This window comes from Acipenser ruthenus, chromosome 42 (genome assembly GCF_902713425.1).
Source record: "Acipenser ruthenus chromosome 42, fAciRut3.2 maternal haplotype, whole genome shotgun sequence".
Lineage (NCBI taxonomy): Eukaryota > Metazoa > Chordata > Actinopteri > Acipenseriformes > Acipenseridae > Acipenser > Acipenser ruthenus.
The window spans coordinates 834,268-906,356 of NC_081230.1; the positions used below are offsets into that span (position 1 = coordinate 834,268).

At 42.3% G+C, this 72,089-nt stretch overlaps 3 protein-coding genes across 4 annotated transcripts; 2 read left to right on the plus strand and 1 right to left on the minus strand.

The window, feature by feature from the left end:
• The first annotated feature begins 25,003 nt into the window (after window positions 1-25,003).
• LOC117414288 (tyrosinase-like) lies at window positions 25,004-36,265 on the plus strand. Its single transcript, XM_059011656.1, has 4 exons — window positions 25,004-25,828; window positions 28,264-28,471; window positions 28,998-29,139; window positions 35,712-36,265. Exons 1-4 carry the CDS (start codon window positions 25,070-25,072, stop codon window positions 35,887-35,889), a joined length of 1,287 nt encoding a protein of 428 aa, XP_058867639.1. The 5' UTR covers window positions 25,004-25,069; the 3' UTR covers window positions 35,890-36,265.
• Window positions 36,266-60,487: 24,222 nt separating this feature from the next.
• Window positions 60,488-62,465, plus strand: LOC131709283 (phospholipase A and acyltransferase 4-like). Its single transcript, XM_059011689.1, has 5 exons — window positions 60,488-60,608; window positions 60,829-60,872; window positions 61,063-61,171; window positions 61,412-61,659; window positions 62,198-62,465. Exons 2-5 carry the CDS (start codon window positions 60,855-60,857, stop codon window positions 62,273-62,275), a joined length of 453 nt encoding a protein of 150 aa, XP_058867672.1. The 5' UTR covers window positions 60,488-60,608; window positions 60,829-60,854; the 3' UTR covers window positions 62,276-62,465.
• Window positions 62,466-63,022: 557 nt separating this feature from the next.
• Window positions 63,023-71,108, minus strand: LOC131709263 (zinc finger protein ZFP2-like). 2 transcript variants are annotated; one of them, XM_059011637.1, is made up of 3 exons: window positions 70,329-71,108; window positions 69,212-69,629; window positions 63,023-65,405 (listed from the first exon to the last, which is right to left on the minus strand). In XM_059011637.1, the coding sequence occupies exons 1-3, from the start codon at window positions 70,539-70,541 to the stop codon at window positions 64,390-64,392; spliced, it is 1,647 nt and encodes a 548-aa protein (XP_058867620.1). In that variant the 5' UTR covers window positions 70,542-71,108; the 3' UTR covers window positions 63,023-64,389. The 2 variants fall into 2 exon arrangements, with proteins under 2 accessions (XP_058867620.1, XP_058867619.1); XM_059011636.1 differs by having other exon boundaries at window positions 69,212-69,632; window positions 70,329-71,107.
• Window positions 71,109-72,089: the final 981 nt, after the last annotated feature.

A 72,089-nucleotide genomic window follows, 5' to 3' on the forward strand; every position in this document is an offset into this window, starting at 1 on the left:
GCACCGGCGCACTTGCCTTGTAGCGGTACCACGAGTCAATAAGCACCGTGGTACCTGAGTAGCAGGGGCTGAGTCTTACACACCACGGTATTAGAAAACACTGGGGCAGCTGAGCACGGTGCCTACCCTAACCGCGTGGTCACACACCTGAGCAGCGCGTAGTGTACAACAGGGGGACGGGCAGAAGCCGCGGCGGGCGATTGACTTTTAGCAAGAACAATACAATAATACAAAAATGCAGAAATGCAATAACAATAATACAGCAGTACAAATGGGGGAGAGCACACTGCCTGTCTAATTGAAAAGCCTACACCAGTGGTGAAGGCTGACACAGCCTGTGTATGTCTCAACTCAGCAACGAGCAAGCCTCGGTGAGGAGTATGCGGCTGGTCCGGCTGCAAGCAGCTGCGTTGCGGCTAGTCCTCTGTGCAAGCACGGGGACGCGCAGCTACAATCAAAACAACAAGGCCCGACCAGCGGCCCGCAGGCGGCTGGAGGGCAACTCTACAACGGGAACAAGGCAGGCCCAGCCCCGTGGAGTAACAGCGCTCTCCAAAGAAAGAAAGGGTGAAAAAACACAGCTCTTAACAATAATACTTACCGTTTCCAGTCGACTAAAAGGTGGCAGACAGAGAGAAGCAGCCTGACACGCAGAGTGAGCGGGTGCTGATAGAGGAAACAGAAAAAGGCTATGGATTGAGAGCTACTGATTCCGGGAAAGCAGCAGAGCCAGCTTTCAGCACGAAGTGCAGGGGAACTAGCAGTAACTCAATGCAGCACTTATAAGAAGAAAAAAGGGCTCAATGCAACACAGAGAGGTCTTACCGTACCAATCTTGAGAAGCGAAAAGAGGTCGAGCCTTCCCTGCGTGACGGGTTTATCTCCTCGGTGGGCGGGACCGAGGAGGTCACTGGTGGAAGGGGGCCTATCGGCGGCTTTGATAGAAGGAGCTCAGTGACACCTACCAATAGGCAGGCGTATATCCCATAAATGATGTTTGGTGGACATCTTCGAATTGAAAGGGAACTTAAAATGTCATTATTGCCCTTCCCTACAATAGAGGGTCTCCTGCCTCATCCAACAGCCAGGTAAGGGATCCTCAATCCACATAAGCATAATGACAAACTGTTGTTCTTCATTCTCTGTATAACTCATTCATACTGTATGTCTATCTTTCGTGTTGTGGGATTTGTCCTGTAATACTGAAATAATAAAATACTGTACACGTGGACTGCTAACTGAGACTTGTTGAGTTTACTTATTTTCGACTTATTGACCTTGTGGAATCTGTACAAACAATCCCAATCTATGATAAATATTTATTTTAAACTAAATATTTAGACTTTTAAACCTTTCCTGAAAGCAGACAAAAAATATTGATCACCTCATTCAATGGGAGTTGGCTTTCTTTCAGTTATTTCTATTGGTTGTTGATGTGTTTAAAAGGCAATCCATTCACAGAAGTATCATTTAACTTACCTTTTATATTCATAGCTGGTTATGTTATAAATATAAGGTAAAATGTTACAGTTTGTGATGTTGTTGCTGCTGCTGCCAAACAGTTTGGATGCTCATTTCCCCAAACCATGCACAACGGATGAAGCCCTCACAACCAAGACCTGCTGCCCAGAATGGGAAGGCTCTCCTTGTGGGGTGCGAGCAGGGCGAGGCGAATGTGTAACATACAACACATCTGAAACTGCTGACTATATAGACTACCGTGAGAATTGGCCCTTTCATTTTTACGATAGCCTCTGCAGGTGCCTTGGCAATTTCGATGGGTTTGACTGTGGCCTGTGTAAACATGGATTTAAAGGCCATCATTGTAACATTACTCACATGACTGAAAGAAAAGAGATCCACAGCTTGACAGAAGAGGAGAAAACAAAGTTCTTCAATTACCTAGAGTATTCAAAAACAAGGATTAGTAATAAATATTCCATTCTCACAAGCAATGATACCTCCAAAGAGAGCACATTGAAGTTTATTGATGCCTCTCTGTATGACGTATACATCTGGATGCATTATGTCAGTTCTGTTGACCTATGACCTTCCCAGAACCAGTTATGGATATTTTGCTATTTTAAAAATGACCGCTAAATACTGGACAGCTTCTCCTCCTCCAGTTTTCAACCGATCAACTCGATTTTTTCGCTCAGCTTTTCCAATATGTTTGAATTTAGTTGCTGTTACTTTTTGTAGTGATCCGATTTGAAATGTGGGTGCAGTGCCCAGAATAATGCCAAATGCCAATGTTCTCTGTCTGCCCTCTGGTGGCGAAAGTGCAGTATATAACTGCAGTATATAACTCTATATACAATGCAGATAGAGTCATGTTTACTATAGAACCTGTATAGAAAACCAAGTATGCCATATCGGAAAATGACCTTTACCTTGACTTTTGACCTATCGCGTTTTACAATGCAGACGAAGTTTCTCCAGAAACTTCCATTCTAGTTTATTTATTTATTTGTTATAAACGATGCTTAATTAGTATTCTTTTTTTGCATTCCATGTTGGTGTGTACATTGTTAAGCACATAGTGATGGATTAATCTTTCAAGAGTTCTAAATTGATGCAATAATAATAATAATAATAATAATAATAATAATAATAATAATAATAATAATAATAATACATTTTATTTGGCGGATGCCTTTCAGGACACTCAAGGACATTTTACATTAAAAGTAGACCTACATAAAATCAAGTGCAATACATAAAGTCATAAAATAAAGTGCAACAATCAACAGTGCAATTTAAAATCTAAAAATCAAAAGGACCAGACAAAACAAGACAGAAAAAAAGGAAGAAGGGGTTGGGTAGAGGATACGAACTCGGTTTAGTTTAAGGTTTTAGGTTTAGGGGGTAGGGTTGGGAATAGGATATGGACCCAGTTTAGGGTAAGGGTTTGGATTGGGAGGGCACAAGGGAATACATAGGGAAAGGGCAGCAGTGTGGAGTTGTGGTCAGGGCTCTGGACTCTTGACCGGAGGGTCGTGGGTTCAATCCCCGGTGGGGGACACTGCTGCTGTACCCTTGAGCAAGGTACTTTACCTAGATTGCTCCAGTAAAAACCCAACTGTATAAATGGGGAATTGTATGTAAAAATAATGTATAAAAAAATAATGCAATTGTATATAAAAAATAAAGTGATATCTTGTAACAATTGTAAGTCGCCCTGGATAAGGGCGTCTGCTAAGAAATAAATAATAATAATAAAAAGACAAAGAAAGAGGGGTAGGACAAAGTCAAACATAGACCTAACAGTGCTCTGGAAGAAGCCATCTACTAGTCAGGTCTGTACCCTCCACCCCACTGCTCCCACTGTACTTATTTGCCTCGCCTGTCCTGCTATGACGGTCTCTCACATCCATGTTCTGTCCTCTGCCCTCTCTCCGCCGCTGTTCCTCCAACCCCTCTAACCTCATTTCTCCCCCCCTCCCGCACACTCTCTGGTGCACTCTGGAACTGTCACTCTTCTGCTAACAAAGCTGATTTCATCTCTGCCTTTGCCTCCCACCTCTCGCTCGATTTCCTTGCTCTCACTGAAACCTGGCTGTCCCCTGATAACACTGTAACTCCTGCTGCCCTGTCCTCTCTCTACATCCTGTCCCATACCCCGCGTCTCACTGGACGGGGAGGTGGGACTGGTCTTCTCCTATCTCCCTCCTTACTCTTTTCTGTCCCCTCCGACCTCTCCTCAATCTCTATTAATACCTTTGAATTTCATGCAGTCCAACTAACCTCTCCCTGTCAACTCCTGCTAATTGTACTCTACTGTCCCCCTGGGCTTCTCGCTCACTTTCTAGATGAACTCAACTATCTACTCTCCTCCCTCACCTCTCTGTCTACCCCAAATGTCCAGTTAGTTGACTTCAATATCCATCTCTCCAACCCCAGCCACTCTGCCAGATTCCTCCCTCTCCTTCACTCCTTCGACTTCTGTCTCTCTCCATCCCCTCCTACCCACAAAGCTGGCCGTCAACTGGACCTCACCTTCTCCAGGGCCTGCTGCCCCTCCACCCTCTCTGTCACCCCCCTGGACCTCTCTGATCACTATTTCATCTCTTTTTCTTTGTCTCTCCCCTCTCTCCCTGCATCTCCTACCCCCACTGTCACCTCTCGCCGTAACCTCCGCTCTCTCTCCCCCTCTGTCCTTGCCTCCACTGCTCTCTCATACCTCCCTCCTATCGACTCCTTCTCAAAACGCTCTGTAGACTCTGTTACCTCCACCCTCTTCTCCTCCCTCACCTCCTCCCTTGACTCCCTCTGTCCCCTCACCTCCCAACCTGCTCGATCCTCCCCTCCCCAACCCTGGCTCTCCTCTGCGCTCCACTCTACAAGAACCACACTGCCATCTGCCAAGAAGAAATGGAAGAGAACCAAACTCCCTGCTGCCCTAGACCTTTACCGCTCTCTCCTCTCCTCCTTCTCCTCTACTCTCTCCTCTGCTAAATGCTCTTATTTCCAATCTACAATCCAAGCCTCCACTAACAACCCATGTAAACTATTCTCTACCTTCTCCTCCTTCGTAAACCCTCCCCCCTCCTCCACCCTCCTATATCTAATCTGATGACTTTGCCTCTTCTCTTCTAAAATCTCAGATATCCGCAAACTCTTTAACAGCTCTCCCTCCCCCCACCCCCTCCTGCTCCAACCCCTTCACCCACTACATACCCTACTAACTCACCCTCCCTCTCCACCTTCTCCCCCCTCTCAGACTCTGACCTCTCCTCCCTGCTCCAGGGTCACAAACCCACCACATGTGCCCTGGACCCCCTCCCCACTCACCTCTTTCAAGCTGCTGCTCCTGCTCTACTTCCCTTCATCTCCTCCCTTCTCAACACCTCTCTCCTTTCTGGTCTCTTCGCCTCTACCTTCAAACAAGCCTCTATCACTCCCCTCCTCAAAAAACCTACCCTCAACCCCACCTCCCTCCAGAGCTACCGCCCTGTCTCCCTCCTACCCTTCCTCTCCAAAACCCTTGAGCGGGCTGTACACCGCCAGCTCTCTGCTTTCCTGTCCAACCACTATCTGCTCGACCCTCTCCAATCTGGCATCCACTCTGCTCACTCCACTGAAACCGCCCTCCTGTCTGTCACTAACTCACTAAAATCTGCCTGAGCTGCCTCTCTCTCCTCGGTCCTAATTCTCCTTGACCTCTCTGCTGCCTTTGACACTGTCGATCACTCTATTCTACTATCATCTCTTTCTGACCTGGGGATCTCTGGCCTGGTTCTACTCCTATCTCTCCAGCCGCACTTGCCAGGTAACCTGGCGTGGAGCAACCTCCACACCTCGCCCTTTCTCAACAGGAGTCCCCCAAGGGTCAGTCTTCGGTCCTCTCCTGTTCTCTCTCTACACCCGCTCCCTGGGCCCACTCATCGCATCCTATGGTTTCTCATACCATTTGTATGCTGATGATGCTCAGATTTTCCTCTCCTTCCCCCCCCCTCTGACTCCACCATCTCCTCCCGTATCTCTACCTGTCTGTCTGCTATCTTTTCCTGGCTGCACTCGCATCACCTCAAACTCAACCTCTCTAAATCTGACCTCCTGTTCTTCCCCCCCTCTTCCTCCCCCTCCTCTGATCTCTCTATCTCTGTTCCTCTGGAATCTACCACACTCTCTCCCTCCTCCTCAGCTAAGAACCTCGGAGTCACCCTGGACCCCTGCCTCTCTTATTCCCAGCAGATCACCACTCTGGCACACACTTGCCGATTCTTCCTTAGCAACATACGAAGAATCCAACCCTTCCTCACCAACTATACCACCCAGCTCCTGGTCCAGGCCCTGGTACTCTCCCACCTAGACTACTGCAACTCCCTCCTGGCTGGCCTCCCTGCGTCCACCACCCGTCCGCTCCAGCTCATCCAGACCTCCGCTGCTCGCCTGGTGTTCTCTCTGCCTCGCTTCTCCCACACAACTCCACTACTCCGCTCACTCCACTGGCTCCCGATCACCGCTCGCATCCAGTTCAAGACTCTTGTACTCGCCTACAGATGCCTTGACCAGACTGTACCCACCTACCTCCAGACCCTCATCTCTCCCTACACCCCCACTCGACCTCTCCGCTCCGCCTGCACTAGAAGACTAGCTCTACCTCCGCTATGCTCCCCTGCCTCCAGAGCCCGCTCCTTCTCCACCCTCACCCCGCAGTGGTGGAATGACCTTCCTACAGATGTCAGAACAGCCCAGTCTCTGACCACATTCCGGCGCCTCCTTAAGACTCACCTCTTCAGACAGCACCTGTAGAACTCCTCTTTTCCCTGTGGACACTTTATCACCCTTCCTTAATGCGCTTTACTTGCTCTTATCTGCCCCCTATTTTACTGCATTTAATCGTGTACTTTAGAGTACTGTAATCTGTCAAGTGTTATTTAATCTGTAGTATTTTGTATTTTGTAACTATCACTGACACTGTTATCTGCTCCGTTATTGAATCGTATTTTGTCATACCTGTACTTGCTTGAACCAGTCATTGTATTATCTTGCTCTTATTGTATTATTACTTGTACTGTGATTCTTGAAATGTATTTTGCTTTCGACTGTAAGTCGCCCTGGATAAGAGCATCTGCTAAGAAATAAATAATAATAATAATAATAATAATAATAATAATAATAATAATAATAATACCACAGGGATCAGTATTAGGTCCTCTGCTAGTCCTAATCTACATTAATGATTTAGATTCTGGTATAGTTAGCAAACTTGTTAAATTTGCGGACGACACAAAAATAGGAGGACTGGCAAACACTGTTGAAGCAGCAAAGGTCATTCAAAATGATCTAGACAGCATTCAGAACTGGGCAGACACATGGCAAATGAAATTTAATAGAGGAAAGTGGAAGGTGCTGCATGCAGGCAATAAAAATGTGCATTATAAATATCATATGGGAGATGCTAAAATTGAAGAAGGAATCTATGAAAAAGACTTAGGAATTTATGTTGACTCAGAAATGTCTTCAGCTAGACAATGTGGGGAAGCTATAAAAAAGGCCAACAAGATTCTCGGATATATTGTGAGAAGTGTTGAATTTAAATCAAGGGAAGTAATGTTAAAACTTTACAATGCATTAGTAAGACCTCACCTAGAATGTTGTGTTCAGTTCTGGTCATCTCGTTACAAAAAGGATATTGCTGATCTAGAAAAAGTGCAAAGAAGAGCAACCAGAATTATTCCGGGTTTAAAAGGCATGTCGTATGCAGACAGGCTAAAATAATTGAATCTATTCAGTCTTGAACAAAGAAGACTACGCGGCGATCTGATTCAAACATTCAAAATCCTAAAAGGTATAGACAATGTCAACCCAGGGGACTTCTTTGACCTGAAAAAAAGAAACAAGGACCAGGGGTCACAAATGGAGATTAGATAAAGGGGCATTCAGAACAGAAAATAGGAGGCACTTTTTTACACAGAGAATTGTGAGGATCTGGAACCAACTCCCCAGTAATGTTGTTGAAGCTGACATCCTGGGATCCTTCAAGAAGCTGCTTGATGAGATTCTGGGATCAATAAGCTACTAACAACCAAACGAGCAAGATGGGCTGAATGGCCTCCTCTGGTTTGTAAACTTTCTTATGTTCTTATGTTCTTACGTAGTTTTGATGCAGCCGCATTCTCCACACTTCTGCTCAGACAAACAGTTCATGGTGTATCCAGCCAGCAGGGAGAAGGTGAGGTATAGGCTGCTTAGGAGTCAAGGTTGTTTTGGAGAGTTTCTTGATTTTGCTGCCTCAGCAGAATTTGTTTTTTAGACCATTTATTTGTGTTTTCATGTTATTTTTGGCAGAATGCATCAGTTATATAGTTACTAACAAACTAGAATAAACACACATATAGCCAGTCAGCTTAGAAAATGTTATAGAATAACAGAAACTCAAGGCCATCCTATGTGGGGTACCGAGTGACTACAGATATTAAGTACTGTGTCAGTATGACAGGCAAGCACAGGGTTTTCTCTTTCCCAATGGCTCCTATGGTCTGTTTCACCTGTTGCTTGGCCTCATGGTTTGCAGCTACAGTGGTTCGGTAATATGGTAATACTTAAACTACTGCAGCCATCTATTTTTCAACCAGCTGAGCCAAAAATATTGTTACTGTCCTGACTTTAAAGTAAACATATCAATAATAGCTTGTTGAGCATGTTAAAATAAAAGGTGCTACAATACCCATGGCCATCACTGTGGAGGACGGATTACCACCTTTTGCAATGGAGCAAATCCAAGCACTGTTTTTCACGAAGGGTTTAGGTGAGGCAAACTCTCATGGTAAAACAAAACTAAATCAAGTGATGGGATCCCTGTATGAACATTACAAGTCATGTAATCATAGAATCTTACTTTAGCTAGTTAGACACAAAACACGTGTAATGGATGTCAGTGGGGTATCACTCTTAGGTGGTTTTATCTACTAAGGGTATTTTTACAATTACTAAACCCATCCCACTATGCATATAATGATTCATAACAGATCTTGTTCTAACAAACCAACCACCATTCCGGGATATTTATAAAGTGTCTGCCTAGTTTCTATTCTGCTATATATAGCAGGTTCAAATATAGCTACATGAAGCTATGTTTCATATAGCTGAAGATTGTTTTAGTAGACATGTGTTTGTCAAAAATTGAAAAAATTTGATTTTTATTTTATTTTGAAGTACAATGGAAAATACATCAGAAATGGGCAAAAACTAGCATGCTGCTTCTCATTCCTAGAGTCTCTCAGCTATCTGCTATGACACCTGAGCAATGAGCAATATCCTGTCACTCCCAACACAGAGCATTTTAATAAAGGTTTGGTTATTCACCTCTCACCCCTTAAAGTGACTCAGAACAAGATTGCTTTGATGTTTTATTCACACATCACAGGTCATAAATAGGATGGCGTGTGTGATGACGTCAGGCCAGAAGCAGGAACTGAAACGGATACCGCAGGTAGGGTGCAGTGGCATTTGTGCCGTCTTTATTTTAAATAATACAAAAATAAAGAAAAGGTTCAAACAAAAACACTGTGCTCACCGAGCAAACAAAACAATCAAACAAAACAAATCTCGCACACAAAATAAATAAAAATACAGGTCAGGCTGGGCAACTGCTGTCACTGTTCCTGTAAATAAAGTGAATTAATTAAAGTGCCCTTTCCCATGTTCACATACTAATACTTTAAATGCACGTGAAGTGATGTGCCATCCTCGTGCCTAAATACAATTATACATTTGAAATCACTCGTGCTGCACACACCCATTTATATCCCGTGTAGCAGCTACAATACACCAACATTAACACATGCAACATACAACATACAACACAAATATGCACACGGGCGGGGCACATTGCCACAGGAATACATCCAGTTTCTCTCCTTTTCATCTTCATTGAGGTCTATGATATGTGAATTAAAAATATCAAAGCAATCATTATTATGACATTATCATTAAGACATTGAAGCTGTACATTTGTCATGGAAGACAGCCAGTGATAGTGGGTTTGCTGTAAACACTTAAAACAGCTTATTATTGAATCAGTTTGCATTTGCTTACATGTAAACAACTCAAGTTACATTGTTTTAATGATTTTCTGTCAATGAACATTCTACCTTATTAAATCACTGCTCTCTCTCTGCTTTTAAAATCACTGCTCATTAAATCACTGCTCTCTCTCTCACTGCTTATTAAATCACTGCTCTCTCTCTCACTGCTTATTAAATCACTGCTCTCTCTCTCACTGCTTATTAAATCACTGCTCTCTCACTGCTTATTAAATCACTGCTCTCTCTCTCACTGCTTATTAAATCACTGCTCTCTCTCTCACTGCTTATTAAATCACTGCTCTCTCTCTCACTGCTTATTAAATCACTGCTCTCTCTCTCACTGCTTATTAAATCACTGCTCTCTCTCTCTCACTGCTTATTAAAAAACTGCTCTCTCACTGCTTATTAAATCACTGCTCTCTCTCACTGCTTATTATTTATTTCTTAGCAGACGCCCTTATGCAGGGCAACTTATAAGATATCACATTATTTTTACATACAATTACCCATTTATACAGTTGGGTTTTTACTGGAGCAATCTAGGTAAAGTACCTTGCTCAAGGGTACAGCAGCAGTGTCCCCCACCTGGGATTGAACCCACGACTCTCCGGTCAAGAGTCCAGAGCCCTGACCACTACTCCACACTGCTGCCCATTATTAACCCTTTCTGTGCTAAGGCATTTGTGACTCCAGTTTTACATCAAAATTGCTCTATTTTCTTTTTCAGATAACCCTGATAAACCATATATTGTTTTTGTGGTTTATTTGGTCATGTGACCACAAAATACAGCTATTATTGAAAAGAAAATGCTGCATTTTCATAAAATGTGTTATATCACCATCACATTTAGTCACTATAATGTGAATTTGTGGTGGAAATTGCAGAAACTTGTAAGCTGCTGGATGTGTCTGTGCCTATGTGGAAATGTTTGCATTGGTTTTAGGGGGTTTACATGCTCTGCACAGACACTTTGACCATTCACCTTTGAAAAACGCAGCCTGCTGTCCATTGTACCCACCCTCATTTCAAATGGCCAGTACACCACCAAAAAATGAGGGAAGTATGCAAAAGTATATATTTTTCCAAAACTGCACAAAATAAGGATTTTAGAAATGGGTAACATGATCTTTTATGTCAATGGGGTATTACCCATAATCCTTTGCCAGGCCCAGCTTCTCCGCCCCCTTCAAGTGAGGCCAGCTGTGAAGCCTACTCAGCTGGCTAGGCGCTGTGGCATGGGCGATGCCAAGAGGAGTGCACCTCCTCCATAAAATCGGGGAAGGCGGGGAAGGGCTGAGGCCAAGGAGGCTCTGCCGCTGCTGCCCAGGGGACTTGCAGGTATGCCGCCACCTGTCCCATGAGCGCGGACATTTACCCTGCCAGAGGTGGTGCGTCAGTAACCGAGGAACCCTCGGAGCTAGGGGCCACTACAGGCTGGAACCCAGCCTCTGCCTCGACTTCCATCTCTGCCGTAAAGGCGGACTCCCCCCACGAGGCCGCAATAGAAAGCGCGTCCTCATCAGAGCACAGCGTTCATTCCTCCTGCCCACTCTGTTCCCCCACGGGGGGGTCAGGGGGCGGCACAGTGGCCCTCAAGCGGGTCTGAGGGTGGGTCCTCAAGCGGGGCTGCGGCCTCTCCAGAAGCTCCATAATGCCAGCTATCTGGGCCTTCATGTCCATAATATCCCGCGCCTGCCGAGACTTTTTCACCCGTCTCACTGTAGGCGACAGGGAGTGGCTGCGGGCGGACACAGGAATCTCCAGAGAGGTGCTCTGTGACAGCGTCACAAGGAGAGACTGAGAAGAACCTGCCGCGGGGGACGGAGAACGCCCCCCTACAACTCTCTCCATCCGACTGGCAAGCACTTGGGGCTGAAAAGCTGCACAGAAGGATCCTCCTTGTAAGGCTAAAGAGGCATGCTCAGGGACTAAGCACCGAGCACACAAGGTATGCCTGTCTTCCTGTGGGATGTTAACCCCACAGGCCTCGCAGGTATGAAAACCAGCCCTGCCCGTCATCGCTGGATCTTGGTCCGCAAGCACGAGTGCCAAGTGCACCACGCGCACCAAGTACCTGCAGCACCGGCGCACTTGCCTTGTAGCGGTAGCACGAGTCAATAAGCACCGTGGTACCTGAGTAGCAGGGGCCGAGTCTTACGCACCACGGTATTAGAAAACACCGGGGCAGCTGTGCACGGTGCCTACCCTAACCGTGTGGTCACACACCTGAGCAGCGCGTAGCGTACAACATGGGGACAGGGCAGAAGCCGCGGCGGGCGATTGACTTTTAGCAAGAACAATACAATAATACAAAAATGCAATAACAATAATACAGCAGTACAGATGGGGGAGAGCACACTGCCTGTCGAATTGAAAAGCCTACACCAGTGGTGAAGGCTGACACAGCCTGTGTATGTCTCAACTCAGCAACGAGCTAGCCTCGGTGAGGAGTATGCGGCTGGTCCGGCTGCAAGCAGCTGCGCTGTGGCTAGTCCTCTGCGCAAGCACGGGGACGCGCAGCTACAATCAAAACAACAAGGCCCGACCAGCGGCCCGCAGGCGGCTGGAGGGCAACTCTACAACGGGGACAAGGCAGGCCCAGCCCCGTGGAGTAACAGCGCTCTCCAAAGAAAGAAAGGGTGAAAAAACACAGCTCTTAACAATAATACTTACCGTTTCCAGTCGACTAAAAGGTGACAGACAGAGAGAAGCAGCCTGACACGCAGAGTGAGCGGGTGCTGATAGAGGAAACAGAAAAAGGCTATGGATTGAGAGCTACTGATTCCGGGAAAGCAGCGGAGCCAGCTTTCAGCACGAAGTGCAGGGGAACTAGCAGTAACTCAATGCAGCACTTATAAGAAGAAAAAAGGGCTCAATGCAACACAGAGAGGTCTTACCGTACCAATCTTGAGAAGCGAAAAGAGGTCGAGCCTTCCCTGCGTGACGGGTTTATCTGCTCGGTGGGCGGGACCGAGGAGGTCACTGGTGGAAGGGGGCCTATCGGCGGCTTTGATAGAAGGAGCTCAGTGACACCTACCAATAGGCAGGCGTATATCCCATAAATGATGTTTGGTGGACATCTTCGAATTGAAAGGGAACTTAAAATGTCATTATTGCCCTTCCCTACAATAGAGGGTCTCCTGCCTCATCCAACAGCCAGGTAAGGGATCCTCAATCCACATAAGCATAATGACAAACTGTTGTTCTTCATTCTCTGTATAACTCATTCATACTGTATGTCTATCTTTCGTGTTGTGGGATTTGTCCTGTAATACTGAAATAATAAAATACTGTACACGTGGACTGCTAACTGAGACTTGTTGAGTTTACTTATTTTCGGCTTATTGACCTTGTGGAATCTGTACAAACAATCCCAATCTATGATAAATATTTATTTTAAACTAAATATTTAGACTTTTAAACCTTTCCTGAAAGCAGACAAAAAATATTGATCACCTCATTCAATGGGAGTTGGCTTTCTTTCAGTTATTTCTATTGGTTGTTGATGTGTTTAAAAGGCAATCCATTCACAGAAGTATCATTTAACTTACCTTTTATATTCATAGCTGGTTATGTTATAAATATAAGGTAAAATGTTACAGTTTGTGATGTTGTTGCTGCTGCTGCCAAACAGTTTGGATGCTCATTTCCCCAAACCATGCACAACGGATGAAGCCCTCACAACCAAGACCTGCTGCCCAGAATGGGAAGGCTCTCCTTGTGGGGTGCGAGCAGGGCGAGGCGAATGTGTAACATACAACACATCTGAAACTGCTGACTATATAGACTACCGTGAGAATTGGCCCTTTCATTTTTACGATAGCCTCTGCAGGTGCCTTGGCAATTTCGATGGGTTTGACTGTGGCCTGTGTAAACATGGATTTAAAGGCCATCATTGTAACATTTCTTACATGACTGAAAGAAAAGAGATCAACAGCTTGACAAAAGAGGAGAAAACAAAGTTCTTCAATTACCTAGAGTATTCAAAAACAAGGATTAGTAATAAATATTCCATTCTCACAAGCAATGATACCTCCAAAGAGAGCACATTGAAGTTTATTGATGCCTCTCTGTATGACGTATACATCTGGATGCATTATGTCAGTTCTGTTGACCTATGACCTTCCCAGAACCAGTTATGGATATTTTGCTATTTTAAAAATGACCGCTAAATACTGGACAGCTTCTCCTCCTCCAGTTTTCAACCGATCAACTCGATTTTTTCGCTCAGCTTTTCCAATATGTTTGAATTTAGTTGCTGTTACTTTTTGTAGTGATCCGATTTGAAACGTGGGTGCAGTGCCCAGAAGAATGCCAAATTCCAATGTTCTCTGTCTGCCCTCTGGTGGCGAAAGTGCAGTATATAACTGCAGTATATAACTCTATATACAATGCAGATAGAGTCATGTTTACTATAGAACCTGTATAGAAAACCAAGTATGCCATATCGGAAAATGACCTTTACCTTGACTTTTGACCTATCGCGTTTTACAATGCAGACGAAGTTTCTCCAGAAACTTCCATTCTAGTTAATTTATTTATTTGTTATAAACGATGCTTAATTAGTATTCTTTTTCTGCATTCCATGTTGGTGTGTACATTGTTAAGCACATAGTGATGGATTAATCTTTCAAGAGTTCTAAATTGATGCAATAATAATAATAATAATAATAATAATAATAATAATAATACATTTTATTTGGCGGATGCCTTTCAGGACACTCAAGGACATTTTACATTAAAAGTAGACCTACATAAAATCAAGTGCAATACATAAAGTCATAAAATAAAGTGCAACAATCAACAGTGCAATTTAAAATCTAAAAATCAAAAGGACCAGACAAAACAAGACAGAAAAAAAGGAAGAAGGGGTTGGGTAGAGGATACGAACTCGGTTTAGGGTAAGGTTTTAGGTTTAGGGGGTAGGGTTGGGAATAGGATATGGACCCAGTTTAGGGTAAGGGTTTGGATTGGGAGGGCACAAGGGAATACATGGGAAAGGGCAGCAGTGTGGAGTAGCGGTCAGGGCTCTGGACTCTTGACCGGAGGGTCGTGGGTTCAATCCCCGGTGGGGGACACTGCTGCTGTACCCTTGAGCAAGGTACTTTACCTAGATTGCTCCAGTAAAAACCCAACTGTATAAATGGGGAATTGTATGTAAAAATAATGCAATTGTATATAAAAAATAAAGTGATATCTTGTAAGTCGCCCTGGATAAGGGCGTCTGCTAAGAAATAAATAATAATAAAAAGACAAAGAAAGAGGGGTAGGACAAAGTCAAACATAGACCTAACAGTGCTCTGGAAGAAGCCATCTACTAGTCAGGTCTGTACCCTCCACCCCACTGCTCCCACTGTACTTATTTGCCTCGCCTGTCCTGCTATGACGGTCTCTCACATCCATGTTCTGTCCTCTGCCCTCTCTCCGCCGCTGTTCCTCCAACCCCTCTAACCTCATTTCTCTGCCTCTCCCCCCCTCCCGCACACTCTCTGGTGCACTCTGGAACTGTCACTCTTCTGCTAACAAAGCTGATTTCATCTCTGCCTTTGCCTCCCACCTCTCGCTCGATTTCCTTGCTCTCACTGAAACCTGGCTGTCCCCTGATAACACTGTAACTCCTGCTGCCCTGTCCTCTCTCTACATCCTGTCCCATACCCCGCGTCTCACTGGACGGGGAGGTGGGACTGGTCTTCTCCTATCTCCCTCCTTACTCTTTTCTGTCCCCTCCGACCTCTCCTCAATCTCTATTAATACCTTTGAATTTCATGCAGTCCAACTAACCTCTCCCTGTCAACTCCTGCTAATTGTACTCTACTGTCCCCCTGGGCTTCTCGCTCACTTTCTAGATGAACTCAACTATCTACTCTCCTCCCTCACCTCTCTGTCTACCCCAAATGTCCAGTTAATTGACTTCAATATCCATCTCTCCAACCCCAGCCACTCTGCCAGATTCCTCCCTCTCCTTCACTCCTTCGACTTCTGTCTCTCTCCATCCCCTCCTACCCACAAAGCTGGCCGTCAACTGGACCTCACCTTCTCCAGGGCCTGCTGCCCCTCCACCCTCTCTGTCACCCCCTGGACCTCTCTGATCACTATTTCATCTCTTTTTCTTTGTCTCTCCCCTCTCTCCCTGCATCTCCTACCCCCACTGTCACCTCTCGCCGTAACCTCCGCTCTCTCTCCCCCTCTGTCCTTGCCTCCACTGCTCTCTCATACCTCCCTCCTATCGACTCAAAACGCTCTGTAGACTCTGTTACCTCCACCCTCTTCTCCACCCTCTGTCCCCTCACCTCCCAACCTGCTCGATCCTCCCCTCCCCAACCCTGGTTCTCCTCTGCGCTCCACTCTGCAAGAACCACACTGCCATCTGCCAAGAAGAAATGGAAGAGAACCAAACTCCCTGCTGCCCTAGACCTCTACCGCTCTCTCCTCTCCTCCTTCTCCTCTACTCTCTCCTCTGCTAAATGCTCTTATTTCCAATCTACAATCCAAGCCTCCACTAACAACCCACGTAAACTATTCTCTACCTTCTCCTCCCTCCTAAACCCTCCCCCCCTCCTCCTCCCTCCTATATCTAATCTGATGACTTTGCCTCTTCTCTTCTAAAATCTCAGATATCCGCAAACTCTTTAACAGCTCTCCCTTCCCCCACCCCCTCCTGCTCCAACCCCTACACCCACTACATACCCTACTAACTCACCCTCCCTCTCCACCTTCTCCCCCCTCTCAGACTCTGACCTCTCCTCCCTGCTCCAGGGTCACAAACCCACCACATGTGCCCTGGACCCCCTACCCACTCACCTCTTTCAAGCTGCTGCTCCTGCTCTACTTCCCTTCATCTCATCCCTTCTCAACACCTCTCTCCTTTCTGGTCTCTTCGCCTCTACATTCAAACAAGCCTCTATCACTCCCCTCCTCAAAAAACCTACCCTCAACCCCACCTCCCTCCAGAGCTACCGCCCTGTCTCCCTCCTACCCTTCCTCTCCAAAACCCTTGAGTGGGCTGTACACCGCCAGCTCTCTGCTTTCCTGTCCAACCACTATCTGCTCGACCCTCTCCAATCTGGCATCCACTCTGCTCACTCCACTGAAACCGCCCTCCTGTCTGTCACTAACTCACTAAAATCTGCCTGAGCTGCCTCTCTCTCCTCTGTCCTAATTCTCCTTGACCTCTCTGCTGCCTTTGACACTGTCGATCACTCTATTCTACTATCATCTCTTTCTGACCTGGGGATCTCTGGCCCTGCTCTGGCCTGGTTCTCCTCCTATCTCTCCAGCCGCACTTGCCAGGTACCCTGGCGTGGAGCAACCTCCACACCTCGCCCTTTCTCAACAGGAGTCCCCCAAGGGTCAGTCTTGGGTCCTCTCCTGTTCTTTCTCTACACCCGCTCCCTGGGCCCCCTCATCACATCCTATGGTTTCTCATACCATTTCTATGCTGATGATGCTCAGATTTTCCTCTCCTTCCCCCCCTCTGAATCCACCATCTCCTCCCGTATCTCTACCTGTCTGTCTACTATCTCTTCCTGGATGCACTCGCATCACCTCAAACTCAACCTCTCTAAATCTGACCTCCTGTTCTTCCCCCCCTCTTCCTCCCCCTCCTCTGATCTCTCTATCTCTGTTCCTCTGGAATCTACCACACTCTCTCCCTCCTCCTCAGCTAAGAACCTCGGAGTCACCCTGGACCCCTGCCTCTCTTATTCCCAGCAGATCACCACTCTGGCACGCACTTGCTGATTCTTCCTGAGCAACATACGAAGAATCCGACCCTTCCTCACCAACTATACCACCCAGCTCCTGGTACTCTCCCGCCTAGACTATTGCAACTCCCTCCTGGCTGGCCTCCCTGTGTCCGCCACCCGTCCGCTCCAGCTCATCCAGAACTCCGCTGCTCGCCTGGTGTTCTCTCTGCCTCGCTTTGCCCACGCTACTCCGCTCACTCCACTGGCTCCCGATCACCGCTCGCATCCAGTTCAAGACTCTTGTACTCGCCTACAGATGCCTTGACCAGACTGTACCCACCTGCCTCCAGAACCTCATCTCTCCCTACTCCCCCGCTCGCCCTCTCCACTCCTCGTGCTCTAGAAGACTGACTCTACCTCCTTTACGCTCCCCTGCCTCCAGAGCCCGCTCCTTCTCCACCCTCGCCCCACAGTGGTGGAATGACCTTCCTACAGATGTCAGGACTGCCCAGTCCCTGACCACATTCCGGCGCCTCCTTAAGACTCACCTCTTCAGACAGCACCTGTAGAACTCCTCTTTTCCCTGTGGACACTTTATCACCCTTCCTTAAATGCGCTTTACTTGCTCTTATCTGCCCCCTATTTTACTGCATTTAATCCTGTACTTTAGAGTACTGTAATCTGTCAAGTGTTATTTAATCTGTAGTATTTTGTATTTTGTAACTATCACTGACACTGTTATCTGCTCCGTTATTGAATCGTATTTTGTCATACCTGTACTTGCTTGAACCAGTCATTGTATTATCTTGCTCTTAATTGTATTATTAATTGTACTGTGATTCTTGAAATGTATTTTGCTTTCGACTGTAAGTTGCCCTGGATAAGGGCGTCTGCTAAGAAATAAATAATAATAATAATAATAATAATAATAATAATAATAATAATAATAATAATAATAATAATACCACAGGGATCATTATTAGGTCCTCTGCTATTCCTAATCTACATTAATGATTTAGATTCTGGTATAGTAAGCAAACTTGTTAAATTTGCAGACGACACAAAAATAGGAGGAGTGGCGAAGACTGTTGCAGCAGCAAAGGTCATTCAAAATGATGTAGACAGCATTCAGAACTGGGCAGACACATGGCAAATGACATTTAATAGAGAAAAGTGTAAGGTACTGCATGCAGGCAATACAAATGTGCATTATAAATATCATATGGGAGATGCTAAAATTGAAGAAGGAATCTATGAAAAAGACTTAGGAATTTATGTTGACTCAGAAATGTCTTCATCTAGACAATGTGGGGAAGCTATAAAAACGGCCAAGAAGATTCTCGGATATATTGTGAGATGTGTTGAATTTAAATTAAGGGAAGTAATGTTAAAACTTTACAATGCATTAGTTACACCTCACCTAGAATATTGTGTTCAGTTCTGGTCATCTCGTTACAAAAAGGATATTGCTGATCTAGAAAAAGTGCAAAGAAGAGCAACCAGAATTATCCCGGGTTTAAAAGGCATGTCATATACAGACAGGGTAAAATAATTGAATCTATTCAGTCTTGAACAAAGAAGACTACGCAGTGATCTGATTCAAACATTCAAAATCCTAAAAGGTATAGACAATGTCAACCCAGGGGACTTCTTTGACCTGAAAAAAAGAAACAAGGACCAGGGGTCACAAATGGAGATTAGATAAAGGGGCATTCAGAACAGAAAATAGGAGGCACTTTTTTACACAGAGAATTGTGAGGATCTGGAACCAACTCCCCAGTAATGTTGTTGAAGCTGACACCCTGGGATCCTTCAAGAAGCTGCTTGATGAGATTCTGGGATCAATAAGCTACTAACAACCAAACGAGCAAGATGGGCTGAATGGCCTCCTCTGGTTTGTAAACTTTCTTATGTTCTTATGTTCTTACGTAGTTTTGATGCAGCCCCATTCTCCACACTTCTGCTCAGACAAACAGTTCATGGTGTATCCAGCCAGCAGGGAGACGGTGAGGTATAGGCTGCTTAGGAGTCAAGGTTGTTTTGGAGAGTTTCTTGACTTTGCTGCCTCAGCAAAATTTGTTTTTTAGACCATTTATTTGTGTTTTCATGTTATTTTTGGCAGAATGCATCAGTTATATAGTTACTAACAAACTAGAATAAACACACATATAGCCAGTCAGCTTAGAAAATGTTATAGAATAACAGAAACTCAAGGCCATCCTATGTGGGGTACCGAGTGACTACAGATATGAAGTACTGTGTCAGTATGACAGGCAAGCACAGGGTTTTCTCTTTCCCAATGGCTCCTATGGTCTGTTTCACCTGTTGCTTGGCCTCATGGTTTGCAGCTACAGTGGTTCAGTAATATGGTAATACTTAAACTACTGCAGCCATCTATTTTTCAACCAGCTGAGCCAAAAATATTGTTACTGTCCTGACTTTAAAGTAAACATATCAATAATAGCTTGCTGAGCATGTTAAAATAAAAGGTGCTACAATACCCATGGCCATCACTGTAGAGGACGGATTACCACCTTTTGCAATGGAGCAAATCCAAGCACTGTTTCTCACGAAGGGTTTAGGTGAGGCAAACTCTCATGGTAAAACAAAACTAAATCAAGTGATGGGATCCCTGTATGAACATTACGAGTCATGTAATCATAGAATCTTACTTTAGCTAGTTCGACACAAAGCATGTGTAATGGATGTCAGTGGGGTATCACTCTTAGGTGGTTTTATCTACTAAGGGTATTTTTACAATTACTAAACCCATCCCACTATGCATATAATGATTCATAACAGATCTTGTTCTAACAAACCAACCACCATTCCGGGATATTTATAAAGTGTCTGCCTAGTTTCTATTCTGCTATATATAGCAGGTTCAAATATAGCTACATGAAGCTATGTTTCATATAGCTGAAGATTGTTTTAGTAGACATGTGTTTGTCAAAAATTGTAAAAATCTGTTTTTTATTTTATTTTGAAGTACAATGGAAAATACATCAGAAATGGGCAAAAACTAGCATGCTGCTTCTCATTCCTAGAGTCTCTCAGCTATCTGCTATGACACCTGAGCAATGAGCAATATCCTGTCACTCCCAACACAGAGCATTTTAATAAAGGTTTGCTTATTCACCTCTCACCCCTTAAAGTGACTCAGAACAAGATTGCTTTGATGTTTTATTCACACATCACAGGTCATAAATAGGGTGGCGTGTGTGATGACGTCAGGCCAGAAGCAGGAACTGAAACGGATACCGCAGGTAGGGTGCAGTGGCGTTTGTGCCGTCTTTATTTTAAATAATACAAAAAGAAATAAAAGGTTCAAACAAAAACACTGTGCTCACCGAGCAAACAAAACAATCAAACAAAACAAATCTCGCACACAAAATAAATAAAAATACAGGTCAGGCTGGGCAACTGCTGTCACTGTTCCTGTAAATAAAGTGAATTAATTAAAGTGCACTTTCCCGTGTTCACATACTAATACTTTAAATGCACGTGAAGTGATGTGCCATCCTCGTGCCTAAATACAATTATACATTTGAAATCACTCGTGCTGCACACACCCATTTATATCCCGTCTAGCAGCTACAATACACCAACATTAACACATGCAACATACAACATATAACACAAATATGCACACGGGCGGGGCACATTGCCACAGGAATACATCCAGTTTCTCTCCTTTTCATCTTCATTGATGTCTATGATATGTGAATTAAAAATATCAAAGCAATCATTATTATGACATTATCATTAAGACATTGAAGCTGTACATTTGTCATGGAAGACAGCCATGGAAATAGTGGGTTTGCTGTAAACACTTAAAACAGCTTATTATTGAATCAATTTGCATTTGCTTACATGTAAACAACTCAAATTACATTGTTTTAATGATTTTCTGTCAATGAACATTCTACCTTATTAAATCACTGCTCTCTCTCTGCTTTTAAAATCACTGCTCATTAAATCACTGCTCTCTCTCACTGCTTATTAAATCACTGCTCTCTCTCACTGCTCATTAAATCACTGCTCTCTCACTCACTGCTTATTAAATCACTGCTCCCTCACTCACTGCTTATTAAATCACTGCTCCCTCACTCACTGCTTATTAAATCACTGCTCTCTCTCTCACTGCTTATTAAATCACTGCTCTCTCACTCACTGCTTATTAAATCACTGCTCTCTCTCTCATTGCTTATTAAATCACTGCTCTCTCTCACTGCTTATTAAATCACTGCTCTCTCACTGCTTATTAAATCACTGCTCTCTCACTGCTTATTAAATCACTGCTCTCTCTCTCACTGCTTATTAAATCACTGCTCTCTCTCACTGCTTATTAAATCACTGCTCTCTCTCACTGCTTATTAAATCACTGCTCTCTCTCACTGCTTATTAAATCACTGCTCTCTCTCTCACTGCTTATTAAATCACTGTTCTCTCACTCACTGCTTATTAAATCACTGCTCTCTCACTGCTTATTAAATCACTGCTCTCTCTCACTGCTTATTAAATCACTGCTCTCTCTCTCACTGCTTATTAAATCACTGCTCTCTCTCTCACTGCTTATTAAATCACTGCTCTCTCACTCACTGCTTATTAAATCACTGCTCTCTCTCTCTCACTGCTTATTAATAAACTGCTCTCTCACTGCTTATTATTTATTTCTTAGCAGACGCCCTTATCCAGGGCGACTTACAATTGTTACAAGATATCACATTATTTTTACATACAATTACGTTATTTTTTACACATTATTTTTACATACAATTCCCCATTTATACAGTTGGGTTTTTACTGGAGCAATCTAGGTAAAGTACCTTGCTCAAGGGTACAGCAGCAGTGTCCCCCACCTGGGACTGAACCCACGACCTTCCAGTCAAGAGTCCAGATACCTAACCACTACTCCACACTGCTGCCCATTATTAACCCTTTCTGTGCTAAGGCATTTGTGACTCCAGTTTTACATCAAAATTACTCTATTTTCTTTTTCAGATAACCCTGATAAACCATATATTGTTTTTGTGGTTTATTTGGTCATGTGACCACAAAATACAGCTATTATTGAAAAGAAAATGCTGCATTTTCATAAAATGTGTTATATCACCATCACATTTAGTCACTATAATGTGAATTTGTGGTGGAAATTGCAGAAACTTGTAAGCTGCTGGATGTGTCTGTGCCTATGTGGAAATGTTTGCATTGGTTTTAGGGGGTTTACATGCTCTGCACAGACACTTTGACCATTCACCTTTGAAAAACGCAGCCTGCTGTCCATTGTACCCACCCTCATTTCAAATAGCCAGTACACCACCAAAGAATGAGGGAAGTATGCAAAAGTATATATTTTTCCAAAACTGCACAAAATAAGGATTTTAGAAATGGGTAACATGATCTTTTATGTCAATGGGGTATTACCCATAATCCTTCGCCAGGCCCAGCTTCTCCGCCCCTTCAAGTGAGGCCAGCTGCGAAGCCTACCTCAGCTGGCTAGGCGCTGTGGCATGGGCGATGCCAAGAGGAGTGCACCTCCTCCATAAAATCGAGGAAGGGCTGAGGCCGAGGAGGCTCTGCCGCTGCTGCCCAGGGGACTTGCAGGTATGCCGCCACCTGTCCCATGAGCGCGGACATTTACCCTGCCAGAGGTGGTGCGTCAGTAACCGAGGAACCCTCGGAGCTAGGGGCCACTACAGGCTGGAACCCAGGCTCTGCCTCGACTTCCATCTCTGCCGTAAAGGCGGACTCCCCCCACGAGGCCGCAATAGAAAGCGCGTCCTCATCAGAGCACAGCGCTCATTCCTCCTGCCCACTCTGTTCCCCCACGGGGGGATGAGGGGGCGGCACAGTGGCCCTCAAGCGGGGCTGCGGCCTCTCCAGAAGCTCCATAATGCCAGCTATCTGGGCCTTCATGTCCATAATATCCCGCGCCTGCCGAGACTTTTTCACCCGTCTCACTGTAGGCGACAGGGAGTGGCTGCGGGCGGACACAGGAATCTCCAGAGAGGTGCTCTGTGACAGCGTCACAAGGCGAGACTGAGAAGAACCTGCCGCGGGGGACGGAGAACGCCCCCCTACAACTCTCTCCATCCGACTGGCAAGCACTTGGGGCTGAAAAGCCGCACAGATGCTGCAGGAGGATCCTCCTTGTAAGGCTAAAGAGGCATGCTCAGGGACTAAGCACCGAGCACACAAGGTATGCCTGTCTTCCTGTGGGATGTTAACCCCACAGGCCTCGCAGGTATGAAAACCAGCCCTGCCCGTCATCGCTGGATCTTGGTCCGCAAGCACGAGTGCCAAGTGCACCACGCGCACCAAGTACCTGCAGCACCGGCGCACTTGCCTTGTAGCGGTAGCACGAGTCAATAAGCACCGTGGTACCTGAGTAGCAGGGGCTGAGTCTTACGCACCACGGTATTAGAAAACACCGGGGCAGCTGTGCACGGTGCCTACCCTAACCGTGTGGTCACACACCTGAGCAGCGCGTAGCGTACAACATGGGGACAGGGCAGAAGCCGCAGCGGGCGATTGACTTTTAGCAAGAACAATACAATAATACAAAAAGGCAATAACAATAATACAGCAGTACAGATGGGGGAGAGCACACTGCCTGTCGAATTGAAAAGCCTACACCAGTGGTGAAGGCTGACACAGCCTGTGTATGTCTCAACTCAGCAACGAGCAAGCCTCGGTGAGGAGTATGCGGCTGGTCCGGCTGCAAGCAGCTGCGCTGCGGCTAGTCCTCTGCGCAAGCACGGGGACGCGCAGCTACAATCAAAACAACAAGGCCCGACCAGCGGCCCGCAGGCGGCTGGAGGGCAACTCTACAACGGGGACAAGGCAGGCCCAGCCCCGTGGAGTAACAGCGCTCTCCAAAGAAAGAAAGGGTGAAAAAACACAGCTCTTAACAATAATACTTACCGTTTCCAGTCGACTAAAAGGTGACAGACAGAGAGAAGCAGCCTGACACGCAGAGTGAGCGGGTGCTGATAGAGGAAACAGAAAAAGGCTATGGATTGAGAGCTACTGATTCCGGGAAAGCAGCGGAGCCAGCTTTCAGCACGAAGTGCAGGGGAACTAGCAGTAACTCAATGCAGCACTTATAAGAAGAAAAAAGGGCTCAATGCAACACAGAGAGGTCTTACCGTACCAATCTTGAGAAGCGAAAAGAGGTCGAGCCTTCCCTGCGTGACGGGTTTATCTCCTCGGTGGGCGGGACCGAGGAGGTCACTGGTGGAAGGGGGCCTATCGGCGGCTTTGATAGAAGGAGCTCAGTGACACCTACCAATAGGCAGGCGTATATCCCATAAATGATGTTTGGTGGACATCTTCGAATTGAAAGGGAACTTAAAATGTCATTATTGCCCTTCCCTACAATAGAGGGTCTCCTGCCTCATCCAACAGCCAGGTAAGGGATCCTCAATCCACATAAGCATAATGACAAATTGTTGTTCTTCATTCTCTGTATAACTCATTCATACTGTATGTCTATCTTTCATGTTGTGGGATTTGTCCTGTAATACTGAAATAATAAAATACTGTACACGTGGACTGCTAACTAAGACTTGTCGAGTTTACTTATTTTCGGCTTATTGACCTTGTGGAATCTGTACAAACAATCCCAATCTATGATAAATATTTATTTTAAACTAAATATTTAGACTTTTAAACCTTTCCTGAAAGCAGACAAAAAATATTGATCACCTCATTCAATGGGAGTTGGCTTTCTTTCAGTTATTTCTATTGGTTGTTGATGTGTTTAAAAGGCAATCCATTCACAGAAGTATCATTTAACTTACCTTTTATATTCATAGCTGGTTATGCTATAAATCTAAGGCAAAATGTTACAGTTTGTGATGTTGTTGCTGCTGCTGCCAAACAGTTTGGATGCTCATTTCCCCAAACCATGCACAACGGATGAAGCCCTCAACACCAAGACCTGCTGCCCAGAATGGGAAGGCTCTCCTTGTGGGGTGCGAGCAGGGCGAGGCGAATGTGATTCATACAGAACAATTCAAACTACTGACTATATAGACTACCGTGAGCAATGGCCCTTTCATTTCTACCATAGCCTCTGCAGGTGCCATGGCAATTTCGATGGGTTTGACTGTGGCCTGTGTAAACATGGATTTAAAGGCCATCATTGTAACATTACTCACACGACTGAAAGAAAAGAGATCCACAGCTTGACAGAAGAGGAGAAAACAAAGTTCTTCAAATACCTAGAGTATTCAAAAACAAATATTAGTAGTAAATACTCCATTCTCACAAGCAATGATACCTCCATAAATAGCACATTGAAGTTTATTAATGCCTCTCTGTATGACGTATACATCTGGATGCATTATTATGCCGCCAAGCCTCTCAAAGGGACAGGGAGGAACGTTGCACATGAAGGTCCGGCTTTCCCCTTCTGGCACCGAATGTTCTTGCTTTTCTTTGAGCGAGAAGTGAGAGAGATGACTAGCGATGATAGCTTTTTTATTCCTTACTGGAACTGGACCAAAACAGATCACTGTGATATCTGCAACAATGATTATTTTGGAGAGAGTAATGCAACAGGATTAATCAGTCCTCAGTCCCAATTTTCTAAGTGGAAGGTAGGATTTTTGTATTTGTCTCATAGAGTGCCTTGGTTTACATGCAGTTTAGGAAGACCATCTGGGTAAAAAACATATACTGTTTAGTACACATTTCAATTAGTAGTTCAAAATAGAATGCATATGTTGTGTGGAGCACAGAAATGACAATGTACCAATTTTAATATGTGTTCGAAAACATTTGTGAGCCAGGCCAGGGGCAGCGCTGGGGGGGGGGGGGATATGTCTTAGCCCCCCCGTAGCCACCCCTCCCAGTGCAAGGTCAAACCAGGAAAACAAAATAAAAACTTAAGCGGCACCTCTACTTTGTGCACAACGCTAATTACTGAGTGTCTCCCCGTTTTCTTTCCAAACTAGAGAGCGGTTGTCAGCTACATTAAGCTGCCTGTAGTTGGTACTTTGTTGTCCCAGCTGCGAGGTTTACTTCAGCAGTGTAGGCTATAGACTGCAACTCCCAGAGTGCATTACAAAACAGCGCAGGATCTTATTTGTGTGTCAAGTCACAGTTAGTCTGTTGACATGGATAAAGAATGGTGGTATTAAAATTATTTTTTTACAAAAATGGACTCGGAGGTAATACCAGTAACACAGAGTACCGATACTCTGATCTCCGATACCCTGAGATTTACATGATGGAAAAGGTGCTTTAGAAAGTCAGGGAAGCTGCAGCGCCACAGATGCTTAATTTGCAACACTAAAGAATGGGAAAGCAATATATTCAGTAAGGCCACAGTTAAGTGTGTTCCAAAAATGTTAAAATTGCTGAATTTCACACGATGAAACTTACAGAGACTGTTATTGACCAAATATAATACAAGATTTCTGTATTTAGAATTGTGTTTTATAAAATAATAATAATAATAATAAAATAATTGGGCGAGCACCGGATGAGTCATACTCTCATAGCACGTCACATGACGATTTAGGTTGAAGTTCATTGTTATTTTAATAATTAGATTATATGTATTTTGAGTGTGGTTTCATTTTATTTACATGCCCGATCGGCTAGGGCAAATAAGTTGTAGGTCTGCTTAGTTTATGTGTGTTTTTGTTTCGTTTTCTTCGCATGTGCAAATATTTTAAAATATAACAATACAGTACATTAGCTAGTATTAACCAATGTTTTGTTTTTTATTGGTATTATTGTTAATATTTATTTAGTATTATTCGTTTATTTATTGGTTTAGTTGTTTTTCCTATTGATTGTGAATAAGTGTTGCACCAATGAGCTGCACTCGGTAAAGTTTAAAACCATGTATTTCTGTGTATATATTATTATTCTACTTTTGAGGATAACAGATAAAAACACACGTTTAAATGTATATTGTTATATATATATATATATATATATATATATATATATATATAGTGAAAGAGCTGCTACTCACTCGGGTTCGGGCCCCTTTAAAAACTACGACCCAGCACACAGAAATGGATTTTAAACGCGCGGTTGCGCTATTTTTAATTACAAACCAAACAAAACACAAACAACCTCCTAACTCCGTTTGTGGAGCGCTTACTATACACACTGGAACCTGACTCACTCGCAGGACGGCTAAGCCGTGTACCTGCCCCAAAACCGAACAGGTTTAAACTGTACCTTTTTTTTTCTCCAGACTGCTCAGAAGCAGAGCACCTCTCCTGCTTCCTTCTACTCAGCAGCCACGAGAACACTGGCTGCACTTCTTAAATACCCTGCACCCGGTTCTAATTTTTAATCACGCCCGGGTGCAAGGGATTACAAACAATAAAACAAAACAATACAATAATTAACAAATTAAATTAAACAATAAGCAAACCAATTAACTAAGCCCACTGCGCATTCTGCACACGTTCTCTGTGCAGTGAGGATTTAACCCCCTCCCTGCTGTCTTACAATATATATATATATATATATATATATATATATATATATATATATATATATATATATATATATATATATATATACACACACACATATCTGCACACCACAAGATGTATAGAGCAGCCCCTCTCCAATATTCAGTCGAGCCCAACTGAGCCCCCACCCCCACCCCCACCCCCACCCCCACCGGGAAAAGGCTGACCCTGCCCCTGCATAGTTTAGAAACTCCAGATTCCATTTTACTGTGAATGTAATGGACGCATATTTCAGGAATAACTGAAGCAAAAAAAAAAAACCTACATTTGAACAGATGAAGCTACCCTACAGCCAAAAAAGGTAAATAATAGCGCAAAACACCAATTAAATGTTGAATGTACTGGTACTGTACGTAATAGAATATATTGATCAGAATCAAGATACACAATTGCATGGAGTTCTGCATTACAATATATATCAAACACTGGTGTTTGCAAGACTACAGTTACTGTTAGGTACAGTTGGTGCATGTTCTATGTATGCTTATGTGTGCATCTGTTTTAATCTACTTTTTTGTTTATTGATTCATTAGCCCATCTGCGATAAGGATAATAATTCTCTGGGAATCATCTGCATACAGGATTTAAAGGAAAGTTCTATTTTACGAAACCCTGGTGGAGACCCAACTAGTAATACTCTACCCACATCTAGTGATGTACAGAAAACAATTGAAGTCTCAGAATATGACGTGAGAGAATATAACAGAAGTGTAAAACACAGCTTCAGAAACACTCTTGAAGGTATGCACAAGGAAACATTATTATTATTATTTGTATTTATTTTGTTAGCAAACACCCTTATCCAGGGTGAAATATGCAAGAAGAATTTAAGGTGCCCCTACAACCCCACAACATAAAGTTATACTGTCCTTCATATGAGGTGTGGGGAATGCATTTTTTAAACAAAAAATAGGATCTGCTGGGGTTTTTTGGGGGGGGGGGGGCAATCGGCCATTTTTTAACCCGTTTTCTCCCTAATAAAATAATTGCACAATTTAAATTGATTAAATAACTGGGCACTATAAATTAAAAAATAACAATATAAAAGCAACCCTTTAATTAAAAACTATATATATATATATATATATATATATATATATATATATATATATATATATATATATATATATATATATATATATATATATTAATGCCAAGGTACTAAATAGGAAGCCACTTGCTATTTTCTCCTAAAAAGATAACATGCCAAAGATTACTAGTATTATATATACAAATACAATGTCTGTTTTCTGACTTAATCTTTCAGGGTATGATGTTCCCCAGGACTTCAGACAGCTGAATTCTGCTATGCATAACTTGGTGCACAACTATTTGAATGGAACCATGTGTGACGTTCCAACCGCTGTAAATGATCCTATCTTCATGGTACATCACAGCTTTGTCGACAAGTATGTATGAGAACTGCAGGAGTAGATATAGGGGAAGCATTAGGAGCTACCTTTAACTCTTTGCGGTCCATTTATTCAGCACGTCTCAGGCGCATCAGGTCCAGTTTATTTTCACGCGTGCAGTTTATTTTAGACGCGCTGTTTGAAAGTATTTTTTTTTCACAGTCAAACAGGTTTAAAAGGCACTGCATATCAACAGGGCACTCAGTACTGCATCTCCAGCCCCAAACCACACTTTGTTCGCTATAGTTTTCACATATGCTACGAAATAAATAATAATAATAATAATAATAATAATAATAATAATAATAATAATAATAATAATAATAATAATAATTGAATGGTTTTCTCGGCTTTTTCCAGAGAAAAAACGCCTAGAGACCCGTTTTTTGTGTCTTTTTTGATGATGTCGGACAGGAAAGGAATAATTGCAATGTCAGACCAGGTCCAACATAGGACTGCAAAGGGTTAACTAATGTTCTCACAAATCAGCATGTTTATTAAGGGTTAGAAACTAACACAATTGTGGTACTAGTCCTTTGAAACTGGCTAGTCCTGGTGTAAACTTACTAGTCCCAAAAATAAACACAGTTATAACCTTAGAACAAAACAGATAAAATAAACATGTTTCAGGTAAAAGGTCGACATTGTCTATACCTTTTAGGATTTTGAATGTTTGAATCAGATAGCCGTGTAGTTTTTTTTGTTCGACTGAATAGATTCAATTATTTTAGCCTGTCTGCATTACGACATGCCTTTTTCAGGGCAGCAGTGTGGAGTAGTGGTTAGGACTCTAGACTCTTGATCTGACTGTTGTGGGTTCAATTCCTGGTGGGGGGACACTGCTGCTGTACCCTTGACCAAGGTATTTTACCTAGATTGTTCCAGTAAAAAACCCAACTGTATAAATGGGTATAATGTAATTGTATGGAAAAATAATATGATATCTTGTAACAATTGTAAGTCGCCCTGCTAAGGGCGTCTGCTAAGAAATTAATAATAATAATAATAATTTTAAACCCGGATAATTCTGGTTGCTCTTCTTTGCACTCTTTCTAGAGCAGCAATATCCTTTTTGTAACAAGGTGACCAGAACTGAACACAAATTCTAGGTGAGGTCTTACTAATGCATTGTAAAGTTTTAACATTACTTCCCTTGATTTAAATTCAACACTTTTCACAATATATCCGAGCATCTTGTTGGCCTTTTTTATAGCTTCCCCACAATGTCTAGATGAAGACATTTCTGAGTCAACATAAATTCCTAAGTCTTTTTCATAGATTCCTTCTTCAATTTTAGCATCTCCCATATGATATTTATAATGCACATTTGTATTGCCTGCATGCAGTACTTTACACTTTTCTCTATTAAATGTCATTTGCCATGTGTCTGCCCAGTTCTGAATGCTGTCTACATCATTTTGAATAACCTTTGTTTTTGACAGCATAATTTTACATGACTTTCACAGTCTCTACCAGTCCAAGGGACTCACAGCCAACCAATAGCTGCATGAGCTGGCAGTTTGTGAGCCTGAGAGAGGAGATCCACCATATCTCAAATGCGTTCTACCACCCTGTGGTGGAGACGGCACTCTGAGGCCAGGGGACCTCCTCTGGAGAGGTGATCTGCTGCGTGGTTGATTCGCCCCGGCAAGTGGACGGCTCAAAGAGAAGCCAGCTGGGGCTGTGTCCACAGCAGCAACTGAACCGCAATGCTGTGAAGGCTTGGGGATCTCAAGCCACCCTGGTGGTTGATATACGCCACTACTGTGGTGTTGTCAGACCTCACCAGTACATGCTTGTTCCAGATCACCAGAAGAAAATGCCGTAGGCTGAGACTGACCACCCTGAGTTTTAGGGCGTGGATGTGGGCTGAGGCCCAAGGCCCTGTCCACATTCCGCAGGTCCTCACCTTGTTCCAGACTGTGCCCCATCCATGGTTGGAGGCATCCATGGTGATCACTTCCTTCTGGAAGATGGGACCCATGATTGTTCCCTGACAAAGTTTGGAGGGGATCCTCCACCAATGCAGGGTCCTCCAGAAGGACTGGGATATCAACAGTCTGCGGTGTCTGCCTCGTTGCAGATGAAGCGAACAAGTTGAACCAGGCCTGGAAAGGCCTTTGATGGAGTAGACCCAAGGGAAGGGCATGTGAGGCAGCAGCCATCAAATCCAGCATGCGTTGACACAGCACCATGCTCACTCTTTCTCTAACCTGAATAGGGAGAGGCAAGACTGTGGCAACTCTCTGATTTGTCAATGTGGCCTTCATGGATGACAAGTCCAGGTGAAGGCCCAGGAAATCCGATTGTTGGCTTGGCATGAGGCAGCACTTCTGCAGGTTTACCCTGAGACCGAGCCGCTGAAGGTGGTCTGTGACCAATGCCGTATGCGTCAATGCTTGCTCCTGTGACTGGGTGCAGACAAGCCAGTCGTCTAGGTAATTCATCAGTCGGATGCCCTGTACCCGCAGGGGTGCCAGAATGGCATCCATACACTTGGAAAAAGTGCGGGGAGAAAGGGACATGCCAAAGGGGAGTACGCAGTACTCGTAACACCTGCCCTGGAAAGTAAAGCAAAGGTACTTACCAGTGCCCGGGCCTGATGGGTATGTGGGAATACGCATCTTTCAGGTCCATGGTGGTAAACCAGTTGGCTGGCCGGATGGCCTGGGCTATGTGTTCAGAAGTCTCAGATCCAAGATAGGGCGGAACCTGCCGTTCTGTGTTGAGAGACGTGTGTTGAAGTGGGTCCTTCACTGCAGTTACTATTAACCCCCGAAAGGGGGGTGGTTTTAACTGGAACTGAAGGCTGTAACCAGCCTGTATAATCTTGAGCACCCAAATGTCATTGGTGCTGAATTGCCCATAGAGTAACTGGAGGGAGGATAAGGGGTTTTGGAAGCTGCTGTGTCCCCTCAGGGATGCTGAGCCTTGGGCTGCTTTGGGGGCGCAGTCACAGGACCTCTGACTCGCTGGCAATTGCCGCCTCTCCTAGGGCACCCATTGCCCCTTTTGTTCCAGGGCTGCTGATGTGGCCAATTGTGCTGCGAGCGTGGGCAGGCCTTGTGGAAGTTGCCAGCCCCACTGGGGGGACTCCTTGCTGGTAGAGCAGGCTTCTGCGGAAGCAATTGTGCATATTGCTTCGAGGTATCCCAGTTTTTTTAAGTTTCGCTGGAGCAAAAGTATGGCCCAGGGTTATAGGAGCATCCAAGAGCGAAGCCTTGACCTGCTCTGGGACCCTGGCTTGGGACAGCCATAGCTGCCATCTGGTGACCACAAGAGCTGCTAGGCAGCGACCTTCTGCTCTGGCTCTGAGCTGGGCTAACCTGGTGACCGCCTGGGACACCTGGTTCAGCTCCTGCCTTTGGGTCTCCGAGTGTAGTGTAGTGTCTTCTTGCTCGTAAGCACTTTGTTATGGAACCAAGAGCGTGGGGGCTCTTGGTCCTGTGGCCACTCCACCCCGAGGCGGAGAGCCACTCTCTCAACCATTGCCTCAAACCCGGGCACTGGTGTGATCTCTGACTCCAGCTCCAACTTGTCCAGCAAGCTGAAAGAACTGTCTCATCCAGGTAGGGGGAAAATCTTCCTCACCCTGGAATGCTTGTAGGGAGAGTATGTCCTCCATATAGCCCATTATGGGCTCAGGCTCAAGGGCTGGTGCCAGAACTGGAGGAGGGGGCAGCCTACTGGCCAACATGGTGGGTTGGGTAATGGCAGGGGCAGGCATCATGTTCATCATGAAGGTCTGCTGCCCCATAACCACCAGGATCCATGAGGGCCGAGATCTTCTCGCCACTCATAGAGCGTTTTCTCCAAGGAGACCTGGAGAGCTGTTGTTTATGAGGGGGTGAGCACCTCACAGGAGGGGAGTGTGCTCGCTGCTCAATTCTCTGTGCTGGCGAGCAAGAGTGTCGCTCAGGCACTGGAGAAGGACCTGCCGGGATGGAAATCGAGCTGTCACCCCTGAAAGGGGAACAGACTGACTGGGATGCCCTACTAGAGGGAAATCCCAGTCCAACTGACCTGCAGGACCGGGTCTTAGAACACTCTGAAATTTTGCACGGATTGTGTAATTAGTGAGGTCGAGCTGAGGCAGCGTGTTCTGGCCACAAACAGGAGACGCAGAACTTGTGTGGGTCCTCTGACGGCATCTTGCAACTGCACGAGCCGCAGATGTGAAATCCCGGCATAGTGCACAGACAATTTCACGGGTGTATGGAGGCACGGAAGTGCACGGAAGCACGGGGTGCACGGAGTGCACAGGGGTCCAGTGTGATGCACGGATGTGAACAGACACGCACAAGTGTCTGGTGCACGGACACACATGGGTGTCTGATCAGAGACTCTTGATCCAAAAAATTGAGGCAAGACAGCAGCCTGAACTCCCTCTCCATCCTCTCATGTACTGATGTTGTTGTGAGGAGGTGGTGAGAAACGTTTGGGGACGAATCACCCTAGAAAACCCGATTAAAAATTAGATTGGGTGATCTAAGCTATACACAGTTTGTTTACAAGTAAACTGTGCCTTAGAGCTGTGTGTAGCTGTGTCTAGAGCAGAGCTCTGGCCTCCTCGAGACTGCTCCTGCTGTGTTGAAGTAGGCCCAGGGCCAACAACATGCACCACTACTCATTGTTTCCTTCCTGTGAAGAAAGAAAAAACACAAATACAACAACAGATTCATTAGTAATACACTCTCTTAAATTACTAATACACAAATTAGCGAGCAGACTCAGTAGAGTCAGCAAGCTGAAAATCTGAGCGAGTTTTGTGAAAAAACAAGCTCTAAAACATGAGCAACTCAGCTGAGTGCTTAGGGGGGCTGAGCCGAGTAAAGAGAGCAAAAAGCCCGGTGATTTGCGGCCTGCACTCAGCGAACGTAAAGTTCAGAAAATATTCTAAAAAACAGTGAAATAAACTGGGGGAAGGGGCAGCTGCCTGCTTACCATGCTTATTAAAGCAATGGAGGGTACAATCATTGAGTAGAATATAATAATAATAAAGATAGTTGCGAACAACAATACTTTACGCTCAATCCTGTGTCAATGCTGAAGCAAAAAGAGACTGAGCTTCCTGCGCTCTGTCTAGTTATTCAGCACCCAAGGGGCGGGGCGCTGACGTCAGACCTACGGAGGCATAGTGGCAGCTTTTATATTAAGCTCAACAAATCCTATCACCTGACAGCGATACCCATTTAGTTGATGGCTATTTTTGAATTGAAAGAGAACAATCATGTTCTGGGACCTAGTAAGTGGACTGTGGGAAATATGCATTATGCACTTGCAGCAGGGCTGTTGTTTTTATTTTTCCCCTCCTGTGCCATTTACAGAACCTAGCCTAGTTTCTTAATTTCTTTTTTTTGCTTTACCCTGTGCACTCACGCTCACAGAACCCACTGCACGTCAGGAACTATTTGTTTTCAAGAAGTATTATTATTATACAATATACAGTACCGTAGTACCAATGAACTCGGTGGCCTAAGTGAACACATAATATAAACATCGGCTTTCTGCTGACTTAATAAAAACAGGATAAAAAACATCAGGGTATACATATAAAATAGTAAAAATGCATTGCACACTTGGCTCCCTCACAATACCGTTAATTGTTCAGTTGGACAAAAAACGCACCTTGGCTTTATTAACTATCTGCTGTGTCCCTGCACCTCGGTAGCACTGTGATAGCCACTGAGAGTAGCCTATGGTGTTCTAGCCTGTTTATTAATTCGTTTTATTTAAGAAATGTATACTGTATTCTTTATCTCAGCCATAACTCCAGTAAAACACACTTGCAATTACTATACCGCCAGGCGCCATTCTTCTTAAGGATAAAGCAAATTCCCCGCTTTGATGGCTTTATCTGTCATCGATGTCACTGATCTTGCAACCAATGCGCCATTTAAAAAAAAAAGAGTATCATGAAGCTTGAGGAATGCACCAATCACAATTGGATTTGTTGTACTATACTAAATACTACTATACAGCTACCGCTTCAACTGAATAGGCATGTACTACTAAATGATTACATTATAATATTGACTTTTCCTGCATTAAACATGAGTAGATATGTACACTTTCTTTACCGGTACTCGCCAAGAGGACTACTGACACACAGATATCAACTAGTCCTCAACAATTTTAGTTCACCTCAGGCGAACGGGCGAGCATGAGTTTTTAACCCCGTTCATTGTTGTTCATGGAGACATAAGGTGGTTTTAAAAATGTCCAATAGGTTGTATAAAGACCAAGGTTTTATTTGTATTTCAAGAGCACATTTCCAGTAAAATAAAGCAGAATTTCTTTGCAGGTACTTATCCCAGGATGAGTTTATTTTTATTTATTTTTTGTTACATTTTGAGCCCTACAAGTAACCTTTACGTCATGGAGGAGCTTGTGTTGAACTCTACCAGCTGGTTTCACAGACCCCGATTAGCACTAGTCTTGGATTTCCTTACCTAAATTAACATTAAGTAGTCCAAGATTAGCACTAACCTGGGTCTGTGAAACCAGCCATGAATCTTCAGATCTGCTTTGAAACCCTTCCTGTTCTAAATAATAATCTGTTTTTTCAGGATTTTAGAAGAGTGGATGGATGCCCATCCAGATGCTACATACCCAGAAAACAGCGATACCATTCCTGAGGGACAGAAGGCTAATGATTTCATGGTCCCTTTCTTTCCTCTAGTTCAGAATAAATACTTCATGAATCACAGCATAGCCTTTGGATATAGGTATGCAGATGATTATTAGCAAAGTTGGGGTCAATTCCTTTTTTTCAATTTCAATAATTGTACTGTTCATATTATCAGGTAACTGTGAGCTGTGAACAATAAATTTGCAACCGTTAGCCTGAGTATAGTTTTTTAGTAGTACTCTATTGTGCCTTATTATTACCTGTTTTTCTCAATCATTTTCACTAAAGAACAGTATATGCAGTTGCTAAGTTTTTCGCTGTGTCTTATTATTATTGATTAATATGACAAGAGTCCTCCGGTATTGCCAAAGCTTTTACAATTAAGAGAACAGAAATGATAAAACAAATATACATTCATACAGTAAGTCTATTTTAATCATATGTGTCGTGTCAGTCCTGAACTAATAAAATACTGTACACATGGACTTCAAATTGGATTGCTGTTGAATCATTTTCCTTGTAGAATCTGTCCAAACAATTCCAATCTAGGTTAAATATATAGTAGACTTTTAAACCTTTCCTGAAAAATATATTGATTTCCTCATTCAATGGGAGTTGGCTTTCTTTTAATTATTTCTATTGGTTGTTGGTATTGTAACAAATTCCGTTGTTTTGTATTACAATAGCTTGCATGTGTTCTTTGTTAAAGGGAAGGTGAGGGGTGGATCTAGTAATTGTAAATATTAATACCTACCACTTTATTTCTTTATTAGGATTAAGATCATGTACAATGTGTTTGTTTTCTCGCACTCGAGCTCAATATCTCTCTCTCTCTCTCTCTCTCTCTCTCTCTCTCTCTCTCTCTCTCTCTCTCTCTCTCTCTCTCTCTCTATATATATATATATATTAAAAAATAAAAATATTCCATGCCAGGAGCGACCACTGGAGGCGTCTAAATCAAGCTACCCAGGTTACTCATTTATTATTTATTTATTTATTTATTTATTTATTATTTCTTAGCAGACGCCCTTATCCAGGGCGACTTACAATCGTAAGCAAATACATTTCAAGTGTTACAATACAAGTAATACAATAAGAGCAAGAAATACAATAACTTTTGTTCAAGCAAAGTACAAGTGTGACAAACCACAATTCAATAATACAGCAGATAATAGTGATAGTTACATCAGGATATGATTAAATACAAAGTACTACAGGTTAAACACTTGGCAGATTACAGTATTCTGAAGTACAGGATTAAATGCAGTAAAATAGGGGGCAGATAAGAGCAAAATAAAGCACATTTAAATGAAGAGTGATAGTGTCCCAGGATACAAACAGAGGAGTTCTACAGGTGCTGTTTGAAGAGGTGAGTCTTAAGGAGGCGCCGGAATGTGGTCAGGGACTGGGCAGTCCTGACATCTGTAGGAAGGTCATTCCACCACTGCGGAGCAAGGGTGGAGAAGGAGCGGGCTCTGGAGGCAGGGGAGCGTAGCGGAGGTAGAGCTAGTCTTCTAGTGCAGGCGGAGCGGAGAGGTCGAGTGGGGGTGTAGGGAGAGATGAGGGTCTGGAGGTAGCTGGGTGCAGTCTGGTCAAGGCATCTGTAGGCTAGTACAAGAGTCTTGAACTGGATGCGAGTGGTGATCAGGAGCCAGTGGAGCGAGCGGAGTAGTGGAGTAGCGTGGGCGAAGCGAGGCAGAGAGAACACCAGGCGGGCAGCAGAGTTCTGGATGAGCTGGAGCGGACGAGTGGCGGACACAGGGAGGCTAGCCAGGAGGGAGTTGCAGTAGTCTAGGCGGGAGAGTACCAAGGCCTGGACCAGGAGCTGGGTGGCGTAGTTGGTGTAGTTTCTGACACTTGGTGGCGTAGTTTCTGAATTTTGTCTGTCAGAAACACTTACACTGTAGAGTAACAAACATCTTTGTATTTCTCCTGGAGCAGTGATATTCCTCCATGGGAAGAGCAGTCATCTGGCTGCATGGAAGCATCACATAGCAATTTCAACTGACACGTACCTTTCTTCTCTTTAAGTTTTCCAAAGGTAACTTTTAGCCAGGAAGTTGGTACAGCAAGAATAGATCCTTCTACAAGATACTGGTAATGGGAAGGCATATGTTCACCCAAAGGATTAATTTTTAGAAAAGACACAAGAAAAAAACAAATATAAAACAGTTTTACAAACATTACACCATATTATCAATATTTTAATCCTGGATTTTAAATGTATGCCATTTATGAAAATAAACTCACATAGTTACACTTGTCAATGACCGTGCCTCTTGTTGGCCTGTACCAAGCTGTGCCTTCACTTTCTGCACTAGATGAAGCGATTCCTAATATTAATTAAACACAGATGTAAATTAATTTGCTGAAATCAAAGACTATAATTCTTTAGAGGTCTGTTTTATGTAATGTATGGATTTCTCTTCACCCATATCATTTTCATACTTTGTTTCTTTTGTACTGTACGTTGATTGTGAGATTTTTATCAAAGATTTGTATTTCAAGTTCCTGAGTAAAAATAAAAAGTGTGTTTTGGTATGGCTTCCCATCGTACATTAGTACGTGTATTATCAATTCTTACAGTCTAACGTTAGGATATCGTCCTGTCTGGTAGAGCTGAAGCAAAATATACCAGTTGATCCTCAATAGTAAAATAAATTACTCAGGAGACCTGTCAGAGCACACATGAGGTTAATACATTGCTATAATGTAATCTCACAGGGAAGATAAAATGGCAACACGAAGCATGACAGAGAGATTTGCAATATTTTAAAAATGGGAAACAATCTTTGTTGGTTAGTACAAAATCTAGTATATATATATATATATATATATATATATATATATATATATATATATATATATATAAAATGTACTGCTGGAAGTGATTTATCTTATTAATATGCCTTTAAATACATGTCAAATACTTTAAAGAGCTGTCATACAAGTACAGTGGTAACAGATCTTATTGATTTAGTACCAATGCAAAACAGCTTGGCATTTATTTTACCCACAAAACATGTTTCTGCAATGGTGACTTGCAAGAAGGGCAACATGTTGAGCTTTACAACAGAAAATGTTTTTTTGTGGGGTGGGGAGTAAAATCAAATAATTGACAAAATAAATCAATGATAAATGATATTTCTGTGATCATTGTGGAGGTAGTGGGACGAATTACTAATTAATAATTACATTTTTTTAAGTTTAGCAATACTGAAAAAATGAGTGAACAAGGGGGCCATTATAAAATGATCAATAAACCACGACCACCAGGTGTTGTTTTTTAGGATATACTTCACTTTTTGGGATACCACAATACTTACAGATTTATTTCTACAATATTCAGAGTATATAGAAAGTTTTCATACCTGTTTTTTCAAGTTCATGCAGCCGCAGTTTTCATTTTTTATTTTCATTTTAAGAAGGGAAATCTCTTCCATTAAACACATGATTCTGTTGTATTAATTGTGCAATGAGAAAACAATTCCTTATTCTTCAGCTGGTGTGTGTGTGTGTGCGAGAGAGAGAGAGTGAAAAACGTTTTGGAATTGGTTTTAGCCCCCTTAGCAATGTTCATTTCTGTCTCTCTCTTGGCCTTTCTGACTTCCTTTTTGACTTGTGTTTGCAGTTCAAACAGGAGGAGTGGCAAACACTGTTGCAGCAGCAAAGGTCATTCAAAATGATCTCGACAGCATTCAGAACTGGGCAGACACATGGCAAATGACATTTAATAGAGGAAAGTGGAAGGTGCTGCACGCAGGCAATACATTTCTCCCTCCTTCCTTTCTATATTGGTTAATTGTGGGCTCTAGTTTTTTATTTAACATCACTGAGTCCCTTGTCCCTGTGGATTGCAACCACAATGTAGAAACATATAGAGAATGGATGGGAATGGTCAATAAACATCTCTGCTGTTTCTCTTAGAGTGTTTATTTATTTCTAATACTGGACACTGTCTTAATACTGTATTACATTCTGAATATGAATATATGGGCAGCAGTGTAGAGTAGTGGTTAGGGCTCTGGACTCCTGACCGGAGGGTTGTGGGTTCAATCCCAGGTGGGGGGCACTGCTGTTGTACCCTTGAGCAAGGTACTTTACCTAGATTGCTCCAGTAAAAACCCAACTGTATAAATGGGTAATTGTATGTAAAAATAATGTGATATCTGTATAATGTGAAATAATGTGATATCTTGTAACCATTGTAAGTCGCCCTGGATAAGGGTGTCTGCTAAGAAATAAATAATAATAATATAGCTGAATTATTAATTGTAGGTAATACTTAGAATACCAGATACATATTTAGCATTAAAAAACAATCCATGTGATTTCTTTACCAGTCGTTCATTATTTTGTGTATCAGCCTCCACACAAAGCCGAGCGCAGTGCGGTATACTGTAATGATGCTGCAGTCAGTCTGCCCGGACTGCACCTGAACCATCTTAAAAACACGAAGCCTCCAATAAGCTCATTTGTAAAAGTTAGTAAAGAATGGCGCTATATAATCTAAGGAAGCTGAATGTGAACTCCTAGCTGGAGCAACGAGAGAGGGAGAGAGGGGGCGGGGCAGAGAAGGAGGCGGAGACGCTGCTAGGCAACCGGCTCCTGAACATTCCACTCCGCTGAGCAGAGACCGTTAGGATTTAAAAATGCCAAAGTTCCGAGCGCCGTTAGTATGGGCTGCCAGAAATGAGGAGAAAATAAATACAGCTTTTTATAAATGTGTGCATTCAGATATCATTTAGAAATCTAGTTACAAGATTTAACAGTTAGCTAAATATTTAAATAAATCTGAAATCTCTTAACTAGATTTAACATTTACCTAAATATTTAAATAAATCTTAAATCTCTTAGCTAGATTTAACATTTAGTTAAATATTTAACTGGCAGCAAATGAGCATTTCACACGATTTGATTGGCTCTTGTAATGTTGAAATTTGCATGTTTATCAATTAGCATAAAATAAGTGCATAGCATAAGTGTGTGTGTCAGTACCTGTGTGTGTGTGTGTGTGTCAGTACCTGTGTGTGTGTGTGTGTGTGTGTGTCAGTACCTGTGTGTGTGTGTGTGTGCGTGTCAGTACCTGTGTGTGTGTGTGTGTGTGCGTGCGTGTCAGTACCTGTGTGTGTGTGTGTGTGTGTGTGTCAGTACCTGTGTGTGTGTGTGTGTGTGTGTGTGTGTGTGCGTGCGTGCGTGCGTGTGTGTCAGTACCTGTGTGTGTGTGTGTGCGTGCGTGTGTGTCAGTACCTGTGTGTGTGTGTGTGCGGGTCAGAACCTCTGTGTGTGTGTTAGCACCTGTGTGTGTGAGTGTGTGTTTCTCAGTGTGTGTGTTTGTGTCTCAGTGTGTGTGGTTGTGTTTGCGTCAGTGTGTGTCTCGGTGTGTGTGTGTGTGTCAGTGTGCGTGTCAGTTCCTTTGTGTGCGTGTCAGTATTTGTGTGTGTCAGTACTTGTGTGTGTGTGTGTGTGTGTCTCTGTGTTTCTCAATGTGTGTGTGTGTGTGTCTCAGTGTGTGTGTGTGTGTGTGTGTCTGTCGCAGTCTCAGTGTGTGTGTGTGTGTGTGTGTCAGTACCTGTGTGTGCGGGTCAGTACCTGTGTGTTTCTCAAGTGTGTGTGTGTCTCAGTGTGTGTGTGTCTTGGTGTGTGTTTGTGTCTCAGTGTGTGTGTCTGTCGCAGTCTCAGTGTGTGTGTGTCTCAGTGTGTGTCTCAGTGTGTGTGTGTGTGTGTGTGAGTGTGTGTCTCAGTGTGTTTGTGTCTCAGTCACTTCAAGTCATACAAAGAGCATTTCAAGTGGAGCGATAAAGTGGAGCGAAGCGATCAAAAAAAGGTGCCAAGTTAGAAGCAAGAATTGTGTGAATCTTGGGCCCCAGCACCTTTCCAAGTGTGCCTATTTGCTTGATGCTTGACAAGATTGGCCTAATTGCTTCTCCTAACTTGTTCTTTTGTGTTTGATATTGTTATACTCGTGGGGTCTAGTGTATGTGACCATCTCCTGTGTTTTTGACTGGATGTATTGGTTGTGTTTTATGTATTGAAAACTCCAAGCACTCCCTCCTCCTCAGTCTCTAAATTCGTTACATTTGTGTGGCGGGAAGGAGCCTGGCTATATAAACTCGGAGCGGGAGTATTCGTGCGCTCTGATTCCCAGCTGTGTTCGGGAGAGGTGCTGCTGGACTGCGCTACTGTGGGAGTTTACTAAACGGAGTGCCCTAGTGACAGGGACAGAGCCTGCAGTGCGGACTCAACCTCTCTACTGTTGCCTCATTGTGTTAATAAACCGTACGATTTGGTTTCAGTTAAACTGGCTGAGTCAGTGCCTTATTTCCCGCCGCCTAATAAAGCAAGCCTTTCGTCTCCATCCACCCTCCAATGATCTGCGAGACTCGCACAGTGACCTGCCCAAGGAAAGCCAGGGAGTAAGCCGACCGAGATGGACGGGCAGGAGGCAACAACTGGTGTCACAACTGGAGATCGTAAAGAGAGGGGAGATACGGACGAATTAAAGGCAAGGCTGGTGCAGTTGCTCCACAGTCAAGGAGGCTGTGTGGTCCAGTGGTTAAAAAACAGGCTTGTAACCAGGAGGTCCCCGGTTCAAATCCCACCTCAGCCACTGACTCACTGTGTGACCCCGAGCAAGTCACTTAATCTCCTTGTGCTCCGTCTTTCGGGTGAGACGTAATTGTAAGTGACTCTGCAGCTGATGCATAGTTCACACACCCTAGTCTCTGTAAGTCGCCTTGGATAAAGGCATCTGCTAAATAAACAAATAATAATAACACAGTCAGAACGAGTTAAAATCTGACACAAACTAACACTAAGGCGGTCCAACAGATTTGCAAAGTCGAAATTGCAGAAACTGCAAGCCAGCTCCGCAGCGAAATGGAAGACGGTCACAGAAAAATCAGGGAGAAGTTGGAAGGCTTCGAGCACGAATTGCAAGCGGTTCGCAATGCCGCTGTTGGCGAACAGAACCTGCTGAAGGAGAGGATCGAGCAGCTAGAAAGACTGCCGACTACAGCGCTCTCCAACCGCGCTGCACAACAGAGCCCGCGGACCTCGCTTCCTGCTGCTGCTTCAGGGTCTGCACAACAGAAAGTGAAACCAAGCAAGTTTAACTGGAAAATGGACTGGGCAGCAGACTACCAGCACTTCGAGACGGTCAGTGCACTAAATGGCTGGACTGACGGGGAGAAGCGGGCTCAGCTTGCCATCAGCCTAGACGGAGCTGCTATGACTACACTTACCTTGCTGCAAACGGAGGCTGCGTCCGATTATAGGGGGCTGGTGGATGTCCTGGCGCTGCGCTACAGGCGATCTCAGAAGAAACTCGCCAAAGCCCAGTACGAAACCAGGAAGAAAAAGCCAGACGAGTCCCTTGCTGATTTTGCCCAGGATCTACAACATCTCCTCGTGCTTTCATTTACTGAGCTGCCGGAGAGCTGCAGAAATGCTTTCCTCATTGATAAATTCCTCAGCTTGCTGCCAGACCGAGAGTTGAAAATCCGCCTGAGGGAGGGGTCTTTTCGCACACTCACAGACGTACTCAATCGAGAGATTCAGCCAGAGTGCATCTACGCAACCGTTGGGGGAAAAGAAGCCAGTTCAGCACATCGTCCGCCACACTCAAAACCAGAATGACTCGACAACTGGTGAGTCTGCTTGCAAGGGAATGAAAGGTAACAATGATTTGGCCATAGGGGAGGTGTTACCAAATTTGGTTAAAAGATTGGACGCCATAGGGAAGGCTATCATTGATTTGGGCACCTTTAAAACGGCTAAATCTGATGGCGAGTGTCACTATTGCCATAAGAGAGGACACGTACAAAGATTTTGTCAAAAATTCAGAAGAGATTGAAATAAGGAGGGTGAAACGGGGGACAAACCAATGTCTGCAATTGAGCAGGGGGCTGAACCTGGGAAATAATGTAAAGGAGGCCTCTGAAACTGTTTAATGTTGGGAAACTGGGGACTGCGTGCGGTTTGGTTATCCACTGTATCATAGAAGGGTTGCATGTCGATTCCGTAATAGATACCGGAGCAAATTTGACTGTCATGAGTCCCAAACTATTTGAGAAGATAGCATCAGTATCAGACTGTAGTGCTCCGGAGACTTGCAGCATTAAGACTGTAACCGGAGATGTGACGTCAGCAACTAGGACTGGTGAGCTAAAATTTGTGATTGGACAATACTCCTTTCATCACAGGGTCTGGGTAGCTGATATTACTGACGAGTTGTTAATGGGTTTGGATCTATTACAGGCACACCGTGGGATTTTAGATTTGCAGAGAAATGTACGGTCACTGAATGGCACAGAGCTTGCATTAAGCCACACGCAGACCGAATCAGAACCCACATTTTGTGGGCGTGTTGTAGCGGGGCGTAGACTTACTGTTCCTGCAGGTTCTGAGATACTCAGAGGCCGAGTTAGACTGCGAAAGAGCTTGTATCTCGCAATGGGGCGTAATCGAAAATGATCCTAAAAACAAAGACTACCCTGACATCTTAGTCGCAAGATCTGTACTGTGGGAGTGTACTAAACGGAGGTACTAAACCCCTGGAGAGCGAGCAGAATTATCCCGGGTTTAAAAGGCATGTCATATGCACACAGGCTAAAAGAATTGAATCTATTCAGTCTTGAACAAAGAAGACTATGCAGCGATCTGATTCAAACATTCAAAATCCTAAAAGGTATAGACAGTGTCGACCCAGGGGACTTCTTGGACATGAAAAAAGAAACCAGGGGTCACAAATGGAGATTAGATAAAGAAGCATTCAGAACAGAAAATAGGAGTCACTTTTCAACCATCACAGACTAGCAGCTCTGCACACTCGTATAACACTGCATGAGATCAAAGAACAGCCACATAAACTACAGCCAGGGAACTCCTGTGGGACAGACATGAGTAAGGATCCGCGCAAAGTGATGTGCGGTTTCAAACCCCCGTAAGAGTCTGTGTGCTCCCGTGGTTAAAGACAAGGGCTTGTAGGGAAATAAGCGGCACGCACGCTTTCATTTTTGAATTTTTGTTTGTAAAAAACAGCGAGTTAAAGACCACGTACATTTTCTTTACTTTTTTTTTTTTTTTTTTACACAGCTTCAGTGGTTTCTATCTCTCCTCGCACTAAATCGCAGAGTCAGCTCTGAACACGGCATCCTTTATATTCCCTTGTGTGATCGAGTGGAAATCTGCTCTGCAGCGCACTCCATCACCCACACAGCTCCCTTACCTGGAGACCGCAGGGCAATTGTTGTTTCATCAGTCACTGCTGTGGATTAAAATAATATTGGTTTTAAGAATAAATAATTAAACTCACATGGGGAGGTGTCGGGCCGCGGGGCTTCCTGTGCTGTAAACCTGGTCGTCATGGAGACGGGCAGAACGCAGCTCTCGCTATTCCTTATACAATGCTGCCATCGTGTGGCCATTTACTAGAACTGTAGTTTCTAATAAAACTAACATTTTATATATATATATATATATATATATATATCTCTCTGAACGCAGCTTAGTTGCTTTTTGAAATGACTCGTATTAACCTTAACCACTGTGCAAAAATAGACATTTCAGACACATTCTTAAAATACAGCAAAATCAATACTTACATGATAAGCAGGATAGTGCTGTGTGTATAAATAATAGTGTTTTGTAATTGCTCTTATTTGAAATCATTCTTTACCATATATCATGCTTACTACGTGTCCTTACTGGACTCGTATAAGCAAATAGTTACTATCAGGTTTAGCTGCTCTTAGTCGAATTCACTCTTATAATTTACTGTGTGCTTTATTATTTTACTCTTACTTGAATTGATCTTATTGTACTTTCATATCTGCTCTTATCTTTATTATGATATTCTGTAATGTGATATTTTATAATGTGATACTTTGTACTGTGATAACTTGTAGCAATTGTAAGTCGCCCTGGACCAGGACGTCTGCTAAAAAAATAAATAAATAAATAAAGTAATTGCTGATTTTCAATACCTGTACTACTCATTGCAAACAGCAGAGGGCAGCAGCAACCGCTTGTCACTGAGCTGTGTTTAGATTTAAAAAAAAAAAGTTTTATTAGAACCAACTATTCTACCAAATGGCCACACGATGGCAGTATTGGATAAGGAATAACAAGAGCTAAATTCAGCACCCTTGTTCAGCGCAGCATCTGCACTCCATCTAAAATCCTTCTATTGGTTTTAATTTTCCTCACAACTCGCTTTTCAGAATGAATCCAGTTTGTGCATAAATTCAACACAGCAGTATTGTTTCTTGTTGCATCTAAATCAATAACCAGGCTTTTATGTCTTAATTTTTTAATTGGTCAAACAGCATAACAGGGAGTAGACATCACATACATGTTCTTTAAAAATGTGTTGGTTAGTTTGAAGGAATACATTATATATCAAAACATATCATTCATGGGTAAAGAAACTAAAGAGATGAAGATCTTATTCCAGTTTCTTGCCCTGAACTGACAACACATAATAAATAAATAATACATCTCTAATAAAAACAGATTGTGAAAAAGGCAGAACTAAAATCAGAATTTAGCAGATTCAGGTAAGATAGGTAAGACATTCAATTAAAATAAAAAAATAAAATCATAATTTTAAAGTGTGGATTTAGAAGAAGAATAAAAAGAATCTGGAAGATGAATTTATAAAGTGTATAGAAATGAAACTGCTGAGGATGAGAATTCACTGGACAATGAAATGAGGAGGATCAGATGTGAAGTACAAGTCCCACACACACACATATACAATAACATGAGAAAACAGACAGTGCATATCTAATCCAGAATAAAGACAATCCATGTGTATGAGATTAGAAAGAAAGAAACAGCATACAACATATACAACTGAAAAAAATAAATATAAAAAAGACAAAACCTACTTGTGTTAATAAATAAATTAAATGGCAATAACTCTGTTAAAGTAACGTTAAGGTTTGGAAATTGCAAGTTCAGGAAGCCGAGCAACCTTAACTCTGCACCAGTATGTGTGTGTTTCCCGTCACACCTGACATCATCAATGACATCACTAAGCACATGACACATTCTCCCTGAAGACTGGCCATGTGGACCCAACACTGGAAATCACAGTCCTTGCAGGGGGAGGGGACAGTCTTCAATACATTGAATAACACTATGTAACACAATTTTTGTTCCTGGGTAGTAAGTGTTATTTCCTAATTGCTTATGCCTCAAAAGTATAGAAAATGGCTATTATTCCCCACAAACTTTGCTTTTGTGACCAGGACAGTGATATTTTGAAATTTACCTATTTCCAATGAGAAAACGGGCGAATTTGTGTCTTTTCGTTCACATAGTCAGAAAAAAAACAACATATGAATCCAAATTAACATGTATTTATACTAAAGTAATACAAAAATGACTACAAAAGATTTAGAAGTGAGTAGTTTTTCGAGATTTACGATTATACTGTAAATCACTTTCACGAATCAGCCCCCAAATGTAGTCTCCCATTATGTTCTCGTTATACTGTCCTTGGTAGCGGCGTTCAAAGTCCTTTATATCCTGGTGGAAGCGCTCGCCTTGCTCCTCCGAGTACGCTCCCATGTTCTCCTTGAATTTATCAAGATGAGCATCAAGGATATGGACTTTGAGGGACATCCTACAGCCCATTGTGCTGTAGTTCTTCACCAGAGTCTCAACCAGCTCCACATAGTTTTTGGCCTTGTGATTGCCCAGGAAGCCCCGAACCACTGCGACAAAACTGTTCCAAGCCGCTTTCTCCTTACTAGTGAGCTTCTTGGGGAATTCATTGCACTCCAGGATCTTCTTTATCTGTGGTCTGACGAAGACACCGGCTTTGACCTTTGCCTCAGACAGCTTAGGGAAGAAGTCTTGAAGGTACTTGAAGGCTGCCGACTCCTTATCTAGAGCTCTGACAAATTGTTTCATAAGGCCCAATCTGATGTGCAGTGGTGGCATCAGCACCTTCCGGGGGTCCACCAGTGGCTCCCACTTGACGTTGTTCCTCCCCACAGAGAACTCGGTCCGCTGTGGCCAGTCCCGCCTGTGGTAGTGCGCCTTGGTGTCCCTGCTGTCCCAAAGGCAAAGATAGCAGGGAAACTTGGTAAAACCGCCTTGGAGACCCATCAGGAATGCCACCATTTTGAAGTCTCCTATGACCTTGATGCCATCTCAGAAAAATGCAGATATGTATCCACTTAGGCAGCTGGAACTAAACTGAACTGGTGGGCTTAAGGCCCCTGTATTTATACTACTATTTATATTACTGGAAAGTTCTAGAAGTTACTCCAAGTTTACTCAGCACTGAATCTATCTGGAATGTTCTGGAAAATAGGTAAATTTCAAAATATTTCAATTTCAAACTGTCCTGGTCACAAAAGCAAAGTTTGTGGGGAATAATAACCATTTTCTATACTTCTAAGGCATAGGCAATTAGGAAATAACACTTACTACCCAGGAACCAAAAAAAAAAAAAAAAAAAATTGTTACACGGTGTAATTATTCGTTTGAAATATCTACAATGCAAGCTGGTCCTGTTGCTTTTGCTGGTCTTTCTCTGCTCTGCATACCAGTGATCTACTGTGCTGCTTCACTGCTTTCATTCAGAGTGTATGAACAATCAATAAAAAAGAGTGACTTCATACAACAAAAAAAACATTAACTTAAGAAATCAGACCTTCTTTAGCTTTCTTTCATCCTTTTCAGTTAATTGAAATGATTTCTCAGGTTAAACTTTCTAAAACCTTTTAAAGGATACTGTAATTGGACTGTTTAATACAAACCTCTCACTCTGACATATATGATCTGATTTCATTATTCATTCAATACATTTAGTTTATTAACCTGCTCTCTCACTCCACTGGGTAGTTATTCATATAATAAAAAGCATTTCATTCAAAGAGCTTTAGTTTTCTAACGCCTCCTCAGGTTTTTCTTGTGGAATGGGATGCTTTTTAATCACAATAAGACACCTCAGGACATCTTTTCAAAGCTTTTACGCCAGTCTTTAATTAACTCCTATTTATTTTAAAGAGGTAAACCACCTGTTCATTTTACAAAACTAGAACCACACAGCTGAGTAATACACTGTATTTCAAGCCCTCTTCAGCACTCTCAGTGTGTTTAGTTTTTCATGTTGTAACATTAACATGATGTCTTGTCCTTTTTTAAATCAATAGCAGTTAATTAAAGGCTGGAGGAAGCGCTTTGATAACGCGTCCCCTCGAGTCTCACAGAGCAGCGCACTCCTTGGCGTGTCTCATTGCTGGTGACTCTTCTGCTGCTGTGGACGCGGCTCTGTTGCCTGGTTTAGTTCGCAGCGCAGTCTGAGGAAGATTCTAAATCTGTGCCGCTGGACAGCAGGGAGGAATACTGTCCTGGATAAAGAATAGGAGACAAGAATACAGTTTAAGAGAAACTGAATAAAAGCATGGGGTAGAAATAGCAGAGGTTACTGCCTGGAAGTTTACTCGTAAAGAATGACCTTTCTGCTCCCCTGTGCTGTATTTACCAAAAACAAGTTCACACGCCCTGACCCTTCCGAGACTAACGAAGAGAAAGCTGAGAAACTGCGCGCATGACTACGCCATTGTGGATCTGTTTGTGACAACAGCGCTCAACTTGAATTAACCTGATATACTTCTAAAAAACATTACCAGGGGTATAGCGTTAGTGTTTGAACATTTCGTTCTGAAGAAGAGGGCAGAAAATATAAATATCGACACACAAAACACAGACTATTTATCTGCGAAAAACTCGCTGCATCGGCGCTGCTTCAGTCACAGCGTCACGGCTGATAATATAACTCCCGTCGCGGTCAACTATCACGGTAGAGCCCTCATCGCCGGGCACTCTCTCAAATATCTTTTTTTTTTTTTTTTTTTAATTATAATCTGCAAATTCTTAGACAAGACGGATAATTACTCACAATAAATAGCACTGGTGTACACACACAGAAGCAGCTATGAGAAATAAAGACATGAACCATTTCTTTCCATTAAATATATTGGTTAATTGTGGGCTCTAGTTGTTAACATCACTGAGTCCCTTGTCCCTGTGGATTGCAACCACAATGTGGAAACATATAGAGAATGGATGGGAATGGTCAATAAACATCACTGCTGTTTCTCTTAAAGCGTGTTTATTTATTTCTAATACTGGACCCTGTCTTAATACTGTATCACATTCTGAATATGAATATAGCTGAGTTATTAATTGTAGGTAATACTTAGAATACCAGATACACATTTAGCATTAAAAAGCAATCCATGTGATTTCTTTACCAGTCGTTCATTATTTTGTGTATCAGCCTCCACACAAAGCCGAGCGCAGTGCGGTATACTGTAATGATGCTGCAGTCAGTCTGCCCGGACTGCACCTGAACCATCTTAAAAACACAAAGCCTCCAATAAGCTCATTTGTAAAAGTTAGTAAAGAATGGCGCTATATAATCTAAGGAAGCTGAATGTGAACTCCTAGCTGGTGCAACGAGAGGGAGAGATGGCGGGGTAGAGAAGGAGTCTCCTCCATTTGCATGTTGGAAATGCCTCGTTTGGCTTTGGGATAGAAAAATGCGTTGTGGGACCGGCCGATATTTCCACATGAACATTGGATCGGGGTTTGGTTTGGTCACAATTCCGAGATACTGGCCAACACTCATCAAGGGTTTAATATCAATTCGAAATTACCGACACTTTTTACATATTAAATAAAATACAAATTCAAGTTAACACACATACGTTTTGTCACTTTTCATTCATTTATATGCACTGTACGGTTTGTTTGATAGGACACACTGCTCAGCTGACTGTGGCTAAAACTGCCTTTATTGTGATCCAGCACATGCTGAAGTAAAATGTTGAACAGTCTTTATGACAGTTTACTGCATAGCAGTACAAGCACATTTATTCTTTTTAGAAAGTGTTGGTAATTGCGAATTGGTGTAAAACGATTTATGAATACTGATCACTATCTCAGAAGTCTGCTATTAAAATTGAACTTTTTGGCCTAAATGCAAAGCGTTATTTTTGGTGCAAACCTAACACGGTGCATCACCCAAAGAACACCATCCCTACTGTGAAGCATGGTGGTGGCAGCATCATGTTATGGGGATGTTTCTCATCAGCAGGGACTGGGGCACTTGTCAGGATTGAAGGAAAAAATGAATGGAGCAAAGTACAGAGAAGTCCTTGAGGAAAACCTGTTGCCCTCTGTAAGAAAGCTGAAACTGGGATGGAAGTTCATCTTTCAGCATGACAATGACCCAAAGCACACAGCCAAAGCTACACTGGAGTGGCTAAGGAACAAAAAGGTAAATGTCCTTGAGTGGCCCAGTCAGAGCCCCGACCTAAATCCAATCAAAAATTTGTGGCATGACCTTAAGATTGCTGTCCATCAGCGCTCCACAAGGAACTTGACAGAGCTTAAACAGTTTTGTAAAGAAGAATGGTCAAATCTAGGTGTGTGCAAAGTTGGTAGACCTATCCCAACAGACTCACAGCTGTAATTGCTGCCAAAGGTGCTTCCACCAAGTATTAACTCAGGGGGGTGGAGACTTATCCAATTATGATCTTTCAGTTTTGTATTTGATATATATACCAGCAGAGACACTGCAGCATTGGCCCTCCAGGAACTGAGTTTGATTGATTTTAATTATTTTAATGTAATTTAGTTTAAAGTAATTACTAGAAACTAAAAGTTAATGTTAAAGTAGCTACAACTTGTGTGCAATCTTTATTGATATTCCAGTTTGTTTACATTTACTCAAGTAAGATAGAGACTGTCTTTAAGACATTCATGAATGGAAGGAAGTGTGGAAGGTCACAGAAGCAGAGTTGAGAAAGTAGAAGGCGTGTAATCAGGATTCAAGAAGAAAGTTTCTTTCCACACATTGCTCCAACCTACCTGCTGCTGAGTAGAAATCAGAACATCGTTTAAATTTAAAGAGATACAGCTTGCTTTATTGAAAAGATTCAAACTGGGACTGTGCCAAAACCATGTTGTAATCGAAAGAAGAGAATGGACTGGTGCAAGTTTCTTTAAGGGTGCAATATAAAATACCAGCAGAGCTGCTATACAGAGTGTTGTGCACAGCAGAGCTGCTATAGTGTTCTACACAGCAGAGCTGCTATACAGAGTGTTGTGCACAGCAGAGCTGCGATAGTGTTGTGCACAGTAGAGCTCCTATAGAGCATGTGCACAGCAGAGCTGCTATACAACTTGTTAGGCACAGCCAGTATAGCAGTTCTGTGTACATCGGTGGTTCTCAATCCTGGTCCTGGGGACCCCCTGCTGTGTGTCTGCTGGTTTTTCTTCCAACTGATGAGCTGCTCTCAATTACTTAAACCCTTAATTCAATAAAAATATAGAATGGGCCAGGAACAAAAACACCGACACTGCAGGTATGGTGTAATTGCGCTTGCACCATTTTATTTTGAACAACAAAAATAAACTATTCAAACAAAAACAAAGCAGCCACACAAAATAGTCACGATCACTAAACCATATAGGTCAGGCTGGGTAATCGCCTTCACTGTTCCTATATTTTTTAAACTCCTCGCGCTCTCGCTTGCTCCGTCCTCTCCTCCTTTACACGTTCCCACCTCTGCCATTGCTCCCGGCCTTTCTCGAGAAGGTCCGGTCGGAGAAGGCGTCAGTTCTCCTAGTGGCCCAGGAGAATCTGGTTTTCATCCCTGTGCCAGCTATTGAACGTCCCGTCCTGGGAGATCCCGCTTCACCAGGATCTTCTCAGTCAGGCGAGAGGAACACTGACACCCGGAGCCGGGCAGGCTCCAGCTATGGGTCTGGCCCCTGAAAGGGACCGCTGGTCAGCCTTAGGGCTGTCTGACACAGTCATGGGTACGTTGCAGAATGCTAGGGTGCATTCCACTAGGTCATTCTATGCCTATAACTGGAAATGTTTTCAAGATTGGTGCCGACAAATGGTCATGATCCAATCTCCTATCCCATGACTGCCATCTTGCAGTTTCTGAAGGTTTACCTAGCGGCTATTTCTGCTTGCCATGCCCCCATTGACTCAGTGTCCCCGGGCGCGCATTTTTTGGCTACCTGGTTTCTCCGAGGCGCTCAGCAATTGCACCCTCCCAGGAGGGCCACTCTCCCCGAAAGGAGCCTTGAGATTGTACTGGAGGCTCTCACGCAGGCCCAGTTTGAGCCTATATACTCCATCGAGTTGAAGCACCTGTCCATGAAGACAGCCTTCCTCCTTGCTATCACCTCTGCAAAGCAGGTGAGTGAGCTGCAGGCGATGTCTGTGCATAGCTCCTGTATGCATATTTGGGATGATGATAGCAGAGTGTCACTGCGTGCAAACTCTGCTTTTCTCCCCAAGGTGTTACAGCCTTCCACCTGAATCAGTCCGTGGAAATGGAGTCCTTTCATCCTCCATCGTTTGTGTCGGAGGAGGATAAGAAGTTGAACCTTCTCTGCCCAGTTCAGGCATTGAGATGTTATGTAGATAGGATGAGAGCGCTGCGTCAGTCTGACCAGCTCTTCTTCTGCCATGGATCACGGACCCTGGGACAGCCAAGCAGCTGCTGTCGCATTGGATTGCGGACACAGTCTCGACTGCGTATGATGGTGCTGGCTTACCCCCACCTGGGCGGATAGCCGCACATTCCACGAGAGGTGTGGCTACGTCATGGGCCCTCTTCCGAGGTGCCTCCATGGCTGAGATTTGTGATGCGGCTAGCTGGGCTACCGTCTGAATGTGGTCGATCCCTCATTGCCCTCTGTGGCCACTAGGGTCCTTGAGATTGCACGCTCATGTTGCTGACCTTGGTCAGGCAGGACCTGGCGCCCTCATATGCTGCCGTTCTTTTCTCCCTCGCGATGGCTCTAGTACACGTTTCCCATATCGATGTTTGGTGGCCATCTTTGAATTGAAAGGGAACGTCATTTTACCTACCGTAAACCTGGTTCCCTGAAAGAGACGATGGCCACCAACTGCGAGGTCGCATCGGTCGACATCACGGTTTCAACGCGAAAGAGAACGAACCTCCCCGGCGTGACGGTTAAGTACCCTCGGGAGGCGGGACCGAGGGGGTCACCAAGGGGAGGGGGCCTATTGGCAGCTTTGATAGACCTCAGTGACACCTACCAATAGGCAGGAGTGTATCCCATAACAATGTTTGGAACCTGAGTGTACTCCACGGCGCTTTCAAATTAGACTTTACATGTAGAACCTACACAAACTACTCCACATTGATAAAGTTAAAAAATATCATATATAAAAAAGAATAGCATATAAATAAGACTTGCAGAGAAAAACAGATTAATCTTAGTTGCATAAGTATTCAACCCCTTTTCTACTGCAGCCCCAAATCAGCTCAGGAGCAAGTGATTTGTTTGAAAGGTCACAAAATTAATGAAATGTTTTCAGCCGGTGTGTACTCAAAAGTGGTTTAACATGTACATAATTTCCCTCGGGTATATAAAGACTTAAGCTGGAACTCACATAGTGATCCAACAAAGCAACGATAAAGACCAAAACAAGTCAGTGATAAAGTGGTAGAGAAGCACAGAGCAGGAGAAGGGTACAAGAACATTTCAAAGACGCTGATTATTCCTCTCAGCACAATGAAGTCCATCATTAAGAAGTGGAAGATGCATCATACCACCCAGATCAGGTCACCCTCCCAAAACTGAGCAGCTGGGAAAGCAGGAAACTGGTTTGGTATGTCACTCTGAAGCCAACGACCTTGAGAGATCTGCAAAGTTCTGAGTCTCAGATGGGAGTCAGTGTTCACACATCAACAATAAGATGGTCCCTACACAAAGCTGGCCTGTATGGACGGGTGGCAAGAAAGAAGCCATTACTCAAAAAGCATCATCTTAAAGCACATATGGAGTTTGTGAAAAAGCATGGAGATGATACTGCAGACATGTGGATAAAGGTTTTGTGGTCAGACGAGACAGTTTGAACTTTTCAGTCTAAATTCCAAACGTTACGTCTGGTGCAAGGCCAACACTGCACATCACCCAGTCAACACCATCCCAACTGTCAAGCATGGTGGTGGCAGCATCATGTTATGGGGATTCTTCTCTTCAGCAGGGATGGGGAAGCTTGTCAGGATAGAGGGGAGAATGTATGGTGCAAAGTACAGGCAAATCCTTGAGGAAAACCTGTATGAGTCAGCCAAGACTCTGAAACTAGGGAAGAAATTCACATTTCAGCAGGACAATGACGCGAAGTGGTTGAACAACAAGAGAATTAAATGTTCTGGATGGGCCAGTCAAAGTCCTGACTTAAACCCAATCTAAAATTTATGGAGAGACTTGAAGATTGCAGTCCATCTATGATCCCCAACAAACTCATCAGAACTGGAGCCATTTTCCCCCACATGAGCCAAATCTTACACTCTAGACATGCGGTTATTACAACAATTCTGCAGTTCAAAACCATCTTGCTACATGGTGTATGCCAATTACTAACAGATTTCCACATTTAAGTCAAGCAGTGTCTCACCAAGCAAGTACAGTAATTGAATTTAAGAATTCAATAGGCCTGTGTGATTAAGGACTCAATTGGCTCAAAAAAGACAAAGGCTCTGTGGGTCAGATTTACAAATTTGCTTTTTGAAATTAGTACCTAGTCAGAAGACTTATCCGTATTTTGTTTTCTGAGTTTGTGTCTTAGTTCAGAGATTTTTCTGTTGATTGTTGAACCAATCTGACTTTGTTGCATTTGGAATACACACACAAAGCATAAGTTGTTTGCAGATTAGCATCATTAATAGATGGTTAGCCAAATATCTAAACACTGGATTTTAAAACTAAAAACCATGCCTAAATGAAGCAAGATACTAAAACTACATCCTCTCCAATCCCACAGTACCATACATTACTTCATGCAAGCCTTTGTTCACAAAATTTGGGGGGTGGGGGCTGACACCTCTGCAAATGGTCCATCAACAAGAGATCAGTTTGTATAGCCACGATTGGCGATGCATGTTAAAAACAGTACCTTTTTAAATAAAAATCAGGATTACCGTATACAGCATGATCTTTAGTAGAGTCAAGCGCATCTTCTCTCCCCATCTTGCTGCTGCTTGTTACAGCCTCCACGAAGATTGCTTCTGACAAGCGTCTCAACGTCAAACACAGCCAGCGTTAGAGAGCGTACAAATGAAGAACAGGAAGTTGCTTTATTTGTTAGAGTCCAAGACAATTCCTCAACAAAAACATTGCTTCCTGGATGGATTTCCACCTGTAAAAATAAAAATAGAAAAAAAAATGAACCTGAAGTAAAACCCATTTTAATCAACACACTGTTAGAACAACCCTTCCACGCAAATGTGGTAGACTAAAATTTCAAGAATCACAGAATGCTCCTCCGAATTACCTGTCAATTTGCATACTGAATGTCAAACTTACAGCTAAACCTTAAGGACAAAAGCATTTTATCCCACCTCAGAAATACAAATTTGGCAGTATAGTGAAGCTGCAACATTGGCAGTGTTTATATCCAAGTGGAATTTGCTCGAAGGGTCACATAAACTGAAGGTGGTCTGCCTGAATTGCAATAGTGCAGTTACATAGACAATCCTATCCTTTTCTGGGAGTGCAATACTTAACGAAATGTACTCAGTACATTTTAAGTGCAATAATAGTAATAAGTTGAATTTTTCCATGTGCTCATCTGGTCATATCTGCCCATTCTTTATCAGACTTTACTAAAACTGTAGTGTAGTTTCAAGTCACACTTTTTCCAGGGTGGATTAATATATGGAACACAATGTATGAGGACAATAGATTTTGCAAAGTGTATTGAAACTGAAATTGAGGTAGAAATTAAAACAAATGTCAGTTATTTCAGTCTTCAAATTTAATTTGTCACAATGAAGATTAAACAGATAAGTTTTACCTTTCCAGCAGCTTTCATGGGAGGAGGCAGCACAGGTGCTGATAATACAGATATTGAAGCAGCTGAGGCTTCTGTTGAATTCCCAGTGGAACGGTTAGGCGTTCCATAACGTGACTAAATCAGAATCAGGAATAGATTTGCACACATGATTTCTGTTCAAGCACTCGAGTTTTTGGAGTATTGCTAAAAAAGTAAGAAAAAAAAAACAATTTCATGAACAGATAGAAATCCACTTTTTTTTTTTTTTTTTTTTTACCAAAGTTCATATACAGTTTTGAAATTGGGCCCCCATGTTCCCTGCTTTAATCTGCAAAGTTTCTCTTAGGGGGCCATCTTACTTAATTGTAATTGTGCTATTTTAAATGAGACATCTTTACAGAATGAGAAACCACACATACATCTTTTCACAAGTTTATTAAAGTTCATTAAACTATTAGTATAATATTTAAATGAGCATTTCAAGGGTATGCTTGTATATGTCAGATGAACTACAGACATTCTAGAAGATAGAGTAAGTTACTTTCTATATCTTATATTGTGACTAATGCAATCTTGGCAACGGCAGTGTTAATTACTTGTATAAAAAGGTGTAATAATGCTAGAGGGCTCAACTTGTTCTTGCATTTCTACTTACCTTGTGCTTGAGTGAATTGTTTTCTTCCTCCAGTTTTTCAACTATTCCACGGCCATAAGTTGGTCTACTTCACCATCTACTTCCTCACGTGCTGCCTTCAGCTTTTTCCAAATGTTGTCACATCTGTCTTGCTTAGCAGATATCTTTATTTTGCTAAAAGATTACATTGTTCAACAACATTTCAAAATAAAAATTAAACCACATTTCAACATTTTGTAAACAAAAACATTACATACAAAATGCAAACTTGCAATTCACAAATAACTATCACTACAAAACAATTCTATAGCTAAATGTAAGCAATCATATTTCACTCATGACATTGGAATGTCTCCCCATACTTTACAGTATTGGCTTTTCAGCAAACGTCAGAGCAATAGAGAATCAATTAGCTTTAGGTATGTTCCCAGGTCATTAATGAAAAATAAAAGTTCTCACTTAACATACCTGACTAAATAAAGGTTAAATAAAATAAACACAAATAACGTTATAATCATAATAAAACCTAAAAACAGGAAATGTCTCACTTTGCGCTGAAACCAAAACAGAAGGGTACAGCCCAGGCTTTTCAAAATGTACTTAGTTTAATGCTCTAACTCAATGTTACACAAGGCACAGTCGCCATCAGCTACCATTTGGAAATCATTTGTGTAAAGTTACCTGGATTGGTTCGGAGTCACTTGACAAATCATCCATGTATCTTATTCCGCATTATGAATCTTTAGAGGCTGGCGTTTTGTTCTCAGTTCGGTCCTCCTCATTTACTTTCAGGTCAGATTCTTTTGGTGTACACGCACACAAAAGTAAAAAAACAAACATAAAACGGCTGCAAATGTTCTTTCAGTGCAAGTAATAAATTAGCTTGAAAAAAACCTCACACAATGTATCATTAATGAAAGACATACCTGACATTGTGGACCTCGCAGTCACACAGGACTGCCTCCACGCGGGGTTTTCTTCCCTGACCTCCATTCTCCTACATAACTTCTCGAATCCATGTCTCCATTTTCTTCAAATGTGTCTTCATCAAAATCCCTAACATCATAATTAAATCGGTGAGCCATGTATTTTTATATGTTACAAGTTCAAAAATGTATTATTCATATATAAAAATTCTTTCATATATACATTTCATATATTAAACATATTTCCTTTCCGTATGGGCAGCGAGTTGACTTAGTAGAGCACAGTAAAAAATAGGTTCAGTCGCTGAATACAGTTAGCATCTCGTCTCATGAAACAAAAATAGACAATAACAAAACAGCAAATTCTACAACAAATGCATACAAACACACAATACTGACTCAAAGGAGCGGAGCTGAGAGCGCCGACAAGAAGCAGAAAAAACAAAGGGGCGGTACAGTGTGGGGCACATTGTACTTATTTATTTGAAATGCTTCGACACTATTGTATAGTACTGTAGATTATATGTGTTTACATGATATACATTTGCATTGGGATTATTTTGTGTTTCAGTGATGTGATCATCAGAAATACTGTAATGGCAGATAAGTAGCCTGCAGAATGTGCGCATTGCAGAAAGAGATTATTATTAAAACATGACGAGACATCTCTTAGGCTTTATTACAGTAATAACTTTGCAAGTTCGTTGCAATTGACCCAATGAGACCTCCCCCCGCAAGCACCGACCAAATTGTTTGGTGTTGTATGTAGTCTAAACATTGAATTCAATATATATATTAAAAAAAAAAAAAATGAAAATGCAATGCACAGATTGAACCCGGCACCTCCAGCACAGCGCAGATCCGCTATACAAGAGAGCCGCGACCCCTTATGAGTGAATCAATATCTTGTGTTGCATCACCTACCAGTCCTGACCACTACCCCATGCATGCTACAGCTTACTGATATGTAGCATTGGCTACTAAAAACATACTTTGAGACAAGTATACATATGTTATATATCACATAAATATATATATATATATATTACTCATATTAAATATTGCAATTCCGTTCCATGTGGGTAATACATATTTACTGTACGGCTTTAAATATATTATCAATTATTTCATGATAGTTTTAATAAATTCTCTCAACTGTAATTGTAATATTTTGGCGTTAGATCATTTTTTCGCTGTGGAAGTGATTTGATCAGTGTGGGGGTATTGTTTTCAGTATTGTTATAATATCACGAAACTCATTACAACGCTACACGAATATATTGTAATGGCATCCCTTGTATATATATATATGTAAAAAATTATATACAAGTAAATATGTCTTTTTATATGTAAAATATAGGTACGTGGATTTGCGATTATGAATTGTTCAGTTACAAAAATACATTTTGGGGGTTTTCACATTTGTTCCACTTAGTACGGTACTATAAATCGTTAGTCTATAGAAAGGATTAGACTACTTTAGTCTCGTACTTAGTATCCTCTAGAGGGCAGCAGCAGTTATTTTTTGGGTTCGTTGCAATTCAGACCTTTTTTTAGTACGCAGCTGGGGACTAACTTCAGCGGCCAAGTTGGTTGCAATTGGTATTTAACTTGCGTACTCGTTCAGTAGGGAGCTGCGTACTGACCACGGGATCATCCCCCGTTAGAAACTATGCAATGGCAAAACTTCCCCATTACATTATGCCCTATACAGAAATCAGTGTATCAGTAACTGTTTATAACAGTAACCTTTAAACCATGCCAGCCTTGTTTCATCCATGGCTTTCAGCGTTGCAGTCACAGTACTGCGTTTCTGTCTTCAGCCAGACTACAGACCACTTATAATACTGTTTGTATCAGAACCACATTTCAATTGGCTGCTAACCCACGATTCCAAGATTTTTACCGGAATTGACAGTCAGCTGTATCCAACACAGATCAGTGCGCTTCAGCTTGAGATTGTGCTCTGTACACGATACAACTTAATAGCCCATTAACCAGCTAAATATAGGAAATGTAGCGAGCTGTATCAGCGATTTATTTGTGATGATTGAACCATGTTTTCTTTGGAAGCCTTTATACTTGCTAGCACGCTAGTTATTGTCTTAATTGGATCAGTTGAACAATTTTCCCAGCTCTCTGGGTGATTTATAGAAGCATCGAAACCTGCTGGACACGTTTTATTTTCTCCATTTGTCAGTTTCAGCATGAACTTGAGCAAAACCTACATTGTTGTGTAACGAAACTGATCTTAAACATTTGTCATTCTCCTTTGGTTTCCTTTGTATTTCTGCAGTCAGACTGTATGCAAATAAGTTCCCAAGGGGCAATAACTTCCCCAAAAGCAGGGCATATATAAAAGACTGACGTTATGTTACAAACATAACAGTGCTTCAGGAAAGAAGGAATTACACTGGGGTGAGTTTATGATGATGATTATGATGTCATTAACTGCATTAGAAAGAAACTGAACTGTAATACTAACAAAGTACATGTGGCTTTGACAGCTAGTGTGAATCACCCCCTAATTGCTTCTGGAGAGACATTTAGGTGGAGAGTTGCACTTCCTATTTTGTTTGAACAAATTCTGTCATAAAAACTAAAACCAAAACTTGAATTTCTGTTCGTTTCTATTCAGTTAATCTACAGAGAGACGCTGCCAAGATGTCTAAGGAAAACCCGGTAAGTAATGGTACTATGCTTTCTTGAAATACAGGAATTGTGTTCAAATATACAACTATCAACTATCTTTGTCTCCAACTTTTAGTTGATCTTGTTTAGCTCTTCGTGGTCACACAATGCATTATCCACACTTTGTATTCGGTGTGTCTTATCTTTTCTCATAACCATAGCTGTTTATTTTTTCCCACAGAAATTTAATGTGGGAGACATAATCTCCTTTAGCCGTGGACTCTATCATCACTGGGGGGTTTATTACGGACAGGAACATGGAAAACATTACGTTGTCAACGTTTCAGGAGGTATAACATGTGTTTTGGTTTGTTTGTCTTCAGCTATATGATCTAAATAGCAGTATGCTGTGTTTTATATTGATTTTTCTCATTTCTTTTATGGCATAATTGATATATTTGTTATATTTACATGTTTAAACTTGTTGGGAATCATTAGAACTTGAATATCCTAGATGCTTTCTCCCAGTGTCTATTGATTTTTTTCTCATAATGTAATGCTCATATACCAACATTACAATTATTATATAGGAGAGTCCAACAGCAAGCCTTTGGCCATTACTTCTAAATTGGTGAAGGAAGAACTTAACAAGGTGGCTGGAAAAAGTGCCTACTCTGTGTACAAAGAACTGGACACACATAATAAACCAAGAAGTCCTGAGCAGATGAAAGCAGACATGGACAAAATGATTGGTACCAAAATAAAGTATGATCCCTTTGGAAAGAACTGTCAACACTTTGCTACACAAATACGGTACGGCAAGGAAATATCTCCCGAGGTAATATTTGTTCATGTTTTTATGTATTTATTTTTAGATAATGTATTAATGCCTGTCATGGTCAATAAGCAGAATAATGTATTATTTAACTCCCGAAACTAATTATGCCCCCATATAGTCGTATTTACCCAATGAAGGTTCTACATTTTATAAGGTTTCTGCAAATACAACAAAATGCCTTTTTGTTTTTTCAATACTGTAACACATGAATGCCTTGTTATGGGACATGAATATCTGTCTATTTACTAAACCACTCTGCAGGGATATACTGTATAATTTAAGCCTTAACTTGAAACATGACCTTTTTACTGACTGTATATTTCCATAACATGTAGTCTATGTCATGACCGTCGATCTGATCTGAATTTAGATTCACTTGGATTTACAATTGGAAACTTCCAGGCCTTTAGATGTTCAAAATAGTCAGAAACAAAGCTAGCAAACAAGCACGTGGCAGGTGCTGAAGTCATTTTAACTGCAGTTGGGATTTCATTTTAACTGCAGTTTGGATTCATCATTTTCTTTTTTCTTTCTGTAGGGGGAAAGTGCAGCCAAATCCGTGGGCAAAAACCTGTCAGATTTCCGTGCAGAAATGGACCCTTTTTCTGCCAAGTAACAGCTTATTCACCTGATGAATTTCTTCATCTTTTGTGGTGTTCCTTGCCTTTCTGATAAAGGGCACAATTTCTCTTTACAAAGTACAATAGAAAATGCTTGTTAAAATATTCTTACTTCTTTAATTATGGTGAGCAAAATGAATCTATTGTTGTAAAAATGAAATCAATAAAAATTCAAGTTGCATCAAATTCCTTTCACTGTAGTCATTTAACAGTAGAACCGCCATGCAGGTCAGTTTGACCCATTTTGCATTTAAAATGTTAAATACTCTTCCGCTGTAAATCGTATGTGTGTGTCCGTGTGACAGGGCGCTCGTCTCCCGTGTGTGGGTAACCACTGTTTAAGCATCACAGACATGGGAAGGTGGAGTTAAACGCCAGCACAGGCGCGCAGGATTTATTCACAAAACAGAAAGTAAACAAAAGGGTCATGTGATGTTGCCAGCCATGGTAACACACAGAGGACAAATACAGCAAGCTGTGCAAAAGGAAAAATAAAACACAGTATAAAAACTACAAATAAAAGGTACACACAGGGCGAGTGCTAGCCTTATAAACGAGGCGTCCCGCTCCAGGAACCGGCTACACTACATAACCCTCGCTGTACATTACATGGGATTACTATCCCCTAAACTAATCTACTGATGAGCCGGTGTTCAGATGACGACTCCTGCTGCTTCACACGGCCTTGGCTGGGCATTGCCTTCACAAGCACCGCTTGCAGTTTCAGGGTTGCGTAGCTCCCGTTCCTGCAGAGCAGATGTTCTCTTCCTGAGTATACGCAGCTCCCCTCTGAAGTATGGCATTGCAGTCGCCCAGAGCGATCGCCACTGGATGTTTTTAAACTGACGGACACTCGGTCAAGACTCGCCCACCTGCCGCTTGAGGAACAGCACAGCCAATCACTTGCTGTCAACCAAACCTTCCCCTCTCCTTCCCCTCAACCAAACCTAGCAGGCAGCAAGTCTCAATGGAGCGCCCGTCTGTAAACAATAATCTAATCACAGAAAATCAACTCCCACAATGATACACAATAAACCCACTTCCACATACAAATTACACCAACACTAAATTCCCCATTGTGCAGGGCAATCGTGCTGCCACAGCCAGTTTTTGACTTTTCCTAAATATATGAATGAACCCTTTGAGTAGTAAGTTTTAGAATGTTTTGATGGGCCCACTGGAGTGAGTTTTTTTTTTAATTTCTCATATTTACACTCCTCACATCGACACATCTGTTGGTAGGCCTATTAGCAATTTATTACACAATGAAAATATGTAAACAACTATTTCTTATAGTAAATAAACAAAACAAATAAATATTAATCGTTATTTTGTCATAGCGAAAGGTTTTGACAAAAGTAACAGGTACTCAATAAACAACGATCAGGATCAACAACACGTCCGGGTAAACACGTGGTGAGGGTGAAGGCAGTGAGGAAAATGTAGCTCAGTGATCCCTGTCACATTGTCTGAGCTTGGGCCACTCGAGGAAGGTAAATATTCTTCACTGATATTTTCACTAACGCCTGATTCAGTAGAAGAATTTAAATCGGAATTCAGTATAATTTCTCGTACTTCTTTCCCACAGAGCATTTCCCACCGTTTTCCAGACATTGTGGACATTTTTTGACTGGGTTTGGTGTGTGTAATTCTGTCGGTATCTGGCAGATGACGCAAGAGACCATTACAAGGTGTTACAGACACCTAGTGTTACAATATCAGATTATCAGCAGTTTTGTAGACCCAGTAATTGTAGTTCAAAATTCAAATTCAAAAGCTCAAAATTTGCATAACGTACCAGTACATTCATACTCCCTGGGGACCATTAATTCAATGACGTACCGGTACATTCGTACTACTCAAAGGGTTAAAGATTTTTGGCAGGGTCTGTCTCCACAGCTCAGGCACCCACACTAGGCAGCTCTGTGACAATGAAACAGAAGCTGGCTCTTCTGAACAAAACAGACCAAAGTTATTTCATACGGAACATCACTGAAATCTAAAGGTGTTTTTTTTTTGGTTTCTCTCTTGCATGAATTCACTCGTGTCTTACAAGGTGTCATGACTTATAAAAACTCTTCCCACAGTCAGAGCAGCAATGCATTTTTTATCATGTGTGAATTCGCTGGTGTTTTACAAAGTCTCTTGAATCACTGTAACTCTTCCCGCAATCAGAACAGTGATACGGTTTCACTCCTGTGTGAGTTCGCTGGTGTGTTTTAAGGTGTCCTGACTGATTAAACCTCGTCCCACAATCAGAACAGCGATATGGTTTCTCTCCTGTGTGAAGTCGTTTGTGTACAACAAGGTATCCTGACGAACTGAAACCCTTCCCACAATCATTACAGTGATATGGTTTCTCTCCTGTGTGAACACGCTGGTGTTTTACAAGATCTCCTGACTGAATGAAACTCTTCTTACAGTCTGAGCAGTGATATGGTTTGTCTCCTGTGTGAATTCGCTGGTGTGATACAAGGTTTGTTGATGAACTGAACGTCTTCCCACAGTCACAGCGATACGGTTTCTCTCTTGTGTGTGTTCGCTGGTGTGTTTTAAGGTGTCCTGACTGATTAAACCTCATCCCACAGTCAGAACACTGATACGGTTTCTCTCCTGTGTGAATTCGCTGGTGAGATGCAAGGTTTCCTGACCGACTGAAACTCTGCCCACAGTCAGAGCGATACGGTTTCTCTCCTGTGTGTGTTCGCTGGTGTGTTTTAAGGTGTCCTGACTGATTAAACTTCATCCCACAGTCAGAACACTGATACGGTTTCTCTCCTGTGTGAACACGCCAGTGTTTTACAAGATCTCCCAAGTGACTGAACCCTTTCCCACATTCAGAATAGTGATACGGTTTTTCTCCTGTATGAATTCGCTGGTGTATTACAAGGGTTGCTGAATGACTAAACCTCTTCCCACAGTCAGAGCAGTGAAATGGTTTCTCTCCTGTGTGAATTCGCAGGTGTGTTGCAAGGTTTTCTGAACGACTGAAACTCTTCCCACAGTCAGAGCAGAGATACGGTTTCTTTCCTCTGCGCGTTCGCTGGAGTATTCTAAAACCTCCTGACTTGGTGACACCATTCCCACAGTCACTGCTCGCCCTTGCTTTAGCTGCTGTTCTGGAACCTGGAAAATACAAACAGGAGAGAAAGTCAGACTGTTTCAAGTAGGGAATGCTGCAATTGTATCTTCCTCATTTTGTTGTTTCATAACCTTTTTCTACATTGGGTTATTAGCAAACACAGAACTGTAGCGTAGTCTCCACCAGGGAGGTTGCAATTCCAGCAGGCGGATTTCTGGAGCCAGCATTATACTTCAGCCAATAGGAACCATGAGTAAAAGAAATCAGGAAATGTACAGATTATCATCTCTTTTGTTCCAGATTGTACCCGTTTTGTCATAAGAAATGATTGAAAGCTATATATTGTTGAACTTGTCTTTCAGTATGTTTAAATAGGTTTCTAGTTTACAACAAACACAAACTTCTGTAACCACAATATACAAAGAATAAAACAAAAGCAATAAATACATAAATAAATAAAACACATGTAGGCAAAAACATGAGCTAAATAAAGACACTAAAATGCAATCTCTCACTTAACAGCCACCAAACAATTACACATGAATGATACAGGGTTCCCCCCCAGGAGTTTTCAGTCTCCAGGGTGGCAGGCTACAGCAGCTGGGTGGCAGAATGTTATAACACCCCCCCCCCCCCCGATCTTGTCAAGCATCAAGCAAATAGGCACAACTGGAATGGTGCTGGGGCCAGGATTAACACAACTGTTGTTTCTAACTTGGCTTCTTTTTATGAATACCTTCACAGATATTAGGAGAGTAAGCAGAAGTTCAATTTTAACAGCTCATTTTAAATGCCCTTGGTCGACATTTGCCAGTGTAGCAATGAGAGGTATTATATTGATTTGTATGGCACTGCTGAGATAATAGATAACATTTTGTTTTGAGACACAGGTAATAAGTACTATTGTGTGGGTAGTGAGTAATAAGTACAGCCCACACAACAGAGAGCTGCATATGAGGCCCACCATGTTAAACAGGTTGAGAACCAACTAACTGATCTTCGAACAAGGATACCTACATTTTAACAAGCATACTTTCAACTGTCAAAATAAAGCAGAACATGGCCCAGACCAAACCAAAACCTGCACAATCTGCTAATCACATTTTAAAAACCAAACTGCTATAAATGCTGTTAAACACTGTTTCTATAAAGTGAGATGAGCAGCTTACGCAGGTTTTGATTTGGTCTGGGCCGATGTCTCTTAGGATATTTAGGCAACGGATATCAATGTTGACAGAATTCAATTTTTTTTTCACTGTTTTGAATCTTTAGCTTGCCTTCCGATTAATATTGAACCCTTGGGATAGTAAATACTTGGAATTTTAGTAAATTTTACCACTTGTTAGTTTTTTGTAAGCTAGGTATCCTAAACATTACGACTCGTCATCCAGTCACTGTGCTCCACACATCACTTCCAACTCTTAACTTAAAGAATAATTCCAGCGTACAGACTTCCCAATCTTCAGAAAACAATAAGCTTGTCTTTACTTACATCCAATAATAGTCAGACGAATGGAGAACCCTTCAAATACAGCAATATGTCTCGTGCCAGTAACTCCATCCAAGCACAAATGAATATTCTTCAGTGTAACTATTTTCTTATCATTAGGTCTTTACATCCTTTAAGAATGTAAAAGGACAGAAGGATAGTGTCATTATGATTTCTATGTATACAGTCTTGTTATTAATCTATATACGTATCAAACGGTATCAACGGTCAAAAACTGTATTCGCTCCTCCGCTTACAAAAACTCGTTTACTTTCAAAACCGAATTCTAAAATAGCGTCATTAGCTATAAACAAAACTACCACTTGAGGGCGCAGTGCATAGAAAAGGAGCACATACCAATCTAGAAACAGTAATAATAATAATAATAATAATAATAATAATAATAATAATAATAATAATAATTACACATATCTAAATAAACTCAAATAAGAATACATTCTTTTTTATAATCAAAATACAAAATTCTAATTCGTTAGAATTTTTTTTTTTTATTATTAGTCATGTCTGCTTTACTGCGGAACGGCCCTTCAGTGCGATTCTAAAACTCAGATGTACAAGACTAGCGATCCCCTTTTTATTAGCAGTGACCCAGTTCTGTTTAAGAAAGCTCGATATCCCACATGGCGCTGCGCTGCTCACGTAAATGTCACAAACGCATTAGACGCCACATAAGCAAACAGACAATGCAAATCCCCTGTGTATTAATGAGAAGTCTATGTGCAAGTGCAGAATGCATTTCAAATGTGATCATACTCGGAAAGGTTTGCTTTAATAATAGAGGATGTTCAAAATACCAAGGTGGCTCGCAAAAAACAGCAAACCTAAAACTCACAGGCCTACAGAGGGGAAAAAGGGATGTACTTTCCATTGCTCAACTGGTGCAGGAGGTGGGTTCACTTCAGACAACATAGCAAGCCACCAGCACTGGGCAGGGCAGTGGGTTGCTGAGGATTGAAAAGCTCTCTGAAACAGCCCAATCCAGGAGATATCCTTCAGAAGCTTTGAAGAGTCACTGATTAAAACCAAAACAACTGCAGTAATGACTGTTGACAATGTGACTTTGTTTAAGCTCTTCATTCAAGTATTCCAGTGAAATTGTGTCTGTTCATTAGGAACAACATTACAGAACGATCATTTCCAATCCAAAGATGACCATTCTGTGGCAACCTGCACACACATTCAAGGTCTGTTCACATTCAAGTCTGTTATTGCTAAACCAACAAAAAATAAACATGAATCTCTTCAGTTAAAAATCAAGGAAACAAACCCAGCGACAGTATCTTATCTCCTTTCAATGGTCTCATCACTGTGCCACATCAAATTTATAACGAGTTCACTTGTCACTCAGTACTATGCTTCCGCTCATTCTGTGGTATTTCGGCTTGGGGTCGTTTGCATTTGGAAGGACAATTTCTCTCGATAAAATTAACTCTCATGCAAACGGCACTGTAGGGAAGTCATTAGCAAAAGAGAGCAAGTTAAAAGGGACCCCGTTTTTCACTTTCTGCATGTAAACATGGCCATGGTCTCACTTCACAGGTGTTCATATTCTAATTGTTCTGATTATCTTTTACAATTCACATGTCAATGCTTTTAGTCACAAAGAACAGTGACCTTTCTTCACTTCTAAAGCAGTGGTTCACAGCCTGGTCCTGGGGACCCCTTGTGTCTGCTGGGTTTTGTTCCAACTGAGCTCTCAGTTACTTAAATGAACTCTCAAGTGAACTTACAATTTGGTCGATCACATTTTTAAACTATTTTTCAGCTCATAAGTAGTTGATTAGATTTCAAGTTCTATTCATTTTCATACAGAACCTGAAATATCCATCTCTTTCAAATCATTCAACAGCTTTGATAAGGCAAATAGTTGAACTGAGTGTTTTTTGTTTAATTCGATTATAAATGGTTAGTCAATAGAAAAGGTTTCTACCTGCAGTGACCGGACCAAGAAGTGATTAAACAGGACTCAGTTTCCATTGACTTACATCACACTATAGGGCAGCAGGGCTCTGGACTGTTCACTGGAGGGTTGTGGGTTCAATCCGAGATGGGGGACACTGCTATTGTACCCTTGAACAAGGTACTTTACATAGATTGCTCAAGTAAAAACCCAGCAGTACAAAAAGGGTAATTGTATGTAAAAATAATGTAAGGGCATCTAAGAAAATAACAGTAATCATACTGGGGGCAATGTAATTGAATGATAATGGGAGTGCGACATTAACAGGAGTGATATTAAGTAGCTTGTAGCATAACCCATCTGCTCCCAGCCTCTCAGTCCTGCTGTGGATAATATGACACAGTAGAATGACGTCATCACAGCTACTCAGAGTTACTCACCTGCTGGACTGCACTCTGAATGGGAGCTCCCCCCGTCTTCCTTTCCACATCCTCGCATGCTGTTGGGAGAGCTGGCTCCCGCTCCAGCGCCCTGCACTCTCAGGCAGATTCTCTTCAGCACCACGCTACACGCCCGCAGGCGTACAGGACCCAGCGCAGGGGGGGCTGCTTTCAAGGAAACGGGTTCTTCTGTCTGGCAGATCTCCAATTCACTGCGTTCAGCTTTAATCCCAGCACACCCCTCTGGCTTGATGCCGCTGCATGGCATGATCTCACAGAGCTCCTGTTTAATGGGGAGGGAAGCCAGTGCAGATAACAGTGTAATGGGAACCACTTCAAGTTCAGGGAGCTCCTCTTTAATCGGGTCAGATTCAGTCTTCACACTGTCCATGGCATCACACATGCTTCTGCTTAGTGGCTGCTGTAAGAAGAAAATGAAAAATGATTCAAAATGCTATGAAAGCTGTTTAAAAAGAGCGGCTATCTGGGTTTTTAAAAAGATGAAGTTCTCAGTCCCTGCATGTTGTTGCTGAGTAACATTCATGCAATTTTCACCTCCAGTGTTAATATCCAGACAAGTTTTCATACTTCAAAAAAAGGAAAAGAAATTAAAGGTGCCCTGATAAGATTGTCTTGGCCAATACCGAGAGCCAATTCGAGTTTTGATTTTTTGTGTTTTACCTCATTAGACAAACAGACAGAAAGACACAGAGAGAACACAGACAAGCAGCAAGACAGACAGAATGCAAACTTTAAAAAATGTACTGTAGAAGAGATTTGATTTTAGCATTATTTAAAAAGATTGCAATTATGGAGAGCAATGACAAACCTGCTAGAGAAATGAAGTGCTTATGTGTGATAAATAATATCCATCACCTATAAATAAGGCATTGAAGTAAAGAAATGGGATCCTCAAACACCAGGTCCTTTCCAGGCTGGAGCCGGCTTGAAAACGGATTTCTCACAGAGGAGAGACTATTCATTTTTTGATGAGGACGGCACTTAAGAAACACATCTCTGCATGTTAACAGCACAAAGGAAAGAAGCAAAGTTTGTGGGTTTGACATCATTACCAGGTTAAGTGGCATCTACACAATACAATATATTTCATACATACCATTTCCAGCACCTCTTCTTTTATGGGACCTGGTCCTGCTGTCTGGGGGATCTCCAGTTCATTGCTCTCATCTTTAATACCAGGCACCTCTGACTTGATGCTGTCACGTGGCATCTCCGGTTTCATGGGGAGGGAAGGCAATCCGGAGAAAACCAGTCTAATGGGGACGAGTTCAAGCTCAGGGAGCTCCTCTTTAATGGGGACAGATTCCATCTTCACACTATCCCTGGCATCAGACACGGGGGTTCTGCTGAATAGCTGCAGCAAAAAAATAATAATGAAATGAGTAAAATGAATCAAATCAAAGACATTTAAGGGATTCACAAAATCTTACTAGCAGGGTGTCTTTAGTATTGAAGGAAGTGAGAACTGAACTTGTGTTGCAGGTAAAGGTAACAGAGGTTCAGCAGCAACTCTGTGCTCCCTATGTGGTGGAAGTAGTCAATAACCATATTAAGTGGCACCATTCTCTCAAGTAGCCAATCAGAATGCAGTATTTTGAACTTTAACTGGCTACTCTTTTAAACCAATCATATTTGTATTTTACCGGAAGTGCCGCCCCTTTTAACAATCCTAGACCATACCACCGCCATCTTGACTTGTAATTTGATGAGGATGCATCTTTGTTAGTGTTTTGAGAAGAGGGATTCATCTTGGTTTGTAATTTGATGAGGATGCATCGTTGTTAGTGTTTTGAGAAGGGGGATTCATCTTGGTTTGTAATTTGATGAGGATGCATCGTTGTTAGTGTTTTGAGAAGGGGGATTCATCTTGGTTTGTAATTTGATGAGAATGCATCTTTGTTAGTGTTTTGAGAAGGGGGATTCATCTTGGTTTGTAATTGGATGAGAATGCATCTTTGTTAGTGTTTTGAGAAGGGGGATTCATCTTGGTTTGTAATTTGATGAGGATGCATCTTTGTTAGTGTTTTGAGAAGGGGGATTCATCTTGGTTTGTAATTGGATGAGAATGCATCGTTGTTAGTGTTTTGAGAAGGGGGTTTGTAATTTGATAAATCAATAGAGAATAATGTATCACTTACAGTGACAAAAAAACTGGAAATACAAGCAGATGAGATGTTGACAAAGTTAAAAAAACATGTTATTGTAGGAAATTAATATATATATATACACACACACATATATACACACACTCATTATATATGCCAAGCACAGACTACAATACAATAACATTTACAGTTTAAAATAGCATATATGCTTTCATTACTACCACTAAAAGGATCGCTTGTAACGTTACACTGGAACAATCAACCTTTGAGCACCAGGCCAACCCGGTATTCCCAGAATAAGAACAGGTTTCTACCAAAGACCCTTTAAATAATACTGTATAACGTAGATGGCAGGAAGGCAGTTTGACAGCAGTAATAGGATTGCTGGGCTCGCTGGTTGCAAACAGTTTAATTTCTGTTGCACGCACAAGCATACACACGAATGGAACACTCAATAAGCACCCAAGAAGCGCCAGTAACCATGGAGACTAATAAACCAGATCGCAATAGGAGAGGGTTGAAATTAACCACTAAGATTGTGGCACAGGTAAGAACAAAAGAAAAAGAAAAAACAATATTTGCTAAATGACTTCAGCCACGCTACATACAGTAATGCGTATATGCAATCAATAAGGCAATAGCGTTTCAAAACAAATCCAATGCCTCGAATATAACAGTCTCGTACCCTGCTCATCAAAAAACAGGCCAACACAGAAAATAAACGTATTGGTAAGATACAAAAAAATAACCAA

Bases quoted from the DNA above. Each gene is read 5' to 3' on its own strand.
- LOC117414288 (XM_059011656.1), top strand. From the start codon at position 25,070: ATGTTACAGTTTGTGATGTTGTTGCTGCTGCTGCCAAACAGTTTGGAT. The intron at 25,829-28,263 runs GTAGGATTTTTG...TTGATTCATTAG, and splicing joins CCCAATTTTCTAAGTGGAAG to CCCATCTGCGATAAGGATAA. The intron at 28,472-28,997 runs GTATGCACAAGG...TTAATCTTTCAG, and splicing joins CTTCAGAAACACTCTTGAAG to GGTATGATGTTCCCCAGGAC.
- LOC131709263 (XM_059011636.1), bottom strand. From the start codon at position 70,541: ATGGAATCTGTCCCCATTAAAGAGGAGCTCCCTGAGCTTGAACTCGTC. The intron at 69,633-70,328 runs GTATGTATGAAA...TTCTTCTTACAG, and splicing joins AAGAAGAGGTGCTGGAAATG to CAGCCACTAAGCAGAAGCAT. The intron at 65,406-69,211 runs GTGAGTAACTCT...TGTATTTTCCAG, and splicing joins TTCAGAGTGCAGTCCAGCAG to GTTCCAGAACAGCAGCTAAA.
- LOC131709283 (XM_059011689.1), top strand. The intron at 61,172-61,411 runs GTATAACATGTG...ATTATTATATAG, and splicing joins CGTTGTCAACGTTTCAGGAG to GAGAGTCCAACAGCAAGCCT. The intron at 61,660-62,197 runs GTAATATTTGTT...TTCTTTCTGTAG, and splicing joins GCAAGGAAATATCTCCCGAG to GGGGAAAGTGCAGCCAAATC.